General features: G+C 43.6%; 5 protein-coding genes across 5 annotated transcripts; 3 read left to right on the forward strand and 2 right to left on the reverse strand.

The window, feature by feature from the left end:
• The first annotated feature begins 9,454 nt into the window (after positions 1–9,454).
• Positions 9,455–22,186, forward strand: wscd2 (WSC domain containing 2). Its single transcript, XM_080003363.1, has 8 exons — positions 9,455–10,193; positions 12,230–12,344; positions 13,862–14,046; positions 16,501–16,622; positions 16,766–16,940; positions 17,645–17,809; positions 18,672–18,872; positions 20,457–22,186. Exons 1-8 carry the CDS (start codon positions 9,797–9,799, stop codon positions 20,807–20,809), a joined length of 1,713 nt encoding a protein of 570 aa, XP_079859489.1. The 5' UTR covers positions 9,455–9,796; the 3' UTR covers positions 20,810–22,186.
• Positions 22,187–22,635: 449 nt separating this feature from the next.
• Positions 22,636–27,049, reverse strand: cmklr1 (chemokine-like receptor 1). The gene is made up of 2 exons (XM_080004230.1): positions 25,951–27,049; positions 22,636–23,973 (listed from the first exon to the last, which is right to left on the reverse strand). Exons 1-2 carry the CDS (start codon positions 26,986–26,988, stop codon positions 22,942–22,944), a joined length of 2,070 nt encoding a protein of 689 aa, XP_079860356.1. The 5' UTR covers positions 26,989–27,049; the 3' UTR covers positions 22,636–22,941.
• Positions 27,050–42,173: 15,124 nt separating this feature from the next.
• Positions 42,174–44,427, forward strand: ficd (FIC domain protein adenylyltransferase). The gene is made up of 2 exons (XM_080003933.1): positions 42,174–42,675; positions 42,749–44,427. The coding sequence occupies exons 1-2, from the start codon at positions 42,408–42,410 to the stop codon at positions 43,828–43,830; spliced, it is 1,350 nt and encodes a 449-aa protein (XP_079860059.1). The 5' UTR covers positions 42,174–42,407; the 3' UTR covers positions 43,831–44,427.
• A 100-nt stretch (positions 44,428–44,527) lies between these two features.
• Positions 44,528–57,045, reverse strand: sart3 (spliceosome associated factor 3, U4/U6 recycling protein). The gene is made up of 19 exons (XM_080003932.1): positions 56,747–57,045; positions 54,672–54,798; positions 54,457–54,561; positions 54,187–54,371; positions 53,495–53,600; positions 52,801–52,925; positions 52,514–52,669; positions 52,055–52,193; positions 51,653–51,760; positions 51,498–51,575; positions 51,364–51,422; positions 50,907–51,016; positions 50,360–50,472; positions 49,537–49,613; positions 48,020–48,191; positions 47,473–47,930; positions 47,229–47,381; positions 46,634–46,812; positions 44,528–46,216 (listed from the first exon to the last, which is right to left on the reverse strand). The coding sequence occupies exons 1-19, from the start codon at positions 56,969–56,971 to the stop codon at positions 46,027–46,029; spliced, it is 2,865 nt and encodes a 954-aa protein (XP_079860058.1). The 5' UTR covers positions 56,972–57,045; the 3' UTR covers positions 44,528–46,026.
• On the forward strand, positions 57,046–60,042 carry iscua (iron-sulfur cluster assembly enzyme a). Its single transcript, XM_080003934.1, has 5 exons — positions 57,046–57,200; positions 57,400–57,513; positions 59,092–59,202; positions 59,317–59,395; positions 59,579–60,042. Exons 1-5 carry the CDS (start codon positions 57,099–57,101, stop codon positions 59,668–59,670), a joined length of 498 nt encoding a protein of 165 aa, XP_079860060.1. The 5' UTR covers positions 57,046–57,098; the 3' UTR covers positions 59,671–60,042.
• Positions 60,043–60,948: the final 906 nt, after the last annotated feature.

Raw genomic sequence — 60,948 nt, forward strand, 5'->3', positions numbered from 1 at the left:
TGGGTTTTGGGAAACAGTGATCGTAATTTTTCAGCATTTTCTGACATTTTATGGACAAAACAATCATATGATTCATCGAGAAAATAATCAACAGATTAATCGATCACGAACATAATCATTAGTTGCAGCTCTGTTCCACACAGTGATATCGCCCATTGCCTCCCTGTGGGTCTGGTCCAAAGAATAATAATGGTGTGGTGTGGGGATGGTGTGGTCTGAGCAGCCACACCGATCTGGGCCCAAATTACCTAGACCCAGGACAAGTGTGGCTGGTCAAACCACACCACTCCCACACCATGCATGCAATTTCCGAAAACTGTGTATTCTTGTTCAGGTATAGGTTTATTTTATTTTCCACATTCATTATTTATACGGAATCCCACGTTTCTTTATCAAAGGTCGACAACTGAGCAGCGTTTTTGGATTTGAGAGGCTTACTGTTACCAACCTGGGGAAATAAATGCTATTTCTTAGTTAATAAATAGGTGACTTGACTTGATGGCTGCTGAGATGTGTCTCAGTACCTTTGACAACATTTTTAATAATCGTCTGCTGAAAATTGCTTCAAGTTCAGAGCGGTCGTTTTCGTTGGCAAGGTTTTTCTTACCCCCCCCCTCTTTACAAATGTCTAAAATAAAGTATATGAAAGCAATGTGATTCAGAGAATAACAGAGATAGGACGTTCGCTTTTGAGCGGAGTGGAGAGAGACGCTCTATTGTTGTCGGAATTGGCAGAAAAGTGAGAGAAAACTTTCCACAATTTCTGAATGAGGAGCTTTGTTAAGACTGGCGAGCGTTAATGGATCTCCCACGGGGAAGATTCCCCCCACCGGTACTACTACCGCTACTGCAAATAATTATTTCCACCATTAAAGAGGACCAAATTGATGTGATTTTTCTTTCTAATGAGTGGTCGCCATTGCCAAAGTCAAAACTGGGAGCGGTTGGTCTGAACCACAGCCAAGGAATGTGAGCTATTCCTCCATGTTAGGGGCTTGACAGTGACACTCCCCTTCCTCATAAATGAGCCTTTCTGTTCATGGATTCCCATTGAAAATGTCAAGGGATTGCTCGACCGTAGTTCTCTTTCTTTCAATTTCTTTCCTTACCACCTTCATTCGAGCGCGCCAGGGTACCAGGCTATACTGTCTGGAACAAAGGGATACAGTTTTTGCTTGTAGGAGTCAGTACAGACTCGCGTTTTGATCCCAGCTGGGTGCCCGCCATTGCATAGAGTAGACTTTCCTTTTGATGCTGTAAGAATGGTACACTATTTAGCGAGATAGTGTTCACGATCCCCAATGTATTTGTCGTCTCTTGATTAAATCAATCAAACTCAACAGTACTGTGCCACTGGTTGAAACGGGGGATTACATTATTTTTCAGACCCTGCAATATACCTCATCTTTTTTTTTTCCGAGAAGAAAGGTCAGCAGTGAGCCTAATGGACCATTGAGTATTATGAGGATTACAATGCGTATTTTCCCTGCAACCCCAGGCTTAATTTCTAAGCTTTATGTGGTATTCTCAAAGCCACATTCTATGATTCGTCTGTTCCAACTTCCTGGTACATAATGCATGGGTTTTTATAATTAGGTGTCGGCCTTGGCAGATTATAGCCGTTGGCACCCGAGAAGGCCAAACAAAAAAAAAAAAAATCCATTCTGTAGCTTAGTTTACCACAGTATATCAAGGTCATTGTTGTTTGACTAGGGCATTGTATATGTCTTATTTAAGTGTATATCTTTCGATGGGTTGGTTTTCAAGTACTGTGTAGTACATCGCATTCAGTATTGCTGTTTGGATGATGTCGTTAAAAAGCTATTGACATAACTTTGGTAGTTGACCACCCCAAATGGGAAAAAACCTAGGAATAGCAAATAGATATGGTATCTGTTTTACAGATGCCTGCCACACATCATATGACCAGTCAATATCAAAGGATTCTCCCACACATCTTCCTGTGCCTCTGACTGACCACCAGTAATTAAATGTATTGGGCTCCCAGCCAATCTGAGGCCTACTCAGTAGCATCAGACCCTGGTCCAATTAAAAAATACTTGGCGTGAGGCTGAACATGAAAAGGCTTTTGTACACATGCCGTGGCCACTTCCAGCAGAAACAAAGCAATGAGATCTGGGCACTGTAGTGCCCCCTGGAAGGGCCCCATTAGTGTGCAAACCAGTGTCAAGAGCTGTTGTCGTGCACTGTTCGGGGTTGCCATCGTTGGTGAGCGTGCTGCTGAAGGACTTGGGGTGTAGGAATCAGGAATCAGATCGGTCAAGTCCCTGCCAAACGTAGTGAGCAATGAGAAAAGTGTTGCGCACGCAGAAAGCCAAAGGGACGGCAACTATATTTCTTGATGTTCAGAACTAAGACCCAAATGCAGAGGGGGCACGGGGACCTGGGGCGGTCTTAGCGATTTGGAGGACCCAGGCAAAATCTATTTGGGGCCCTTTTTCCAAGTCTTGAGCGTCATTCATTTAGTGCATTCTGGTGAATTTGTATGCACCTAATTGTGCCTTTTCTGCATCTATTTAGGTATAAATGTCTTTACTTATGTAAAGGAAAACACAAAATTCAGGCACCAGATGACAATTCTAAATATAAAGGAATTTCATGCAGTAAGGCTGTCAGGCATTCTGTATTGCCTTCAAATATTTATTCTCCTGAAGATCAATGTTTCTGATTTAATCTTTTCCCACATTTTGGCCATAACCAATTAAAACATTGATCAAATCTATTAGAGAATGAGACCTGCCTGTGTGCGCATGGTGCCAGAGGAGAGGAGGAGATGCTGTGCCACTGCTGACTGAGATCACAACAGTGTGTGTGTGCATGTGCATGTGCGTGTGCGTGTGTGTGTGTGTGTGTGTCCATCGAGGCCACATCGACTAGCTAACCGGTCAACAACATGTGTGAACTCCCACTGATCGTGATAAATCTGTGCACCGAACAAATACAACAATTACTGATTGGTCCTTCAACCACAGTGAATATATCTTAGGAGATATTCTTGGGAAATATTTCTTGCCTGACAATGTACATACTCTACTCACAAAAAGTTAGGGATATTTGGCTTTAGGGTGAAATTTATGGAAAATGTAAAAAGTTCACGCGACAGTGATATTATATCATGAAAGTAGGGCATTTAAGTAGACGCATGCAATGGTAATTTCCTCATCTCAAACAATTTATTGAAACAAAAGCCAACAACAGTGGTGAGTATACCACACCAAAAAATGTCAATGTCTCAATAACTTGTCATGTGCCCTTGAGCATCAATTACAGCTTGACAACCAGGTCTCATGCTGTACACAAGTCGACTTATTGTCTGCTGAGGCCTGGCCCCCCACTCTTCTTGAAGGGCGGCTCTCAGGTCATTGAGGTTCTGGGGTACAGAGTTACGAGCCTCTACACGGCGTCTCAGCTGATCCCATAGGTTTTCTATGGGATTCTGGTCTGGAGAAAGTGCAGGCAACTCCATTTGAGGTACCCCAGTCTCCAGCAGCCGTTCCCTGATGATGTGACCTCGATGAGCTGGAGCATTGTCCTCCATGAATATGAAATTAGGCCTGTGTTGTTCATGCAGGGGCACAATGACTGGATTAATGATGTTATTCAGGTAGTATGAGCTTGTCACTGTACCATTCACAAAGTGTAGGGCAGTTCTGTATTGACTAGACACACCTGCCCCACTGTAACACCACCACCACCAAAGGCTCGTCTGGTGACAAAAGTGGATGATGCATAGCGCTCTCCTTGACGTCTCCAACATCATTGGCGGCCATCATTTCTGCTGAATGTGAATTGACTTTCATCGGAGAACAGCACTGAGGCCCATTGGTCCCTCGTCCAGTGTAAATGCTCCCTGGCCCGTGCAAGACAATGATGCCTGTGCCTGGTGGTGTGGTCAGGTTCCCTTGCAGGTCATCTAGCACGTAGACCACGCCAATGTAAACGGTTTTGAATGGTCTGACGTGACACTTGGGTGCCTCTCACCTCCCTTAAATGTGTCTGGAGTTGAGTGGCATTCATCATCCGGTTTCGCAGGGCACTGTTCACAATGAAGCGCTCATCAGTGCGGGATGTGGCCAAAGGACGTCCACTTCTATGCCTTTCTGTGACTCTTCCAGTCTCTCTGTATCTCTGTTGCAACCTGGTGATGACACTCTGTGGCACTCTAAGCTCAGTGGCCACTTCCCTCTAAGAACATCTTGTTTGAAGCCGCGCAATGGCGAGGGACTGTTGATCAGTTGTTAGGTGTCGTCTTGGTCTCATGATGTCAAAATGTGAACAGCATGATGAAGAGGACTGTTTAAATACCAATTCTAATTGAACCAAGAAATGTATTGGTCGATTCATGGATCAAACACCTGTTGTGAATTTTGCCGTTCAGCTCCTTGCTAGAGAACAGCAAGTTGTGCAAAAAGTACTGAAACACTGAACAGTTGGACATGTGCATTCAAAAGTTTAGAGAAGGTCAAATTAAGTTCACCTGTAAAGGTTATAGTGCATTTTAGGTTCATCCTGAAATTTCACCGGAAAACCGAATATCCCTAACTTTTTGTGAGTAGTGTAGTTCTTAGTCCTCACAAAATTCTTATTTCTTCTTATGTCATTGCCCACAATTCTTTTATTTTCCTCAAAGTTGTTTTTCAGTGATATGTTTTCATATAAATCACTCAGTTGAACTAATTTAAAGAGATGTTTTTGAATACTGGGGGACAGAGTGGTGTATGGCGGCTGTGCAATGGGGTATCACCAGAATTATTATGTTGTATAATATTATGTATTACGTATGTTGGGAGATGAACGTAACGTGGGGAGCGAAAAAAAAATTGTCAACTTAAATTTAATCAAGGCCAGGGTTATAACTGCGGGAGGAATGTGATCTTCAGTTGATTTGATCTGACAAACATGGCTAATGCACACTGGCAGGCCCGGCACACCAGGAGAGCGGAAAAAGACGGGCTCCAGGGTGAAGCCAAGGTCAGGGAGGGAGCTGCAGCCACGAGCCTCCCGCCGCTGCTGCACTTATTACAGGAACTTGACACAACTCGCATGGATGTGGACGTTGCAGTGAAAACACCACGCCGCTTTGACGCGGAACTTTGCAGCCCACTGGGCCGCTAACTAACTCATCCATGCAGAGCGAGCGAGCGCACGAGAGAGAGAGAGAGAGAGAGAGAGAGGGAGATTCAGCAACAATTTCTCTTCCCACTAACTGCTGGCGCCAGTGCACCTGATACCCTGTGTTCCTCTGACTGTACGCCTGCTGCAGTTATATGTGTTTCCGCTCTCTAGTGCTGCTGATGACAGACATTAGTGTCTGCGCTGGATTTGCAGTCGGAGAGTAAGTAACCTCTTTGGCCTCCTCGGCCGCTCGCCTCCCACCCCCTTTTTTGGGGCCCCCCGAGCTGTCATTTCTTTCACATTATCTGCTGCTTTCCACTGCAGTCCATTGTGCAAGCAAAGAAAGCCAAACACACTCCAGTCTGCGGCAGGGTTTATCTATGGTAACTAATATAATTCAACTGCTATGAATTACGCTGGGAGTCGGAGATCTAATAGTTCAAAAAGCCTCAGCCAGACACATGTACAACCACGGCCAAGCTACATATTTCATGTTCTGGGACCACGGGAAACAATCAAACTATAATATAACCATCTCGCCAGTGTGCATTTAACGCTGGATGTTTTCGGAGAGAATATTGTTAAAACACGGCTCGATGTTACCAGGTCTCTGCTTCCCGCTGTGTCTGGGTGGAAAGTCTCCTGGTGTATCTGCTTTAGGCCCCGCTGGCCCGCGGCCCCGTTCCGTCCACGCTGTCCTGTAACAGGACGCTGTGAGAATCCTCAGCTGCGAGAATATAGTTGTTTTTTAAACCTGTAGGTGAAGGCATGGCCTCGGTGGTTGCTCTTGCTGAGAAACCTCTTCTCCTGCTCAATGAGTCCCCTGGACAGATCAAAAAGAATATTTATGCGGTGACCTGCGGAGCCGTTGGCCCATAGCAGGAGCTCAGCTTGCGGACAGCCTGCCTGGCAAAGATTAACTTTGACTTTGCCGCCCAACCCAAATCTGCTCTGATTAAGTATTTGCTGGCTCAATTAATATGGATGTGAATTGATGACCAGGCAGCGAGTTGGAGTCTGCTGCTATTCAGCCATGGCTTCATGATTTATCTAGATAAGTCCTTTAGCTTAGTCCACCGCTTGTCTCTGTCTTCGGCCTTTGCTGTTCTTGCTGTCGATATATTTTAAAACCCCCAAAGCTTCTTATTCCAAAATGTCCCCCTTACAGTGCCGACTTTTCATAGCCTCATATCGGTTTTTGACAGGCGACTGCCTCCGTGGCTTTTGTTTCTCTCCACGTCTAGTCTGTCCGAGTGCAAACACACTCCTGTTACTGTCATTCGAGCTTGAAAAATACTGTAACGAAGAGTTGGGTTTCATTTCCCTAATTGAGTGGCTATAAATTATTCATTTTTGTTATTTTCTGTTCCAGAGGTGTGTTTGTGTGTGTGTCTGTGTGTCTGTGTGTCTGTGTGTGTGATGCTTGTGTCATTGTTCATGTGAGCATGTGTATTTGGGCCTGTGACAGTGTGTGTTGCAATTGTTTTGGAGTTAAAGTGTTGCTCAATATAGGCAAGTTCTATGTCATTATTTTGATTGATTATAATTGACGATATTGAATAACAGTTACTGTAGTTTTCCCATCTAGATTTTCTGTGGTTTCCATTTGCACTGTTAGGTCTGACACAACAGGAAGTAAGACGCATGCAAACAACTTCCCTCTCATGGGAAAACCTCATCCTTTTTGTGCTGAAATATAAATCATCTCACTCTTATCAAAGATCATGACAAGCGGGTAAAGAATATTCACCGTTGAAACTGTATTTCCAGAGGTTACATCTAGATACAGAATATATATTTACACTCACCGGCAACTTTATTAGGTACACCTGCTTGTTACCACAAATAGCTAATCAGCCAATCACATGGCAGCAGCTCATTGCACAAACCGAGCATCTGAATGGGGAAGAAATGGGATTTAAGTGACTTTGAACGTGGCTTGGTTGTTGGTGCCAGACGGGCTGGTCTGAGTATTTCAGAACCTGTTGACCTACTGGGATTTTCACGCACAACAATCTCTAGGGTTTACAGAGAATGGTCCGAGAAAATATCCAGTGAACGGCCGTTGTGTCGGCGAAAATGCCTTGTTGATGTCAGAGGTCAGAGGAGAATGGGCAGACTGGTTTGAGACGATAGAAAGGCAACAGTAACTCAAATAACCACTGGTTACAGCCAAGGTATGCAGAATACCATCGCTGAACGCACAACACATGGAACCTTGAAGCAGATGGGCCACAGCAGCAGAAGACCACACTGGGTGCCACTCCTGTCAGCTAATAACAGGAAACTGAGGCTACAATTGGCACAGGCTCACCAAAAATGGACAATAAAAGATTGGAAAAACGTTGCCTGGTCTGATGAGTCTCGATTTCAGTTGCGACATTCAGATGGTAGGGTCAGAATTTGGCGTAAACAACATGAAAGCATGGATCCATCCTGCCTTCTATCAACGGTTCAGGCTGGTGGTGTAATGGTGTGGGGGATATTTTCTTGGCACACTTTGGGCCCCTTAGTACCAATTGAGCATGGTTTAAACGCCACAGCATGCCTGAGTATTGTTGCTGACCATGGCCATCCCTTTATGAGCACAGTGTACCCATCTTCTGATGGCTACTTCCAGCAGGATAATGCACCATGTCACAAAGCTCAAATCATCTGAAACTGGTTTCTTGAACATGACAATGAGTTCACTGTATTCCAGTGGCCTCCACAGTCACCAGATTTCAATCCAATAGACCACCTTTGGGATGTGGATGAATGGGAGATTGGCATCATGGATGTGCAGCCGACAAATCTGCAGCAACTGCGTCATGCGATCATGTCAATGTGGACCAAAATCTCGGAGGAATGTTTCCAACACCTTATTGAATCTATGCCATGAAGAATTAAAGCAGTTCTGAAGGCAAGCGGGGGTCCAACCCAGTACTAGCAAGGTGTACCTAATAAAGTGACCAGTGAGTTTATATATTTGGCTTTTCCAGTTTGGTTCTTTCACTTATTGCTCCCCCATCATTAGGCCTTTATTCCACTGATAGAAGTGAACTTACACAGCCTTGGAGCTCACGGTGGTCTGCCAGGTTTCGGGTGACGATTGCGATTTGACTTATCTGGGGGTCTAACAGAGAGCCAGAGGAGGCCGGTGCCCCTCTCTATATTCTGGAAAGCTCCCTGACCCCAAGCAGTGTTGCATTACGCCTTCCAATTGTGCTCCCTCAAGTTTATCTCTCCCAGGCGAACAGAGGCGCCTTTGACTCCGAATAAGGTTGAAGATTCAGAAGTTCTCAAATAAATGACATTGATCCGTAACAAAATATGAATTTCTTATTGTCAGGTCTTCTTTGGGAGTCACATTCACTTGGAGACGCTGCTGCCTCAGGTTTTTAGTGACTAATTGGATTTTAACCCAGAAAATGATTTCATAATCATCGTAAGACATCTAGGAGTTTGTTTTTAAATTCTGCCGGGTTCCTGGCCACCTTGTTTCTTAGAAACATCAGTAACAATGCTGCGGGGTTGAACGCCAGTGATTTGTTTCTGCCCTCCCCAAGCATTTCTAGTTTAACCTAATTTACCGAAGATAATGAAGCATGAAAAAGGGTGTTGGAGGAAAGACCGTCTAACGTTGTGTTCAGCACCGCCGTGAAAAATGTAATATATATACACATGCATTTGTTACTGTGGGTTTGTTTTCAATTGCAAAGTTTCTATGGTTTGTTTCCCCCCATTGGTATGCTTCTTTGGACACGTCTGTTAAGTTTCTAGGAGACACATACTGTATATACAGTACGTGCCCATGAGAGGAACATGGTTCATGTGTCTGTAGGTAAATGACCTCCAAGCCAAAAAGAGAAGTAAAGAAAATTATTAAATGACAGACCTACTACCCTGTCCTTTGTCCGTCACTAGAACGACAACATTTTACCTTTTTTTAACATTTATTTTGTGCCTTCACAGAGCCAGCTGACTGATGTTATATGTATTTTTCTAACTGCAACAAGGTTTGCCCATACCTGTATGTACAGTTATTTTTGTGTATTTCTTCTTGCAGAATTCCTCCCTCCCTTGCGGATCTTCTGACTGAATGGCTGATTGCGCAAAGCCGAGGGGATCTGAGTAAATAGAACCTTGTTCCATCCGCGCCACGTTGGGAAAGTGCCGCTGCGGCACCGGCGTGGCATCTCTGTGGGTTGATAACCGCAGTGAAAGTCGTGCCGGGTGATCGTCTTTCACTCCGAGCCATTCACCTTTCATGCCATGGCTCCACCCCTGCCTCTCCGGGCCGGACTCTCAGAGGGAACGTAGAGAGAGAGAGAGAGAGAGAGAGAGAGAGAGAGAGGAGGAGAGAGGTGGAGAGAGAGAGAGAGCGAGAAAGAGGGAGAGTCTCCCGAGGAGACGACCTCCAGGACCACAGACCACTCCGTCAGAGGACTTCTGCTTCATGAGGCCGAAAATTAAAAAAAAACCTTGACTCATACTTCGACTAACAAGTTTTTTTGTTGTGACTATTTTTAATTGACATTTGTTCTGGAGTTTGTTGGAGCAGAAGAGAGAGAGAGAGAGAGAGAGAGAGAGAGAGAGCGAGAGCGAGCGAGCGCTGAATCATCCTCTTTATGACTTTTCATCACTGGGAGTGGGTGAGCGAGTGGCAGTGGAAGCCAGCATGGCCAGGCCTCTGCTGAAGATCCAGCGCTATTTCCGCAGGAAACCCGTCCGCTTTTTCTCCCTCATCCTCCTCTACTTGACCGCTGGAAGCCTGGTGTTCCTCCACTCGGGCTTTGTGGGGGACAGCTCCCCGGGAGCGGGCGGGGGACGGGACCCCCTGGTGGCCTCGGAGACGGGCGCTCAGGCGGCCACGGCCAAACAGGGGCTGGGCGCCATGAACAGGGTCTACAAGGAGACTCGCGGCAGGTCCGGGCACCGGTACGGTCCCCCCTGGATGAAGAAATCCAGGAAGGAAAGCCAGAACTTTGGGGGGGGAGGGAGGGGGGCGGACTACACCAGCAGCTGGAACCGTGCTCTGAAAGGACGTAACACCAAAGACACGGGTGACGGGAGAGGTGAGTGCCACACGACCGCTGGCTCTGTGCCAACATGGGAGCTGCACTGCACTGTGGCTGTCGGCATTGATTTCTGATTGGTCACACCTACCATTGGACATCTAAGTTGTCTAAGCATCTTATATCTAGTACTGGCCCATCTGTAAAGAGTTGAGGAAATGACTCCCTACCAACTGGAATCATATCAAACACAACATCAAAAAAAAAAAAAGGCCAGTGTCAGTGCTGCAGCGCCTGGCCATAAGAGGAAAATCTATTTGTGTATTTGAATTGCTGCCATCTAAAACAGATTATTATTTTTTCTTCACACGCACACACACACACACACACACACACACACACACACACACACACACACACACACACACAGACCCATGTGCACAGTCCTGGGCGCATTCGGCACCGCTCACATTTTGTGGTCCATACGTAGCCAGTTCACAGTCATTAACCCCTGTGAAAAAGAGCTGGCTCCGGAGCAGAAACCACAGATTCATTTACAGTTGCTTCCACATGGTTCTGCTCCTGGTCACAGCTGTGAAACGCTCCAGCGGAAAAAACAGCGGCGCTGTCGGGATAATTTGACAATTTCCAAGTGTATATTGAACTGCGAAAAAATAACAAAGCGTTTCAGTAATCCAGTGTTCTTCATTACAACAGGCCTGGGTTATGTTTATTATCCGCTAGATTAGAGAGAAGTGGATGCATTACAGGGGGAATGTTTTTATTGCTCACATTGCTCACATGGAGACAGGGAAGCACACAAGCTCACACTGTACACGGAGGCTTTGGATTATCTGATCAGAGGAAGATCGGCCTCCGGTTTCCTGGTCCTGGTCCTCGTCCCTGTCCCTCCCTGTGGTAAGTTACCCCACAGGAGCGCGCTGGAGGGAGATGCAGCAAAGCAGTAATTAGTCGCTTCAAAGCGTTTGGGTGCACTCCTCCTCCCACCGCCGTTCTGCGGATAGCGAGTGATCCACGCCTGCTCCAAATGTACACAATCCTCCCCGTTCAGAACGCACGGGAAAGGGGGGAGCTCTGGCGATAGATTCCCCTAAACCTGCTGTTTACCTCTGGAACACACATTATTCACGGATATCGGATTTATTTTTGGACCAGCATAGCACGCTGCCGTGGGAACTATTCAGAGCGGGGATTTTATACGCTCTTTAAGTGTGATGGTGCAGTAGGTGGCATTAATATTAACACTTGTAACTAGCCTTTCATACAAGTAGAACCATTTTTGCCTGTTTTTATTCAGTTGCACTTAGAAATGCTTCACTCTGAAATGTACCCTTCTTTATTAAATTGCAGCTGATTTAGCCTCCCCGTGTAACAGAACCGACTGGCATATGAATTTAACCCCATGTTGCAGTGCAGCTGCATTTAAATCAGTTTTTTCCCCCTCTGCCATAAAGCAGATTAGTGAAATTCAACAATGCTCAGGACAAAGATTACTGCAAAGGTCCTCCGGCACCCAACATGCTGCTCGACCTGCAGGGCTTTTTAGGCTATTACAATTAAAATAATGCACTGGGTGCGGTCTCTGGGCTTCCTCCATTTAGCTATTAACGCAGGTTCAAAGGGGCAATGGAAGAGCACAGATGGCGCTTCTCATCGCCAGCGTAACCACGTTGAAAGCGGAATTATTTTCAATGATCACGGAGAGAGTCTCTTCTGCAGATAACCTCAGGTTTCCCTCACTGTCTCCCACACGGCGGAGAGACGCAGGGAGATCAGTGGCGTTACACAAACAGGCCACTAGAAGGGGTTGTGTGTCTTTATGAATAAATAACGTCTTTGCTCCACTTCTCAATCCTCACGGCAGCACAACCTGCTCTTTAAGAGGAAGTTGTTGTGAAATATATACTCGCCATTTGGAACCTGAGTGCACAATTGGTTCCAACGATGCATTTATTTTGAGGTATTTTTAGCACTCGTCCAATTTAGTACATGTAGTATATAAATTCTTACATTCTTTGAATGTTCTCTGTTATACCTCTCCTTGCCTAACTCGTTGTATTTTTGTCTTTTCCCAGCAAAGTACATTGGCTGCTACATAGACGACATCCAAAAAAGGGCTCTGAGGGGAGTGTCTTTCTTTGACTACAAAAAAATGACGGTTTTCCGTTGCCAGGACAACTGTGCAGAAAGGTATGATTGTGTTAAGTCAAAAGACAAGTAATGCCTTCATCGAATGTTTACTGAGAAATAAAATCAATTTAATGTTTTTTTCTTCCTTTAACCTAGAATCTCTATCTAAATGCCATGGAGATGAATGACCTCAATTTGAGGGAGACTCATATAAACACTCTGTGATGCCGAGCACATTGGGAAACACGTTATTTTCTCTCCGCCACTCTCTCTCTCTCTCTCTCTCTCTCTCTCTCTCTCTCTCGCTCTCTCTCGCGCTCTCTCTCTCTCCCCCATTCTCTGTTTAACTCCCTCCCTTTCTCTTTCTTTTCTCTCAGTTTTCTCTGCGTCTCCTTCACCACTTGTCTCCTCACATCATGTTTTCCTCCCACTTTCACCTTGCCATCCCACTCTCACCCCCCTCCGCCCCCTGTGGGACGTCAGAGACCGCTCTACTGAATGCATTACATTACACCTGACCCATCACTGATTTACAAAAAGGTGTGATGAGAGAAGGAGGGTAGAGAGCACACAAGTAAGCAGTCTATTTGTACATAGTAATAATTCATATTTCTAATTTATACCCTATATACCCATAACAATAATTTATCCTGAGCATAGTATCACATTTTCTATTTATACATTTATATTTATATATCTCTATATACAGTATCTGTTTTGGACTTTTTGTTTTTTGGGGCTATTTGTATATATTTTATTTTTCATTTTATTTTTATTTTTATTTTTTACTTTTTTATTACACTTTTTTATTCAATTTTATTTTATCATTATTTATATTCTCAAGTTTTTATTATTATATATTTTTTTAATGCTAATGGTCTGCAGTGAAAAGCACCAAACCTTACCAGAATCAATTCCCAGTATATGCAAAATGTACCTGGCGGAATAAACTGATTCGGATTCTGATCGAGTACCAGATGAATGTAAACCAGAACCATATGTTTCCGCTGAGCATTTGAAATTGAGTTAAAATATCTCTGCACGCTGTGTTAAATGTGAAATAGGATTCTGGACGAGGAGCTTGTTTTTCGGCTCCTTCCTGAGAAGCCACCCACTCACCTCACAGAGCCGCAGAACTGATAAAGATGTGACAAACCCCAAAAAAGCAGGTCGAGCAACGGGAGGGGCGCGGGCTTGATGGACAACCCAGGGGACGTTCCACGTGTGAGCGGAATGTTGGACGTTGTGTTCGGCGTTAAAGTCGGAGCTTTCAGGAGGTGACAGCCGGCGGAGAGGAGGCTGTTTGATAGATTGAGCTTTCACGCTCATACCAGGCTCAGCCTCGGAGCATGAATAATTTCTGTCACTCTCGAAACACAGAGAAGGTAAAATATGAATGGTTATAAATGGCCTCACTCTGGGCTACAGTAGGGTTTGTTTTCCAATTAACATCTCACTCTTTATCCAGATCTGTGGACTGGGAGCCCCCATCGTATGACGTAGACTCGAACCGTAGACTTCTTCCATTTCCATTTATAATTGCTCTTTTTTGTCTTTTTTTTTCCGCTTCTGCACAGGGGTTACCTGTACGCCGGCCTGGAGTTTGGGGCGGAGTGCTACTGCGGCCACAAGATCCAGACTCCTAACGCGTCGGACAGCGAATGCAACATGGAGTGTAAGGGTGAGAAGAGCAACGTGTGTGGAGGAGCCAACCGGCTGTCCATCTACCGCCTGGAGCTGAGCCATGAGTCGGCACGCCGCTGTGAGTAGGACCCCCCCATCGAGGAGCGCTTTTATGTAGAATTAGATTGGACTGTTGCTGCTGTATTATTATTTATATTTTTATTATGATTATGATTATGGTTGTTATTATTATTATTGTTGTTATTATTGTTATTGTTATAAATAATAATCTTCATCATCATCACCATCATCATCATAATTATTATAATTTATTTTATTTTGTTTTTTTAATTCATGTATTTAATTCTATCATGCATTTAATTCACCTATTTTATTCTTTATTTTTTTATTCCAGAAATATTTGATTTGATCAACCTCCTGCAGGCTAGTAGAAATAATTCATAGTTAGGAAATATGCAGAGACAATAAAACATGTTTTCGTTGCCAGACTCGGCAGATGTTTCTGGTTTGTTGAGGTATAATTCACAGAGTGGATTCATATTGCACAATACGTGCAGAGATCTCTGCACATTGCAGGGCAGACGAGCGAGCACGTTGACAGTGTTTCAGATACATGTATGCAGCAGTTTGTAGGTAGGTGGGGAAAAACCATATGTAATGAATGTGGCGAAAATTATGCAAAATAGTGTGTTGAAATGTGGGATTGTGAGATTATTCCACACACACTGTGTATACACTGTATAACACGAAATAAGTATATATGCATACATATTTAGATGTAATGTAAACCAAAATATTATCATTTGTAAAAGTAGGGCAGAGGCAGTCCAGATCGTGGGAACGGAGACATTCATACACACATTTTGGACGGCGCAAATTTAATAGGCCTCAATGTTTTGAAGGAAAGGGTTTTTTTTGTTTGTTTCTTTTTTTTTTTTTTTTAATTCATTCTTGTCGGGGTCAGGCCTGATTGTGTCGATCTCCCCCTCTCGAGAGCTGTGGTAGGGAGGAAGTGGAATCGTCTTTTCCCAAAACAAATCTTCAAGCCATTCTTCATACAATGCAATATTGATTTATATGTATTTTACTCATTTGAAAGCCCCCTCTGTATGTTTGACACTCATTTTGCTGGATTTGTGTTGTTGTTTCTTTTCGTTTGTGTGCTGGAGGTGGCTCTTGTTTTATCCAGAGTCTGGTGCTTTGTCTCGTTGGTGTGATTTCAACCTCATCGCGTGGAGTTTTTTTTATTTTGCCGAGGTACTAATCTCCCGGTACTAAACTAAACCTCGCTCACTTGATTTGGGAAACCAGGCTCCTCTTCAGCGCTCCCTCCTTCTCTTCCTCCTCCTCTCTCGCCCTCCTCACACCCTCCCAGCCATCAACTGAACTGCGAAATGGCGTGATAAGACGAGAGCGGTGACATGCGCCGGCGTCCGCGGAGGGGTTTTTCCTGTAAATGTTCAAAGAAAATAGGCGACAATTTTCGGCAGAGCTTGGAAGGACGCGTTCTGTTGACTCAGTCGGGTTGTCTTTCTGTTTATCAGCGCGAAGGAAGAGGAAAGGACGAGGTTTTAGGTTGTTGTTTTCATTTCTTCTTTTTTTGGCCTTTGGAGTGCTGAGCTGTCTGTGTTTTTTCGCCTTCGACCCCGATCTCGGTCATGTGAGCGCATGCTGAGCCCATCGAAACAGAATGCCATGGCACATTTTATTTCGAGATGTTTTGGTGATGTTTGTGCTCCGCGCAACGCAGTCAAGCCTGGGTCTGTGAGCGCAGCATTGTAGTGCTGGGGTGTTTCTCGGTAAAACATCTCTCCTGCGATGCCGCCGTCAGCAATTAGTGTGGAACAGCGAATACATAAAAAGAAAAGTTAAACGTTTGGTCCCATCCTTTGCAGCACCGGGTGTCGGGATACTGTTTGATCCTCTGAAAATGAGCTTGAATTTTGCTGGATCTTTTTTTTTCTTTTACCTATGATCTTGTCCAGGGGTTTCCAACCTGATTCAATCGGAGACGCCCCTATTTAAAGTACACACTTGCTCCACTTGCAGACTAGCTCCGTCCTAGATGCAATGGCACACAAATCCTCCGTGTTGTATGCCCAGCATGCTGACAGCACAGGTTACAAACATAAAAATAAAATAAATAAAATAAAGTAAAATACACAAAATACTGTAAAAATATGTTTTTACTGATGTTTTTATTAGCAGTTTGCAGTCGTTTTTGTCGGACTTGGCCCTATTTTCATGGCAGAGAGAGTAAGGAAACTCGCCTTGTTCGGGTTCACAATACTGTACATTATAACACCCAGTCATTTTGTTACACTTTAGATTTGAACGACTCATGTGGATTTTTTGAACTGATATTTGACTCTGACTTTGACTCTCTGACTTTGCTGGATCTTACCTTATCGGGGGGGGCGGAAACGTAGCTTTCAAAAAGCACAGTGAACCAGCCAATTAACAGAAGGGCTTGTGGTGCAGCCTCACCTATCCTACACATAATATACAATTCCTTACTGCCGTGTTAGAATGGAACATTGAGTAATTTAACTTTTATTTCTTCCTCTTTCAGATGGAAGTGCCATATTCAAAGGGTGTTTCTACCGACCTAACAACGTCACTCTGGCACTTCCCATCACGGCAGCCATGCAGAACATGTCCGTGGAGAAGTGTGTTGACATGTGCACTGAGAAGGTGAGGAGGCTGGGAATAGAGATACGTGTCTGTGTGTGAGTGTGTGTGTGTGTGTGTGTGTGTGTGTGTGTGACGTGCTATCTGTGCGTGTGTTTCTAAGTGCGTTTCCCTAACTCCCTAACCCCTGCCGTGCCCTGACACAGGAGCAGTCCCTGGCCGCCCTGGCCGGAGATCGATGCCATTGCGGCTTTCCAACCTCTCGCTTTTCCCTCCATGAGCCGGAGGACGAGGACATGTGCTTTCACCGCTGTCATGGCGAAGAGTTTGAGAGCTGCGGGACTGACCAGTACTTTGTGGTTTATCAAACACAGGTTCAAGGTACATGCACTTAGTATTCAGTGCACTCATAGAAAAGAAAAGGCCACACGTAGATTCAGGCCTCAAAGGTACATTCCGCCCCATGAATGCAATGCTGTGTCCAGGCAGTAAAGTTGGGATTTGGGGGGTGGGTTGACGCTATTTTACCATTTTTGCAAACCTATTTAAGTTTGTTTTTATTTTTTTTTATCAATGATCAAACATCTAGAAAAATCAGGAGTTCAATGCAAGTAATGGGGGACAAATCCACAATCGTCATTCAGTTCAGTTATTTTTTATCCATCCGCTGCTGCCGTGCGTGTCTTTCTTTTATGGTTTTATATTCCGTTTTTTTGATGTGAGGATGCGTTCTGACTCATTGCCGGTATTGCAAGTGACCTTTTCTGCAGAGAAGTTCCCTTCATATGAAATGTCCTTATAATCAGCTTTCAGTGCTTCAATATCATTAAAACCACAGACCTCTTTATGTGACTAAAGGCACATCAATCTTGAATATCATAAGTTTAGAGCTACATTGTGGTTAACCACGTGGTAATCGTAGTTTTTCATAAACAGATTGGTGTTGTGCAACACTGAGCATACTGATATACTGATTCGATTTAATGAGCTGTGTTGCGGAGGATTATTACGGCGATGTTGTACTCTGCAGGGACAACAGGAGGCATCACATTATTTATTCAACCAGTTTCCCTGTCGCCCGGCAGATAACCGCTGTATGGACCGACGCTTCCTGCCAAGCCGCTCCAAGCAGCTGCTGGGGCTGGCCAGCTTCCCTGGGGCCGGGAACACGTGGGCCCGCCACCTCATCGAGCTGGCCACCGGGTTCTACACCGGCAGCTATTACTTTGATGGATCGCTGTATAATAAAGGTAGCGATGAAAAGTTTGGTACTTTTTTTTTTTCTTTTTTTTTTCGATCTGGTTCTCGGCCGGTCACTCGGTAAAAAGAGCCGTTCGCTTTTCCGGACTCTTCGCTCATTTGGTTCAGTCTGTGTAACGCACAGCGAGCGAGGGAGGACTTCCCGTAACAACGAGCGAGAGTCAGAAGAGCCGGCCAGGCTCTGAGTCGTGTTTCGAATTCTCACACGAAACAATTGAATTCTGTCCAAATTATTTATTTTGCCGCAAAAGTGTAAATCAGCCACATTCAGTTTGAATTATGGCAAACGCACGGAGCTTGTTGGTGCCAATCGCATACCTAACAAACAAACAACAAACAGATTATTTAAACGGGACCTATTGTGAAAAATCTGATTTGTGTCACAGTCCTACGTCACCCTGGAACTTATGAGAATTAGAACTTCCCTCCATCCTTCCCTCATATTTTTCATAGAAAGAGGAATTAATACCAACTGGGTAAAGGTTCCCCCCTCTCCGCTCAACCACTGGAACCACTTTCTATGCGTGTGAACCCCACACGCGCGCACCTCAGATGAAATCGGTTATCTTACTCTGGAATTTTGCACGATCGCCCAAGCCTCGTTAGAAAGGCTGCTGTGCATAATCTGAGTGGTATTTTTTCAGCAAAAAACTTCAAAAACACATTTTTGGGACCTCAGAGACCGATATCAACTTGTGTAAAAAAGGAGCATAATAGGTCCCCATTAACGCACGTTGGCTCCGAATAAATTGTTTACGAGTCTCGCACAAGTGAATAAATGTATGCCGCAGAATTGAGCCGCCTGCGTAGCTGTGCGCACTCGTTGTTGGATTTAATTTCTTTCCCCCACAGGGTTCAAAGGGGAGCGGGACCACTGGCGGAGCGGAAGGACCATCTGCATCAAGACACACGAGAGCGGGAAGAAGGAGATCGAAGCCTTCGACTCCAGCATCCTCATGATCCGTAACCCCTACAAGGCCCTCATGGCCGAATTTAACCGCAAGTACGGCGGCCACATTGGATTCGCCTCTCAGGCTCACTGGAGAGGGAAAGGTGAGCCGTTTGAAGATGTGAGCCAATCTCTCGGTTGAGTGTTTATTTACTGTCATACATCAGATGTGATGGTGATGTGCATTCTATTTTGAGATTCCTCCCGGGATAATGTTGCACCGGTTTCTCTTTTAAACAGGAGAACAGTCACAGCTCTGGCTCTCTTCTCGGGTGCACTTCAGCTTTTCAGTGGGCGGTCTTTTGCCGTTTATTGACAAAAGTCTTTTTAAATAATGTTTTACAAAGAAGTGACAGCATGCACAAAATGTCTATTTGTGAAAACAGTGGGAGAGATAGCCATGCCCCCATCCCTCTGAGAGAGATCGATCTATCTATCTATCTATCTATCTATCTATCTATCTATCTATCTATCTATCTATCTACCTATCTGTCTGTCTGTCTGTCTGTCGGTCTGTCCGTCCGTCTGTCTGTCCGTCCATCTATCTATCTATGTATTTATCTAGCTGTATAGGGAACATCTTTTTTTAAGCATTAAAGGGATTAATAATACAAGACACCAAGTTGATTTCGGATCATCTGCTGTGTCTCAGCGACACAAACTTACTCAACATCCTTCTCATACGTACTTCCCCCTTTCACAGTGCATCCTTCAAGACGTGTTCTAGTTGCCATGGCGACCGCTCTTGTCTTATCTGACTAACTCGTCCCCCGCGCTCTGTGGTTAAATCGATTATTCTTTTCCAAATTGTCGACCTGGCAGCGGTTTCTTCCTCTGTGACAACATCAGCACATTTGTCCTCTCTCTCCAGTGGTCATTTCCTTTTGGGGGGTTGGTGTAGAGGGGAAGTGATGACATCTGGAAAAGGGAAGGCTTCTTGTCAGCTGCCATTCTTGATCTGATCAGTTTTGGAATGTCGTTGCGGTGAGGGATGTGGAGGCGCTCACCTGGCGAGGGAGGAGGTGACGACCACCAATGCAAAGCCGCTTATTTTGTGGCGCGTGTCTAATTCCAATGTAATTCTGTTATTTTTTTTGGTTTGATTTATTCAGAGGCTCATGCAAACCCCCCCCTAAAATCAAACTGCTCTCACGAGGCAAAGTTCGCCGAACCTTGGAAAAATGGATTTCGCAAAAGAATATTTGTGGGACTTTTTCCGACTGGAGCACTTTTTGAAAAGCTGATAATAGTACTGTAGGAAAGCATGACATGCCCGCTTTGCTAACTGTGAAAGCTGTCAGGCTTTGAGATGGAATACATAACATTCTGCTCTCCACGGCACTTAAGAAGCCCCCATCTTTGGTTTGCGAGACAGGACTGCGGGATCAGCAGGTCCTTCACTTCAACCCCTCCGTCTCCTTAAAGTAAAGAAACATGCAAAAGCGCGCTGCCGTTGGCAGGAAATGCTTTTATGGCCATTTTTGCAACAAATTATTAATAAATCTGCCACTTCTTGTTGAATGACACTTTACTCAACTTGCTCTTCCATATTTTATCAAAGAATCTATGCCGCCTAATAATCGGTTAAGGGTGCTCAATATCAGTGTGTACCTTCCACCTGCAAATATATTTGGGTGCTGGCACATAGCACCGATGTTAATTTTTCTGGTCATTCTGGTCTTTGGCAGAGTGGCCGGAGTTTGTGAAGAACTACGCTCCGTGGTGGGCGTCCCACACGCTGGACTGGCTGCGCTACGGCAAGCGCGTGCACGTGGTCCATTTCGAGGACCTGAAGAGGGACTTGTTCACGCAGCTGAAGGGCATGGTGCTGTTTCTGGGACCGGAGGTGTCCGAGGACCGGCTGCTCTGCGTGGAGGGCCAGAAGGACGGGAACTTCAAGCGCTCGGGCCTGCGCAAGCTGGAGTACGACCCCTACACGCCCGACATGAGGGTCGCCATCGATGAACTCATCAGAGCGGTGGACGTCGCGCTGAAGAAGAGGAGGATGTCCGGCGTTCCGGAGGAGTACATGCCAAGATGATATACGTGACTCCGCCCCCTCTTTCCCGTTTTTTTTTTTTGTTTTTGTTTGTTTGTTTTTTTCCCGTTTCTAACTTTATCAATCTTTGTCACCCCCTCCCGTTAACACACGTTCAACCTTTTCTTTAATTCACTCTGGGGAAAGGTTTTTTTTTTCTTCCAATTTTCCCCCAGTTCCCTCTTCCCAAATCTGTTTCAAAAGAGGCCATTATTTGTAGTCGTGAGGGTTGGGAGTGTGAGTCAGGAGCACTTATGTACCCGCTGCGTGCACCTGTCCTGTTACATGTACGTTTGCCTTAACTAAGAGAAGGTGTGTTCGCTGTGAATCCACTTATTTTGTGCTGCATCCATTCTGATGGTGCGGCGAGCTCCACGGCAAAGCACTGAATGAGCTAAATGAACTTATTTTTGTGAGAAAGAGAAAAAAGTAATTATGAAAAATTGTCTGCTGCTATCAGAGCTACATGGGAAAAATGGTTATTTTGTACAAGGCGTAATGTTTGCTGAAACGTTGGAACCATAATTTTCACTTTTGTCAGTGATGAGACACCGTGCAGGTCATCGTTATACCTAATGGTAAATATGGTTATCGTTTCGTTTTTTAGCATCAAGTATTCAAGATATGAGTGACCTTTCATTTCTCTCCTTGTTCATAGCAAGATGACAATATATAAGGAGTCAGCATTTACTGTATGTTCTCTGGTTTGCGATGCACATATTGAGCAAACACTGGACAGAAATCCCCAAAAAAGCGATTCACTGTGCAAAACCTGCCCCAAAGACCACTGAGGACTATGCCATGATGCTGGAACGGAGCTTTCAGACCTGAAGAGACGTCACCATTTCATCGTATTTTTGGAAAAGGGGTGCTTCACCCGAATATTAATACAAACGACATAACAAACAAATGTACTTATTTGTTGATTACTAAACTGTTATTTAAAGAAGCTTTCCAAAAGGTTGAGACAGCGGCACGGCTCTGTTGCATTAACAAATCCAAACGTTCATTTTGAGTTTTATGAAACGGCTTGACCTACGATGTGCTACCTAAGCTTCAATTAAACACTGGCTGCCAAGAGCCACGGAAGAATAAATGACTTCCATTTATAGTGTATATCATATATATATCTATATTTTTTTAATGCATTCCTAAAGAACAACAATAAAATATTTGTAATGCAAGAAATGGGAACTTCTTTCTATTTTTGACTCATGCTCGCTCTCCTTGCCAGGCTCGCACTTTCTCAATCTGGGTGTCACATTTGAATGTATTTTCTATGGAATGAATGTAATGTGATGAGGCCCAATAAATAAGTAAATAAAGTATGCTACGGTGTGCTGCAATGATTATAAATCATTATCTAATCTCAAATCCCAGTAGGTACCATACACCTTTAGTAGCTTTCTTCCTGTCTTTGCTCAAAGGAGAAAACCATGATATTGTGTAATTCTAACTTCATTATAAAGGATAAAGTTTCTCTGGTAATTAAATGGTTTTTTTTGTTGAAGTTGCGGTGTTGATTTTTTTTGTACTCACTCAAAAATAGTGTTATGAATGTAGCCCCCCCCCCCCCCCCCTAATTTTAACTGATACCGGGAAAAAAAGAACGTTTTTGAAGCACATGCGCGCGCACACACACACACACACACTCACGCACATACACACTTGAATGACACAACTACACAGAAATATTCATAACAAATTATATTTACCAAAGAAAAGTTCCGATACAAAGCGCCATTTTGTTTTACAAATGTAATTACACTATCATGCAGAAAATCAGTTTAAGACAAACAATTCAAGTGTCTTATCTTTGAATGCCTAAACTAAGTATTGTTGGTTTTCTTTGCACGTGAAAAAAGATGAACCATATTACTTTGGCAATATAATCATTGATACAAATATTTTACTTTGCCTCATTTCTATTGACTATAAGCACTACATAAAAACTACAAGAACTGAAAAATAAAGATACTTTAGATACAAGTTTCCAAGTGTTTGAAATTCAGTAATTGAAAACTCCTGCTCAAAAGCTCACACAATCTTACAAAACCTAAATCTCAAAGTTATTGTTTGGCGGTTGGATAAGCAGAGCCATCAACACAGTCATCTGAAAATGCAACAAAACAAAATCAAACTGTGGAAGAGCCTTTTGAGGAGCTTTGAGTCATTCCCGTGTCACAGATCTCGTCCTCATCGAAGGCGTTTTTGATCTTAGTAAAGATGGAGCTCAAGAACTTCTGCTTGAAGTCCTTTCCCATGAAGGCGTAGAGGAAGGGGTTCATGCAGCTGTTGGCGCTGGCGAGAGTCACCGATATCTTCAATCCAGTTCGAACAAAGTCGTAAGCGAGGTAGTCTATTTCCAACAGAATGAAGATGTGGTAGGGCAGCCACGAGACCAGGAAAGTCACGACCAGGGCCGTGGTGACTTTGAAGGGTTTGGCGGACGTGGCCATCTTCTTGGCCTTCAGCTTCAGCAGCAGGAGCGAGTAACAAACCGTGATAACGATGAGCGGCAGAACAAACCCGAAGACGAAACGAACGACGGGGGTGTTTACTCTGCTGTTCGGCAGGGTGAAATCGTTAAAGCATCTCTGTTTCTGGCCCGTGGTGGTGACTTTGCGGAACAGCAGGGAGGGAATGCTGAGAGCGATGCAAATGGCCCAGACCGTGACGACTGCCACCGCGGCCTTCCGCGGCGTGCGGTGGTTCTGGGCCCAGACGGGCCAAACCACGACCACGCAGCGGTCGATGCTGATCAGGACCATGATGAAGATGCTGGTGAACATGTTGAGGAACATGGAGAAGGAGGTCATCTTGCACATGAAGGGCCCGAAGAGCCAGGCGCTGGTGGCGGTCTGCGTGATGCTGAAGGGCAGCAGGGCACAGTACAGGAAGTCGACCAGCGCCAGGCTCTGGTACCACGTGGTGTTCACTGTCCTCTTGGCCTTGAAGCCGGCGATCCAGATCACCAGGCCGTTCCCACACAGCCCCAGCACCAAGATGAGCGTGTCTATCACCACCAGAGCGCCGCATTCCGCTCGAGAGAAACACGGTTTCTCAGGCGCAACGTTAATAGGTATTATCGCACTATAATTGTAATCGGGAAATGAATCGTTGAAATTGTCGTCATAGTCCAGGTCGAGATGTGTCATTCTGCACTCCTGCAGAAAAATAAAAAGTAAAACAAATAAAGTACATCTTTCCCACATCTAAAGTAGTAATCCTGAGATTGCACAATTAATATATTAAACAGCAGAAAAATAATTTGGAGCTTCACAGTGTATCCTGTGTCCATTTTAAAATAAATAGCTGTCCCAACTCTATACAATCTGTATAACTGAGCCCACAATTCTTACAGAGAATTATTGTAACATTACAACCTTCTCCTGCAAATAATTTGCATTGTTATATAGTATCAAAATATTATTACAGTACAATTACAAATAGTATTATATTATACGATATTATACGCACTAAATGAAAGAAGGCTCTTCCAAGAGTATTGGTAGGTGTTTTTCACTCAAAACAATTGTTCCATTTAATGTTCAATGTAATCCAGTGCCAACTTCGATATCAATTCTCTGGCCATCCATTATGTGACATTATGTGTACGAATTACCTTTTTCTAAAGCCACTAGATCCAGCTCTAACTACTATATATATTGCAACAAAATACTGATTATTGGTCCAAATGTACATAATGATAAATGTACCTTTTAATGAAATTACTTCAATATAAATGTATCTTCCTTACCATACATTTGAAGTTGATGATTAAATTTGACTAACACACATTTTTTACATTTGTAATAACTCTCCATAGGATAGAGGCAAAGCATAACTGGAGAGTGTATGGTCTACTTTGATCATACTAAAACTAAGCTTTTATGGTAAAATAGGAACAACACGAAATAATGTGTATAAACTAGATTTTTTTTACTGCCAACAAAGAGATGCAACTCTTTCAAAAGCGTTGGGTTTGTTTTTTCCTTGACTTGAAATTCAAACTGTGAATCTGCATCAAGTTGTTTTTTGGTTTTTTTTAAACAGCATCAACCTCCTGGTGTCACATTTTGCTGCTGAAGAAGAAAATACATTTACACGAGGAACTACCAAGTCATAGCAAATACTCTGCAGGCCCCACTTCTTATATTTATTCATCGACGCATCTTGCCTAAGCACCACTGTCTTATGCGACGCATATATTTCGTCCCATTTATCTCTGTCCGGGCCTTGAAACGCAGAATTAGAAAACAACAGAACTGGAAAGGTTTTGTTTTTAAGATAAACTATCAACAGTGATCATTTAAAAATCATGTTCTTTAAATAAGCATTGAATTATCCATATGAAATGTCTAATTATGACAACTTATCGTATTTATTTTGGTATGCAGTTAATAGAATATGTGCACATAGGAAGATATTGTAGAAACATTACAGCTGCACAAAATAAAAAAAGGCTAACGCTTTGTGTTTGTCCATGTCGTTTACAAATAGGTCATATCTGATATCAACTCAATCATCAATCATCGCATTCCTACAAATACGTAGCATACAAAAAGTCACACAACACAAGTCACAGTCATCACGACTTATCACATTCTCTGCAGTAACAGCAGACGTTCCACCGCTACATATTATTTGTATGAGTTTTGATACGTTGAGAGGAGACCGCGGCCACAAGTTTGGCTTCAAATAGAGGCAGAAAGTCACTTTATCACAGTCCGAAGGCAATAACCAGAGCCTCCAAGTTGAGCTCTAAAGCTTTGAAAAGAGCTAGAGGTTTGGAAAGAATGGTTTCTGTGAGAGTTACCCTGGAAAGATGGATGGACGTGGTGATGAAATGGACTCAGAGCACATCTGAAAGTTAAAGTATATATATTTGTAAACTGCATTAACCTATTTGCAAAGCCCTGAAACTATAGAGTGTCAGTGTGGAAGCATGGCACCCTGACTAATAACACTCATGGCAAATACAATTTGACGTTTTATTCACATTCTTCATAAACTATAGTGTTGATTGTTTTTATTGTGTGGACTGTATATATACTGTATATATAAAACAGAAACACATTGACATTGCACACAAGGCATCTACTGGTATATAATGGGCAGAGAGTTCAGAACCTCTAGATGTGTGTGGAAACTCTGCCGTCCATGGAGCTGGACCTGGAGAAGTAGCGGCTGGTGGTCCGACCCTCCTCCCCCATCGCGTTCTCCATCTTGGAGAGCAAGGAGCTCCTGAACTTGCGCTTGAAGTCGTTGCCCATGAAGACATAGAGCAGCGGGTTCAGGAAACTGTTCGCCGTGGCCAAGGAGGCACCCACTTTCAGTCCGATGGTTATGATCTCCAGGTTGTAGTCCTTGTGGTTGAGCTCGAGCAGGATGAAGACGTGGTACGGCAGCCAGCAGATGAAGAAGGTTGCGATGAGGGCGGTCATGACTTTGAAGGGTTTAGTAGATTTGGTCATCCTGTTGTTCCGGAGTCTCAGGATGATAATGGAGTAGCAGATGATGATGATGAAGAACGGGGCGACGAATCCCCCGAGGAAGCGGCTGACTGCGATCGTCTTGTGGCTGTGCTGGTCTGACGTGTAGTTGTTGAAGCATATGGTCTTCCCCAGATGGCTGACCACGTCGCGAAATATCACCGTGGGAATGCTGAAGGCGATGGAGACCAGCCAGGCCAGGACGACGGCCACGGAAGCCTTTTTGACTGTGCGGTGGTTCTGAGACAAAACCGGACACATGACGGACAAACAGCGGTCGATGCTGATGATGACCAAGAGGAAGATGCTGCTGAACATGTTGAGGAACATGACAAAGGAGGTGAATTTACACATGAAGAGCCCGAAAATCCAGTCGTCCAAGGACATATGCGCGATGCTGAAGGGCAGACAGGCACAGTATATGAAATCGGAGATGGCCAGGCTGAGGTACCAGGTGGTGTTGACTGACTTCTCCATCTTAAAGCCGGCGATCCAGATCACAACCCCGTTTCCACAGAATCCCAGTAGGAAAATAACGACGTTGGTGATTATCAAAGCGACGCATGAGATTTCCTTGAAACACCCCGGAACGTCTCGGAAAACTGGCTCATTTATAATTGTCAGGTTTTCATTGTAAGTGTAGTTGGTTTCCTCGTATATGTCACCAAAATCAACATCGACATCCATGGCTTAGGTAGGAAATATAAGGGTTAAGGGTTATAAGTCCCTGCAAAACAGCAAAAAATAAGATTTAAAAACAAAACTCAGCGTCTCAGAAGACTCGGTTGCTTGGAGTCTTCTTTCTTGTAAAGGGTTGGAATCTAAATGAAATAACAGCCTACCTTCACCACAGCAACTGACCACTGTGGACTTGAAGCTTTCTGGGTCTTCACAGCATTACAACACACCCTCTGGCTTGCTCATCAGCTGATCCAGGAGTTGCCCAATATTTCCATCACTACTGCATTTTCAAGAATGGTCTTTATAGGACATTTCTACCACCTCTAGTGATTCCCCTCATGTCATGTGACTCATGTTTAGAGCATTTTTAGGAAGTCACTTGCAGTGGAAGCATAGAATGCTGACTTTCACTTCCTACACCTGCCTTTTAGTGCAAATTAGTGAGCGGACCCCGCCACCAACAATGGAAACAACTTAACACAAACTTTGAATGGCTGTTTCTTATAAATTGGTGTTAAAAAAGGGATTAAATATGGATTTTTCGGCACATATTGGTGCGCCGTGTGCGATCTCTCCAGACAAAAATTTTTTTTGTTTAATTTTGATGTTTTGTCCATTGTCTTTGTATTAATGTCAGCTGCAAGTGTGATGTGTTTACACACTCGTTCACATGACATGAATACTCATTCATCATTCACGTCACCTTTGTTTTTGAGTCTTATTTTATTTTTTATTTTATTTTATTTATATTTTTCTATTCACTAACTGCATTAGGTTTGAGGAATCAGTTTGTTTCAGTCAATTAGCTAGGTAGAAATTAGGTTTATGTTTCGGTTTAGAAACTATTGTGCATAATCTCCGGGTGCGTTGCAATGACATTTCACTGCATATATGTATGTACAGTATATGTATGTGACAAATAAACCTCTTGAATCTCTTGAGCATGTTCTCAGAGAAAAGGATGTGAGGTTGACATAACGCCGGCAAAATACGATGCCAATCATGGTGGCAAATAAAAATGCTTGCATCCAACAGGCTGCTCTGGATAGTGGCAGAGAAGAGTTTTCAGACTCTGGGTTTTGTTCTTTTCTGCAGCATCTTACGTCATCCCTGTGATTAGAAGGAGTTGGATCAGCAGGGGGCCGGAGTAGCGGCGCTGGGCTTCTTGATGACTCAGATTTGTTGGCGAACTTTTAAATGACTTGTGCGATCGTTCTTTCCGCTGTATTTTCTGACGGAGCATTTTGTTTCCCAAGGCGGTGTGAACTCGGCAGACAAAGAGGAATGGATGCTCGTCAGATTAAGGAAGCCCTGACCCGATGCGATGTGTTTAACGAAGCCGTTGATGCCAACAAAAAAAGGGCACAGGGGTCCAAATGGTAGTCCAAGGTAGTCACAATGGTCATGATTGGTCACAATATTGGCTCCGTGCATTCATCCACACGAAATCACTTTTTGTGGTTTTGTTGTCTTTATTCGTGTGAAATCATTGCCTGACATCAGACAGAATTCTGAACTCGTTACACCCCGTTTCCATCACCAGTCTGACATTGGCTCCACTCTAACCGATTTCCGTGGTGAAGGGGGATTCCATGTTTCCCAAACCAATCACTAGAGACCAACGTGTCCGCCTGAATATCACGTAATTTTAAGTTCGACACTGATGCGTTCCCATGCCAACATACTGGTTTTGCCGGGGTTTTAAGAGTGGAGCGGCATCTCATCAGTCGCCATTGTTGCTATTACTCCTCTTTGGTTCCGGGCGGCGCACAGCTTGACAGCGGCGTTAGTCCCGCCTGAAGTCATCTTTTCACAGATTTGAGTTTGATCCCAAACTTAACTTCTCATGAAACTCAGAATGCCTGGAAGTCCTTAATTGGTTCTTGCTCCACCCCAAATGTCCAGGATGCTTCAGAGCGTGACTTATTGGATGGATCCAGATATCCCAGGATTCATTGTGACAAGACCACTGTGACAAAGGGAATGCTTTTGGGAACACAATTCTGTTCTTTGAATAGACCCACAGTGTCGCTAAATGGCAATGATGAGCAACCGTCACAACTAACTTAACACGCTTTTGCAAAGGGAAAACCTGTTCTGGAGGGGGAAAAATGTTTGGTAAATGATTAAATGCTTTATTGCAGCACACTGCACGCCTTCCTGATCCACTTAGATGCATTTGACTTTCACGAGGTTGTTCATCAGAAACCTGCATGTATACTGCAGATTAGATTTCCTTGCAGAGGACAAGCTATAAATAATTAAACATAACCAAAAGCCAGTAGCCAGGAAGCATTCCCAGAGAAATCGCTGACAATTCCTTAAACCAAGCTTTGACGGTGACCCCTGGAACATTTACACGGAGGATTCAACTCATTGAGGGAATAGAACTAGGACTGGATCTGAGGCTGTGAAGAACAAAGTCTGCCAAATTTAGCTTGACATGGAATTAATACAAGTGGTCAATCAAAATGTCCTTTGTTTATAGTTTCGTAATTAGATAAAATGACTTCTACATAATCACTTTTGACATCCTTCTTGATGACAAATAGAAATGTGAAGTAGTGTGTATGATGTGAAGTTATGAAATTTTCCCATCTGATTATGAAATTAGAACAGATAATCAGACAGTAATGATGTGCATGACATGATGATACCTAGAAATGCTCTCATCTGTTGAAAAATAGAGAAACGGAAAAGGAAATGAGGCATTTCCTTTTTTCCGTTTCGCTGGTGGTCACCACAAAGTACAGTGAAGAGAAGTTTCTCCCAGGAGGTTCTTTCCATCTCCCATTTTGCCCTCGGGCGAGCCGTATACAATCAACTTTCTCTCTACCTCTCTCAGAATGACCTCCTCTACCCGCTTCAATCTAACTTCAAGACTCTACCGAGACTGCTCTCCTCTCCTTTCCTCCTTCCTTCATCCCTCTAGTCTGTCCTGATTCTTCCTACCCGTCTGCCGCCTTCTACACAGTTAAGCGCCAAATCCTTCTCACCACCTTTTCTGAACTTGGAATCAAAGGATCTGTGCACGCCTGGGTTATGTCATACTTGGTCGCTGGAGAGGATCCCTATCCTAACCTGGCACCGTAAACAACCGGAGTCCCTCAGGGTTTGGTCAGGCTTCTGTTCTCCATGTACGCTAAATCCCATGGCGACAGGATCTCTCCTCCCATGGCTTCTCCTACCAAAATGTCCTCATGTCACTCCCCTCCTTCGATCACTTCACTGGCTTCCTATCTCTGCCCGGATCAAATTTAAGACGCTGGTGCCGTCCTACAAGGCAGGGCATCGAACCGCTCCTCTGTATCTCCGATCACTGGTGAGGTTCCGGACCTCTACTCGTTTGCCTCGCTCCTCTGCCGCTGCGTGGTCCCAAGGGTCGTTCACCACAGTCGGGATTCTTCTCATCCCTGGCGCAGCAATGGTGGAACAAGTCCCCCCCGTGTGTCAGAACGGCCGACTCGCTCCCTATCTTCCCCAGAGACCCAAGACCCAATCTCTTCAGACTACACCTGCACCACCTGAACTCTAACTCTACTAGTGCTGCTTGTTTCTAGAGAATTATCTGGCCGTGACTGTGACATACAGGTGGTTTGATACTGTGACAAATCTACTTATTTGGAAAACAGTGCTATGTCCGACTTGAGTTGTCTTCACATTTTGTATTAATTTGGTTAAAAATAGAAGACAATACAATATCATGGCTTTGGAGCATACTGTTGCTGCAACTACAATATAACTTTAACTGTTTCTTAATGAGGTATTTTTTCTTACTTTGGGGTTTGGAAGCGGCTATGCGTACATGGTCAGATAAACCACAGTTTAGCTTTTCTGGAAAACACATTCCTTTCTATCGAGGTTAAAACAAAGTAGATTTTAAATATGCACTCGATCATTCAGTGCAAGACTGAATGGCCCATTGTGTTTTGTAAAATGATAGGTAAATCCATATAACTGGGATTTAAATACATGCAGATTAATCCTCCATAGTTTTTGACATTGTGGCCAAATCCACAGAATGTGCTTGTCCGTACGGCTGTGGTTGATGGTTTAAATTAAACGCACGACTGACCATTCCAATTCCTTCAACAACCAAAGCCAAAGCAAGATCCAGTTCAGTACAAAACAAACTCAGTTCAGAATTGGAACAATAAACAGACATTGTGTCTCGAATTTTCCACTTTGATATTAAGCGGAGGGCAAGGAAACACAAATGGTCCCGGATTTTGGCAGGATGTGACCAAGGATAAGACCCTTTCCGACCTGAGACATCACTTGAAAATAGACAGAAAAGACGGTGGAGTGACAAAGCTGCAGCATCTCTGATCGCTCTCCTCCACTCTGGACGACTCTCGTTTCGGTGGCATGTTCCGCTCCCGCCTCGTCATGTGATATTTGAGTTCTATCTCGGTGCAACCCAACTATTTCTACCACATTAGAGTCTTCTCCTCTAAAGATAGATTCAGTGTGAGGCAAGATGCAGAGATGCATTATGTCTACGGTGTTAATCTCCTTACCTGAAATCCGCCTTCACAATGCAGGTTGCAATTTCAGAGAGTAATGCTGAAAAGCTATGGGTGTGCTTTATATAGTCTCTGCTATCATAAACCACATCTGATTTTTATGTAGGTTGCTGTCATCAGCTTTAACACCACCACCCACTGATTGCATAAATAACTGAATTATGTTGCAAACGCACTGCATTGCAACATTGCGTTCTAACTGTGGCCTTATCTATTTACCTCTACTGGTTGTCGTCATGGTCTGGGCGTGGAAGACATTCTCCTGTAAAGTGGCATCACACGATTTGCTACAGTGTTGGCAGAAAGTTTGAATTTTTATAGATATTTGTATACATATTATGATATTTCTGCCCTGTCCATTGATTGATGTGTCCTGAATTAGCCAGTGTTTTGGTGCACTGGGCCATGCTGGAAAAACAAATGCCAGCAATTATTTTTACCCACTATTGGATGTCTGATTGGACTGACTGCCCCAACGTCTAATTATAGCTTCGACATGGCTGCGGGTTACGTGGCCAGATTGATCACTGCATCCCAGTTCTGCTTTGCAGCCCAAACTACAGATTTATTTTGAATGTGACATGCAGCTCATGTAAAAATAAAAATCCCCCCGTATATAGTAGATAGAAGTAGATAAGTAAATGAATAAATAAATAAACAAATAAATAAATAAATAAATAAATAAATAAATAAGGAAATGCAATTCATACCTTACCTATATGACATTTCAAATATAGATTTGACATGTGACCTGTGTGTCACCTTTCCGTGTGACGTCACTTAAAGTTCAGTTCACTAAACTTTCCAAGTCATTTCCATCACGCTGCTTGGTTGTTATCTCTTTATGGAGTTTCAGAGAAGATATTTTCCATAAGCAGTGGTAAGAAAACTATACATACTAATGTCGCAGACTTTATTGGCTTTGCCACAGGCTACTTCTAACCGTATTTAACAAGGGGGGGAAAAACGACTCATTAAAAATCAATTTATCAAGAGTGCCCTGGCCAAGGTAGGCAGCAGCAGTCAACAACACCGTTTCACACGGACAACAATCAACATTCTTCTTTTTAAAATAAAACAGAGCGACAACAGGAACTTTCAATATAACAAAAATCGGCAGGTCAGTGCGGCTGCCTCTCGTTCCTTTAAAACAGATTAAAAACATTTGGTGGCACAAAGGCAACCAATTTAAGCTCACTCTGCAAAGTGTTACCATTCCAGCCCACAGAGGAAGACAGGAGTTGCTAAAACTAAGAATCTATTTGTATTTAAATCACAGTCTTGTTTGTCGTCAAAAGACCCCCAGCGAGATGATCACTGGACTTACACTCCAAGCCTCAAATTCATGAACTGACAAGGTGATCTGCAGTACAGCAAAACCTTCTCAATTGTTTAAACGACAGCTTGTTTCATAATAATTCATCCATTTTAATTACACAACAGGCCTCACTACATATATGATGAAAATAATGACATGGCCCTCATTACTCAATGTATATACTCAATGAGGTTCTGGAGTGCGGCAGAGATACTTGAACTATTTTGTCTCGGGTGTTTCCAGTCAGGTCAGACAGCGAGGCAGCAAGAGCCCTGACTGAGGCAGACGACACGACTCTGGCTTCTAGACTGTCGAATTGAAGCATGCTTGCCTTGCAGGTGCGAAGCTGGAAGGAAGAGCTGCCGGCTGTTGGCTGTTGCAGGGGCTGCAAGGAGGGGTGGCTGGGCTGCTAGGCGGAGCAGCTAGCTGCAGGCTGTTACCCGTGGTGGTTGCTGTCGCCGCTTCTCCTCTAGCCCTCCACTGGACTTCCTCTCATCCGCTGAACACGTGCGTCTTCGGACGGCCCTGTCCCTTAACAGAGGTAATTAGGAAGGCGGTTAATACTTTTTCACCGCACTGTAAGTGATTACATAAAAGAAGTTACAACAAATAACAGCATATTTCTCAGATTCTCCGATATGATTAAACCCTACCAAAGAAAAACGGTAATTAATAAAAGTAACTGGTTTCTGGCTTTTGATGATACAGTATATCACTTTTATATACTGTATTACCATATATTACTATACTATAGTGCTGGTCTTTGATTTTTTTATATATTACTATAGTGCTTGTCTTTGACTTCTAAAGTACAACTCACTAGTATCATATCTTGTGTGTCTACATACAGTCTTCAGGGTGTCCTCCTCCTCATGTATTTAAATGTATAAATTGCTATCTTTTTAGACTCCAAGTTGAACAATGACATTTAAATATCAAACTACAGCAAAAAAAAACATTCGATCAACACATTATACTCAGTTTGCATTTCCGACAATAAACAACTCATCCAGTACAACTTGACACCTTCAGGGAGAAAAAGCTGAAAATTAAATTTCCATTTCACGGCCCCCGCTCAGCGAACGGGGAGAACAGCACCTGAGGTTTCCTTGTGTGAGACCGTCCTCAGAAGTGTCGGAGCCGGTTCGTCGAGCAGAGCCGGTGGGGGTGTCAAACAATTTCTGCCCGGGAATTTGGGAATTAAAAAAAACAAAAACGTTGAATTGCCAGAAGCTGTCGATACAAGGTCTCTAGAAATGAGGACTGAGAACCCACTCTACAAAGACTGTAACCGGCTAAACCCAAGACAGTGAACCGAGCAGAGACAGAACGCTTCGTCCGTTGAATCAGAGAAAACAAGTCAATCGGTCGGCACAGAACTGTCAGAACATCTGCATAGAAAACGTCCGCGGACGTGCGTCTGTGTTGCGCCGTATGTCAATTTTTACGAGTGAGGCTCTCTCTCTGCACCAAACACATCGTCTTTGCTTAGCCAGGGAACGTGTCGGTGAGGAGGGACCGATACAGTAGGAGCGTAATCATATCCTCTCAGTGCAGACCACCGACAGGAAGTCACGTGGAAAATGACCCCCCTCCCCCCCCCATCTTTGAACAGACCCTACGGCATGTGCGGCAGCTGGACTCAAAAGTCACGAAAGAGGCCGATTCGATAGATTCCAGAGGAGCTAGAGAGGAACGCATCTGTTGTATATCGACTGTAATAAAAACTTGTAACAGCTGTGGGGTGAAAATTGTTTGTACAGACCTACGTTTCAAAACTGCATATGAAGAAAGAGAAATATCTGGTATGGCCATCTCAAGACCAACTTCTCATTTTCAGTTCCTACATCGGTTTTTGAAGTAAGCATCAAATTACAGCTGCACCTGAAAAATTAAGTTCCACGTCCACTTGTAGATACGTCTTTTTTTTTTTTCCACAGCAAAACCTTTACATTAGCATCTCCGCTGCTGACAATCGGGGAGGCCCTTCTGTCATCCATTGCACAGCACACTTCAGCCCGTCCCTTTGAACCACCCAGACTCCGAGAGAGAGAGAGAGAGAGAGAGAGAGAGAGCGCAGCCATCCCTCGTGCTCAGACGGTCTAAGGAGATTCCTCCATCTATGACACCCAGAACAAAGCCTCCCCTCAGACTGCATGGCGAGCTGCCCCGAAGCAGGTCTGCAGAGGCCGCATGGAGGAGCGTGCGACACACAACAAGGGCGAGATAGAGTGACCGGGAAGTGGAGAGAGAGAGCGAGAGAGAGAGAGAGAGAGGGAGAGAGCTGCACCGCGGGGATTTCTGGGCCGGTGTAATTTCTAAGCTGTTTTTTTGCGATAACTCAAATTACATGAGGATTTAATTGGGTTTAGTTGCAATAACACAGCACCTCAATTAGTGCAATTGTGTTATGAGTTATTCTTCACAGATTTTTATTATTGGAATACTTAAATGATAATGTTATAAATGTATAGTTACACAGTAATAGCATAGTAAAAACCTATCTATTATATCTAATAACCTATCTATTCGCTCATTGTTATCCATCTCTGTAGTATTGTAGTCATATCTATTTATCTGTATACAGTACATCCACTTATATATTACATATTAACCACTGAAAAATATGGCTATTTTGTACATTTTGCTATTCTTGTTTTATTTTTTACAGACTGTATTTTTTTTTTGCAAATTGTCTGTTTAGCAATGCACCAGTCTTTACTGTGACAAATTTCTTGCATGTGTAGGCTTGAGCATGGGTAAGATACAGCATTAATTCACGCTATGACCCAAGGTCAGCATACTTCTTCTAGAATATCTTCATTGCTTTTGCTGCAACACATTTTATTTGCACCGAAATTGTGTCTGAACTAGGGCGTGTTGTGGATAAAGCATCAATAGCAGAACACAACTGACACCAATGCATCAGTATCTGATCTGAAAGCTAATTACAGCAGAAATTCTTTTTTTTGGAAGATATATCTTCTGATGGGAAAAAGAATGGCCTTGAACTGCCATTCAAAAAAAGCTTCTTGAGTGGCTGCACTGCGGTCAGCGTGGCCCTTGTTGCATGCATTATAGAGTGCAGCCTCCTCACAAGCCAAGCAGCGAGAATAAATGTGCTCTCTGGTGCAGTTGGAAAATCACAATGCACTCAGGCTGATTTGACCCACAAATACACCAAATTCAGCATCTGTATTTCCAATCCAAGAGAAAAACACACACACACACACACACACACACACATACACACACACACACACACACACACACACACACACACACACACACACACACACACACACACACACACACACACACACACACACACACACGCACACACACTCTAATCATTTGCAATGTTTACGTTACACTTCTCCCTGGGGAGGGGGCAGACGGGCTTCTTCCCTTATTCTCCATCTATATCCACTCCAGAGAGAGCAGACTATAATATAATTGCTTAAGGTTGAAGGTAAGTCTTTCATATCATCAATCACCCTCTCCGCTTGGATCCCGAGAGGATGCACACATCCCATACATGTCTCAATACATGTCTCAGGGCTTTCACAAGTGTGAGTGAGTGAGTGAGTGAGTGAGTGAGTGAGTGTGTGAGTGTGTGAGTGAGTGTGTGAGTGTGTGAGTGAGTGGGTGGGTGAGTGAGCGAGTGAGTGAGCGAGCGAGTGTACGCACCGAACATGAGTACTACAGACCTAATTGCACAACATTATGTCCGACTACTCCATTAGCCTCCTTGATGAGATTGCGTTGGGAAGGAGCAGCTCCGAGGTACTCTGTGGAGTTTCGAGAGATCAGGCTGTGGCGACCTTTAAAGATTGTTGCGGCAGAGACCACTGTGTGCTGTGAAATCCTAAAAATCCTGTGAAACTGAAACAGCAACCGCTTCATTAAGCTTCCATAAAGTTTTCCGGCTGTGTTAAAAGGATATTGGTGAAGGACCTGAGGCAAATTTTCAACACACATATTAATGTTGTATTGATAATGAGGTAATATTATTGCTAATGGCTGTGTTGGGTTTGGGATGCAGCCGGAAACCATTTTCTCACCATTCCAGAATGTCCTCAATCATTAATTACAGTATTAACATTTAAATTGTAGTTTTTACATTTTATTAATACAATCACATAAATAAATGAACTAAAATGATTCCACACAAAATGACTGAATGGGATAGAAGAAAATCATGATGACATAAATAAAACATACAATACCAAAAAACTGAATTCAAGACTTCCCATTGCAATACAGATCATGTTGTGGAAGAAATATGTAAAATATGTTGATAAATACAAAAATGGAGGTGATAGTTGAGGTGTGAGATCATATATAATTCTCCCCTCTAACACACACTCGGCCATTATGAAGATAGGCTAGAATATAGATGAATATAGATCATTGTTCTTCTAATTTTCATCTTCTTTTTCTTTATGAAGTAAATATAGTAAGAAAAATAAAATAAAAAACAATCAGTCAATGAAGGCGGATTTAGACAGCGCACAGACAGTTTACCAAAGAGCAACACTGCCCTCTTCAGGTTGTACAGTCCCCTTGTTTTCGATCAACAATTTGCACATTTCTGAATTAATGGCGCACACTGTCTGTACGTTGATCTGAGCACTTTGCGTCACTTTGCATCGGTGCAAACTAGACATCTGCCTTAAATGCTTGAAATCATGAAGTGTTTGAAATGAAGGGAAAAGGGAGAACACAATAAACAATCAGAGCCAAACTGAAGCAAAACTCTTTAGTCGGGAATCCCGCATGGGGCCAGGCCAGTGGTTCCCAACCTTTTCCACCTCGCCCACTTGAAAATCTCAAAAGTGTTTGCGGCCCACATCCGACCAGATGTAATACGGGAGCCAAACAGTGCGTTCTCAGAGGACGTTTATTTTAACAATCATAGGCATTCTTCTCATACATGCAGTGCAGTAGTGGTAAAACAACAAAAGAGGTGGATTAAAAAGAACCTTATATCTATGGAACTTCCGCGTAACGTTCGTAACAATAACAAGAGCACATTAATATGAACTCACTAATATGAAGGCTGATGTTGCATGGCAGACAACAAATGCTTGATTTCTGGCTTAAGGGACGACAGTCTCAGGCGAAGATCTGGCTCAACATTCAGTTTATTCCTGTATTTCATCTTCAACGCCACAAGTGCAGAGCAGCCAGTCTCACAGAGATACGTCGTCGGGAAAGGCATCAGAAATCGCACAGCTCTGTTGGACAGATCGAGATACTCAGAAGCAACATGAAGCCAAATGTTTGTCAGGTGGTTCTGTGAGAAAGGCAGTTTCAATGTGCTGTCACAGGAGAGGTCCCCAAGATTGTTCTCTTTGTTTGTTAGATTCTTCTCTTGCACTCAGGCCAGCGAGGGTCTCGTCACTGTGGCTGGCAAAGGGGTTTTCCATCCAGTTGCACATCTTTGATGGGGGTAGTATTCTCGCAGCTTGGTCCTCAGACCGTGCAGGTGCTCCTTGATATGAATGATCAAGGTGAGGGGAAGCCGCATTTCTTCCTTTGTCAAAAAATCCGACAGGTTCTCAAACTAGTCAAAGTTTTACCAGTCAACTCACTTGGCCCACATATCCATTTTTTCTTATGGTCGGTTCTATTTTATTCTGGACATGGAACATGGTCACTGCTTTTCCTTGGAGACTGAAGTTGAGTCCATTCATGTGGCTGAATATGTCGAGAAAGTATCCCAATTTAGCCAGCTGCACAAAATCACTGAAGCGAAGTGCGAGTTCAAACTTTGTGTCGAGGAAAAAGCACCCTCACCTCAGTACAAAATTCAAAAAGTCGCGTCAGTACCCTCCCCCTTGAGAGCCACCGGACTTCAGTGTGTAACAGAAGCTGATTATGGTCACTGCCCATCTTGTCACATAAAACGTAAAATATGCGCGATTGCAGTGGGCGGCTTTTGATGAAGTTGACTGCTCTGATTGCCTCGTCTAGAACAAACTCTTTTTTAGCTCTGCAGGTGCTTTCTTGGCAGCCAGCGCTTCTCTGTGTACACTGCAGTGGACAGATGCTACTAATGGAGCCACAGCTTTCACCCGAGTGATGCCCCCGCGGTGCTGGTCCAGCATCGCACGGGCCCCATCAGTGCTCACTCCCACGCATTTGGACCAATCAATCCCGTTTGAAACTATCAACGCTTTCAGAATGTCAAAAATGGCCTCAGCAGTTGAAGGCGGAACTCTTCAATGCAGAGGCCTCATTTCACCAGCCACCATCCAAAGCATGTGCATGTGTGTGCGTGTGTGTATGCCTTTGTTGTAGTGTGGTGTGTTGCGTGACAATTAAAGATTCTTCTTCTTATTCTCCTTCTTTTATCTCTCCATTGTTTTCATACCTTACCTAGGCAAGCAGGTTTGACAGATTTGTGATGTCTGTCGATTCATCCAATTGGAGGGCATAAAAACAACTCTCTCATACGCTATATAATCCTGCGTTTGACTGAGTTATCAGACAATGAGATGAGGTGGATTGGCTTGCACACCCTCTCTCCCAACATCACCCCCACTATCTCTTTTGTGGCGGGAAGAATTAAATTCTCCCCGATTGTATGTGGTTTACCAGCCTAGGACCCTTCCACTGCCTTTACGTTCTCGGTGCCCATACAGGACGTTTGGATGACTTTCTTTTTGCCCTGACACTCCTTGAGTTTATTATCGAAAAGTTCAAGCGGCTTGGACATGTACTGTTGGTGTTTTGTCTCGAGGTGACGGCGCAGTTTACATGGCTTCAGAGCTGCGTTTGATAAAATCTCGGAACACACCATGCCTAGCGGTAACGGTTCGTCTTCTGTGCCTGTCCAAAAAAATCCCAATGCTAAATATTCAACACCATACTTTCTCTGAACCTTTCTTTTTTGTTAAACAGGCGGGACTGCCCGCCGGGACATTGCTTGTAGTTAATGTACCAATGGCTTCTTTCCTTTTCAGTGTGGCTGATGCCAGCCAACCATCCATTTTCATTATCGCCTCAAGTTCAAAAATGTACAGGTGCAAGTCGATCGTGGTCCGGCTTGGACGTAGTATGCCCTACCATAAGTTCCTATCGTGGAAGGTTCGAGCCAATGGTATACTGTATAAATCCAGTCGTCATGGAAACACACATCATCATACTAGCCCCGCCCCCCGAAAGTCGCGGCAACTGTGCTCCATCATCAACTGATAGCTTTGTGATGTCACAAAGCTGAGCCTTTGGAAGAGATGCATCAGTTTACGCCCAAGAAGAAAACGCATACATACATCAGACACATACATCATACCACTGATCGGCCACAACACACAATAATATTCACAATAAGTGAACAGTCAGTTCTTGAAGTTGATGTGTTGGAAGCAGGAAAAATTGGGCAAGCGTAAGGATCTGAGCGACTTTGACAAAGGCCAAATTATGATGACTAGACGACTGGGTCAGACCCATCCCCAAAACGACAGGTCTTGTGGGGTGTTCCCGGTATGCAGTGGTTAGTACCTACCAAAAGTGGTCCAAGGAAGAACAACCGGTGAACCGGCGACAGGGCTCATGGTCATGTGATGTGGGTGGGGAGCGAAGGCTAGCCCATCTGGTTCAAACCCACAGAAGAGCTACTGTAGCACAAATTTCTGAAAAAGTGAATGCTGCTATGATAGAAAGGTGTCAGAACACACAGTGCATCACAGCTTGCTGCGTATGGGGCTGTGTAGCCGCAGACCGGTCAGAGTGTCCACGCTGACCCCTGTTCAAACACTCGGCTGTGTTCTATATGTCAGACTCTAGTACAGTGGTGGAATGTGTGTGTGTGTGTGTGTGCGTGCGTGTGTGTGTGTGTGTCGTTTACCTGGGGAAGAAATGGCACCAGGAGGCACTATGGGAAGAAGGCAAGCCAGCGCCGGCAGTCTGACGCTCTGGGCAATGTTCTGCTGAGAAAACTTGAGTCCTGGCATTTATCTGGATGTTACTTTGACACGTACCACCTACATAAACATTGTTGCAGACCAAGTACACCCATTTATGGCAATGGTATTCCCTGATGGCCTCTTCCAGCAGGATAATTTGCCCTGCCACACTGCAAAAGTTGTTTGTTTGTTCAAGGTGTTGAGTTGGCCTCCAAATTCCCCAGATCTCAATCAGATCAAGCATCTAAGACTTCTTTATTGTAATTTCCTTAGCACTCTCATACATCGAAACAAAACAAATATTTAGTTTTGCAGAGGAGAAAAAATGTGTCCCCTGCATTTGATTCATCCGACACGCCCTACGAGCAGTGGGCGGCAGCAGTGCAGCGCCCGAGGGCCAACTCCAGCTCTTTTTGCCAGTGCCTTGGTCAGTGGTACCGACAGAAGTATCAACCCGAACATACATGTCTTTTTGATGGTGGGAGAAAATCTGAGCACCCGGAGGAAACCCACACAAACATAGGGAGAACATCCAAACTCCACGCAGAAAGGACCTGGGTTGGAACTCAGGCTGTGCTGGAACAACAAACCAGATCCATGGAGATCCCACCTCGCAACTTCCAGGACTTAAAGGATCTGCTGCTAACGTCTTGGTGCCAGATACCACAGGACACCTTCAGAGGTCTTGTGGAGGCCATGCCTCGACAAACACACACATACACACACACACAGACACACACACACACACACACACACACACACACACACACACACACACACACACACACAGGGCCCACACACTTTTACAATTTCACCAGGAATTGTCTAGTAAAGGATTTGTTATGGTGAATGCCCATCGTCGATCCTCCAAACCATCTTATAAGATGGTTGCACAGTAAATGGTATACTGTGCTTCTTGTCCTTTCCTCATTCCAGCCCCGTCTCCCTCAATCTATTAGATCAGACGATCCTGAAAAGCCATTTATTTTGAAAATGTTTGATTTTTGTTTTGTGTCCATTTTGTTTACTTGTAACTACCAGGACTCATCCTTGTATGCGAAAATGTCCTTGGCCCAATAAACTCATTCAGATTCTGGCTGTGAAGCGCCTTGTTAATAGCACGTTACGTTAAAAGGTTGTAATTCCACGCCAGTCCAGGTGTGTCTGGGTGGGAGGAGACGCAGTCCCACCTGTCCCTCGTCATAGCCACGTGTACATAAAATGTCCAATCAAACGCGACTACGAACGAGTTCTTGTGTTGCTGCGCTCCCAGCCAATCGGAAGCCTGTATCAATCGCGCCGCGTTTGCAGCCAATCGGCGGCCTGCATCGATCTCCCTCCGGCCAATCACAACGCGGGATCTTGCCAAGTCGAACCTTTCAACAAGGAAGTGAGGGCGTGTTGACTTTACACGGCACCGAGTTCGCAGGGCGAGATACGATTGAGCGGTTTTGCGGTTCTCGCTGTGCAGTAGTTTTACCACCGACGCGTTGTTTTTTTTTTTTTTATTTTAGTCGCCAGAATGATTCGTTGTCGCTCCACGTAGCAACGCGAGTAGCAAGACCGCTGACATGTGGAACCTGTGTTTGCCTCCCCGTGTCTTTCCCGGTTGGAAGCGGAGCGGATGAGGACCGTGTTATTCGAGCATGGAGCAAGACATCGTCGCTGATGGCTGCAATGACGGTGTGGCGATACACCGGCGGCCGCGTGCTCGGGGGGTGGGGACCGCTGCTGTGCCTTCTCCTCGGCTCCCTGGTGGCGCTCCTGATGCCCCTGGTGGGGTTCGAGGACCGGTGCTGCTCCGCCTTGAAGGGCATCGCTCAGATACGATGTCAGCTGTGGGGGAGCTCTCAGCCGCCCTCCGTGCAGTCCACCAGCCTCACCGTCCCCTTCACGGCTCTGGATCTGCTTCCCTACAGGGCCAAGCCCAGCAAAGGTAGGAAACATATATGAGAGAGAGAGCGAGAGAGAGCGAGAGAGAGCGACTTGTGCATTTGTGTCCGTTGCAGAGACGCAGCTGGAGGCCAGAGCCGCTCTGCAGCAGGCCCTCGAGATGAGGAAACAGGGGAAGAGGGATAAAGCCCACAAGCTGCTGATGCACGCGCTCAACATGAACCCCGACTTTGTGGACGCCCTGACGGAGCTGGGGACCATTTTGGAGGAGGAGAAGGACGTGGTTCAGGCCGACCACCTTTACACCAAGGCCCTCGCCCTCTCGCCGTGCAACGAGAGGGCCCTGGTCAGCCGGGACCGCACCCTGCCCCTGGTGGAGGAGATTGACCAGCGGCACTTTGACATCATCGACGGAAAGGTGCGCAGACTCATGTCCATCCCCAAAGGGAATTCCGCTCTCCGGCGGGTGATGGAGGAGACCTATTACCACCACATCTACCACACAGTGGCGATTGAGGGCAGCACGCTCACGCTGTCGGAGATTCGCCACATCATCGAGACGCGCTACGCTGTCCCCGGGAAGAGCTTGCAGGAGCAGAACGAGGCCATCGGTGTGGACGTAGCCATGAAGTACATCAACACCACTCTGCTGTCGAGGGCGGGAGCCATCACCGTCACCGATGTCCTGGAAATCCACCGGCGCGTGCTCGGTTACGCCGACCCCGTGGAGGCGGGGCGGCTGCGCACCAGCCAGGTGTTTGTGGGCCACCACATCCCACCCCACCCGCAGGACCTGGAGCGTCACATGCAGGAGTTGGTCCAGTGGCTCAACTCGGAGGAAGCGCTCCAGCTGCACCCGGTGGAGTACGCCGCCCTCGCCCACTACAAACTGGTGTACGTCCACCCGTTCGTGGATGGAAACGGGCGCACGTCGCGGCTGCTCATGAACGTTGTGCTCATGCAGGCGCGGTATCCGCCCATTACAATTCGCAAAGAGCAAAGGTCTGAATACTACACGGCTCTGGACACCGCCAACGAGGGAGATGTACGTCCCTTCATTCGCTTCATCGCTAAATGCACGGAAATCACATTGGACACGCTGTTGTTTGCTACTACAGAGCATGCTGTGGGGCTGCCTGGAGCCATTCACCACCAGGCCTGTCCAGACTGCAAACAGACCATCACAGTCCACAACTGAGATTGAGGGAGGAGTAGTGGACGTAAAGCATGCTGAGTGGTATCTAAACATTCTTAAACACAAACCATTTTTTTATTTTGTCCTTTCGATTCTTGATCACGTTAACTCATTAACGCCCTCATCTTTCTTTGACATTTTCCGCACCTGTATCTGACACTGTTACAGGAACCACATATTTTGATTAATTCAAGTAAAATTTTCTGTGTTGGAATCCGCTGGCGCAGCAGTTACCTGCAAAACAGCACCAGGAATGTTCAAATGGTGTTTATTTCCTGCTGAATACCATTATGATGGTTGTTATGGTCAAAGCTCGTCTCGACAGTTGTAATTTATCCATCATGGAAGCCTCTGTGGTTGCGTTAGTGTTGACCAGTGTTAGTAATAGTGTGTGCAGTGAGTGGGCATTTAGACCATAGACATTTAGGCCATTACCTTTTGTCTATGAGATGAAAGCTCTGTCGCATAACATAGTGAAGCACTTTCATATATTTAAATATTTATTTTACTGTAACCAAGTGTTTCATTACACTAAATGTTACACACGCAGGTTATACAGCTGTCTACAATGAAAGGAGCCGTGCTCTCAGGGATGATTTTGGATGGCTGATTTCCATTTCTTTATTAAAGTTGAGACCACAAACTATAAAATGAGATTGCAGAATTTTTTTTTTTTTTTTTTTTACACACACACACACACACACACACACACACACACACACGCACACAGCACCTCAAATAACAGGATAGACCATAACACAAGGAGCACAATTGTCACTTAAGCTCTTCATCCTACTGTAACAAGATGGAAATAACTTTATAAGGCCAATGACCTTTTTTTTTTTTTGCCAACCTCAACAGGAAATTGAAAACATATGATGCATATGATGCCTACAAAACAACTTATGACAAGCATTAAGTATTGGACATATAACAAGATGACCTCTAGAGAATAATATACTTTCATAGATTAGGCCACTGTGGTGATATAATTTATATAGCTTGTACTTCACCCTCCTTGAAAATAACTCACTGGAAACTGCAATTTGACACTGCAAATGAAATGTTAACATGGGACTTAGGGACAAATGCTTCCTGATCAAAACCAGAACAGTGATCTGCCCACAAAAAAATGAACTATTGTGCCAGGGTATTTTTTTTCCTTCTTAATCTTAAGAGTAAATAATAAATACTTAACTTTCATCAGAAAGCTGCATAGGTTTTTCTTCCTGTACAGCTGGACACTGCAGAATGTGTAATTTCACTCTTTTCATATTAAACTAAAGTAATTATTTTTGCTCCCTACGATCCAGTGTGTGCTTTCTAATTACCAAGGTATTACATACAATATTTCCCGCCCTTGAATGTTGGATTCTGTTTTTTTATTTTGAGTTAATAGTTACAAAAATGATCCAAGGCATGTTTGATGTTTAAGCAGAGGCTTATAAATCTGTCCTTTACAAAGCAAGCTGGCTAATTTTTATTTTCACTTTATAATTGCTCTTGAATGATGGCCATCTTTCATTTCCTTAGAAGCTACCATTTATAGTAAAAAATATGGCAGGAATCTAAGTCATTTAATTCTAGATGCAGTTAAGTCAAATAACAGCAAAGCCAATCGAATATTTTAGCTTCTTGTGTGGCCATGTGTAACGGATGTTAAATGTAAAACCACCATCATGTTTAAACATTTCAAAAGACAAGTTTGCTTCACCCACAGGGATCAAGTTAAGCTATGGAACATTTCTTTTAAGTTTGAATAATGTTTTCTTACCTTAACACAGTTTATGTACACACTATTATATAGAAAATAGGAAAGCAAACTTTTGCATACAACCCCTTTAAACAAGAAACATCCACAAGATTGACTGTTAGAATATTTAAAAAAATACTCCCCTTGGTTCTGTCCCTTTCAAAGTCATCACAACAAAAAAAATACACCTTCAAAGTACAGTTTTCTATATTTACACAGAAATATACATATTTTTAAAAAAATATTTCTCAACCAACTTAAAAAAAAATATCTCACTTATCTACTAGTCAAAAGTAACCTCAATCGTCGTTGAAAGGAGGGATGAGCTAAGTGAGCGAAACTGATGATGGCAAGTCATCCATCCAATTACACGAGGGAACAAACAAAACACGATCTAATCTGTAAAGACACAAGATGGCTTTCCACACGAAGGCAGACTCAGCATCTTACTTTTTGAGAAGCATTTTTGCAAAATCTGAGTTGGACAAAGGTTTTGCCGGCGGCTCAAATTCTGTGCCCGCAGTTGTGGCTGGTGCTGGTTTGGTTGCCGTCCCGTTCTCAGCTTTGCTCGCAGAACCGCTCTGCCGATGCAGGGAACGAGGGAGCAGGGACAGCTGGGTGCGACCTTTCCCTCTCCTGGGGAGGGAAAAAATAAATACCTTTTCTTCAATCACGGAATATCGACCACAATCGTGCTGACTTTTAATCCCTGTGATTTTCAAACAAGGACGTCAATTCGAATTCCAACCTAATGAGCGTATAAAAATTGGTATTGGAACATGTCACTTGGACTCCACATTAAACTCTCAGCTCTCCACAACGAAGAAAAGCTACGAGGAATCAATAAGCTCAACCAAAGCAGCATGACGACAGTTGAAAACATTGATTGTATTGATTTCAGTAGCACTATTTTTCCATGTTATTAAAAAAATGAATGAATTCAGCTTTGTCAACTTCACACACACACCTCGTGTCAACTTTCTTAACAAAAAAAAAAAAATAATAAATAAAAAAATCATTTCAGTTTGCATGTTACGTTTTGGGGTGACTTACGAGCTATAGGCTTGGCGAGGCATCATGGCTCCTCCGGAACCAGGCTGGTTTTTTGTGTTTCGTTGCGGTGGGTTGCTGATGGCGACCGAGATTGTGTTTCCCTCGACGACCAGACCGTCCATCTTCAACACGGCGTGAGAAGCCTGGGGCTCATCTGCAAATTCAACGTACGCCAAACCCTGGAAAGCAACACGACAAAGAGGTTAAAGTAGGAATGCACCCATTTAGCGGCCGTACACCGGGCAGCCCGGGTGTATTAATGACCGCCAAAGTAAATCTGGCGACCCATTTTAGCGTTTTTATTTTTATCCGCCTGAGAGAACGACGCCACCCGCTGTCTGCAGCGCTCCAAGCGGGGAGCGATGCTGCGGCCGTTGGAACTCAGAAAAAACAAAACGATGATTCTGCGTTCGAGGGAACATTGGCATCGGGCCAAACTGTTATTTTAAACATCTGTATCGGCCCAGAATTTCACAAGATTATCAAGATCCCTGGATTAAAGCGTCAAGAAGCTTTTTTTCTGGGATGTTTTGGTAAATTACCCTTTTACACAGATAAACACACTTGCAGATTTTAAGTGTTTTATACATCTCACCTTGGGTTTTCCAGAGCGGTACGTGACCAGGCGGATATCTTTGACCGTGCCATGATCTTTGCATAACTTCCCCAACTGTTCCTTGGTGAGGGAGAAGGGCAGCCCTGAGATGAAAATTTTGTGTTTCTCCATAGAACTGTTGTATTTGAAGACCTGTGGAGAACGCATGAAAAATGTTTAGTCTACATGTCCCCATCTTTGTCTCAGTTCATTTTCCCCGGAATCCGAGCAAACCGTCATTTACCTTAAAATCAGGGTTGGTGTTTTTGTCCACGCAGGGCGATACGAACATGGGCCTTCCCCCAACCTCACGCCTGTCCAGCTTGAGCGCCAGAGAGACGGACGCCTTGGATTCAAACTGTAAGTAGCCGTACCCTTTGAAGGCTCCCTTGTTGCTGAAGATGGGCCGCACCTGCTCGATGGGGCCGCAGGGCTCAAAGAGCGTCCGAAGCTTCTGCTCCGGTTCCTCCAGGGTGAAGGCCAGGTTACTGATGAACACACTGTTGCCGTCGTTCCGAGCCTCGGGCCTGTCTTCCTGCTTCCTCTGTGCGTCCGCCGCTGTCGTCTGCTGGGCTTTTTTGGCATTGGGAGGCGCAGGCCGCTGGGCGCCAGGGGTTCTTCGCCCAAACAGACCCGTGTCCGTCTCCATATCTTCCTCGGCAGCCATGTTGCCATCTCCTCTGTGGCGCTTGGGAGCCCGCGCTGTTTTGAGAGTAAGGTTTATGAAGATGAACACGGAATAAGGCTCACTCAGTGGATTGAAATGAAAGCAGTCAGGCATCTTTCCTCACCTGATGCTTCGCCCCAGTCCTCCTGATAATCGCTGCGCTCAGCTTTTCTCTTGTCCCCAACTTGACTTCCTTTCTGGCCTTTCTTCTGGCTTTTCTTTTCTGCCTTGGCTCTACGCCGCTGCTCCGCCTTCTCTTCCTCCTGCTGCGCCAGGTTGGCTTCTTTCACTGCCACCTAACAAACGGGTGGAGGTCAGTGTCATGAGTGGAGAGCAGGGATGAAGAATTTAATTGATTAACATTTTATCTTATCCATGAGAACTGAACAATCTGTGGTCTTTGGGGCGCAGGGCGTTTCAAGAAAAAAAAAAACCCAGCCAGGAAATAGTAGTAGTCGCCAGAACAACAGGGGGCAATGGAGGACAAAAAAAAGCCCAGTACAGCAGGTAGTAGTATCTAATACAAGGGTTAGGGTTTTTTTCTTCCAGCAGCTACCTCTATGACATTGTTAAGCCCTTTCATACATAGCTCCCGGTAAATTACTGGCATAAACTTGCCAGCACTGCTAGTGAGTTTCACTATTCACACATTCAAGACTGAAGATTGGCAGCTACATTCAGGAAATGTCAGTCAATCTGCCAATTTCAAGCACACAAAGTGAGAAAGTGAAACTACTGCAGGTGCACACTGCTTCCTCTCTTGGAAACCAGTAGTTATTTTTATTTTGAATGTTTTGAATAGGCTATTTTGGAAAAACCCTTTGAATACAAAAAACAAAAAAAGATTTTAGGGATGTTAAAATGTGCAGACTAAATGACCGAGTAAAATTTCTCGGTCATTTAGTCTGCACATTTTAACATCCCTAGTTTGTACATGTGTTTAAATAGCATAAATGGACTGTCAATTCCAATAAAAAAGGGCTGTAATAAGAAAAAATAAATACAAATGTAAAATAGACTCCGGAGCAGCCCGCAGCCCTGAACGCACACTGCATTTGTTCACCAGCGGATCTTGACTGCCTCAAAATGGTGACCATGTCAGACATTAACCACAAAAATAAGGGGAGGATGGCAAACTAGATTGGGATTTTAAAGTTCAACACTCATTTCGATTGATCTGTCAAATCGGAATCGTGACACCCCCAGAAACAAGCGACATGTTGCTATGGTGATGACTCCAACAAAATATTTTAAACAAAATTACTTTGTGTCTGTTATTCCATAAAATCATTTTAGTCATTTGAATTGCCTCTTGTCTATATCTGCACCAGACTTAATATGCAACTTAACATCCGGCTCAATCCATCGTAGAGGACGACAAAAAGCAAAAATATTGAACTCGCACAAAGGCAGCACGCACCAAGTCACAAAATCTCGCAGGTGCGCGATGTCGCGTAGGTCCCCACACACCATGGCGCCACATCCCTGGTGACGTCATTAGCTTTTATGTTATCAATTAATCTAGGATTGTTTGTTAAGGTTAACAACTATCGATTAAGGAAATTCCTTAAAATTTGTATCCCGAGTGGAGAGCAACAAAACAATGGACCTGAACAGTAAAGGACAGGTAAGACTTCTTACTCTGGTCCTCTTCTCGTTGAGCGTGTTCAGCCGGGTTTCGGTCTTCTGCACCGCTGCATCCCAGTCTTCTAGAGAACCTGTAGGGGGCAGGACACAACCTTTAACAGCAGATGGGAGCTGAAGGATAATGGAATGTAAATATTTAGTTACTAGGGATGCCAGGGTGAGGAATTCTTCCCACCGGTTAATAAATTCATGACAACACCAGTATTACCGGTAACACCGGACATTTAACAACAGAGGGGGTTGGCGTGCGGAGCATCGGGCACGGGCACTTATTACGTATGAAGGGCGAGACCTAAGGTCTGCTATAACCTTCTGTCCTCCCGTGATAAGCAGACTGTGCTGCGACTCTGCTGTGCACACACAAAGCATCCACTTTCACTTCCATTTTCGTAGCGTCAGATTAAGTATTGATAACACGCTTAGTATTTTACAAATTTGTTTTTTCATTTTTTATTTATTTCATTAACGACGGCGCTGATACGCAGAACTAAATGGGTTTTGTTTCTATAAAAAAGAAAAAAGCAAAGCAACGGTGTGCAGATAAAGTAATTGGTGCATGTTTGAACTCCATGTAACACCGGCAACACCAATAACCGTGGCAACCTTAATTGTTACTTTATCATCCTTGCGGTGTACAGTCGTCTATGAAAAGCAGTACAAAAACTGGCCTATCAATTGATCGACTGGAATAGAGTTGATACTCCATTCTGTGCTTTTCATTTCCCTGGCCAGATTTTTTTTTTTTATATTAAATAATAAAATAGACCATTGTATATTATATATATATATAATGGTCTTATGTCCCGATGAGACTTACCCTCCACCCTCTCAAAGGTGAGTAAAACTTCACAAACATGCTCTGGATAGTCTGAGGTGCACTGGACGGCCCTGTGGAGAGCCTTTCTACAGTGGACAAGATCTCCATATGACCTAAACAAAACAGTATATACACATTTATAGACAATATTCTACAGTTTAACATGCTGCTTTGTTCAAGACACTCATGTTAGTCAACAGAGTCGACAACAGCCTACAATCAATGAACGTATTGTATTGTTTTTCTATTCTCCATATAAATTTTTAGTTTCAATTTTGGGTGTGGAGTATATCGGAAGCCTTGCAGCAACAAATACATATTGCATACATATAGTGACAGGATATGTTTTTCATGAGATTTCAACAGGTTATTAAATGTGCCATTAATCAAATAAATTTTGGAATAAAACAAAAACATCTGATGTAGGAATGTGAAATTGTGAATTATATAAACTACTAAGTGTAGTTATTAAGTATTGTACATTCAAATAGCACGTTGATTGAAATAACACATGATTTTATCATGAGATGAAAAGGCACTTGCTGACCTTTCAAGGTTATAGTACTCCAGCCACATATTTGCATATGTGGCATTTCCTTTTGTCATGATATTGTCCCACAGCTCCCTGGCCTTCTGCATGTTTTTGCAGTGGTGGGCCTGATATAGAGAGGAAAAATATTAGACACTTCATTTATATAGATTTTTCCCACATGACACAAAACTGCAATGCAAAGGAAACATACATTATGCTTTCTGGATTATTATATTTTTTTTTTTACCCCCAATGATGTTCTTGTAGTAGTTTGACTTTATTTATTTTCAAACATCAATTCATTACATTAAATACATCAATACAACAAAATTCTACACCAAGACTATACCCAAATTGAATTTCATATAATCAATTGTTTGTTCGAACTAAAACAATGAGCTAAATCATTTTATCAGTCCGTCCAAATATACATACATATTTCACTGTTGTTACTTCCATTTACTTGCCTTACCTCTATTCTGGCCCAGGTCTGCATTATTGTACAGGAAGGATCTCCACTTTCACTAAACCCTGGAGGGGCAAGACTCAAATGAGAACTATGTACAGCACAGAGAAAGACTTGTACAGAAAATTAAATCCACTTACTCTCCTCAACGTCCTGTTTCATGTAGTCCAAAGCCCGAGAGAAGGACGTCCGCAACTCCTCCAACTCTTTGCTGGATTCTTAGAAAGGCAATAGTAACAGTTAAGAGACTGGTCTCCCGGGTGAGTAGTAGTGTTTTCATATAAGCTCTTCCCACCTTTGCTGAAATCCACACGTCTCCTCAGGTAGTCAAGGTATGCTTGCCAGATATCAACATAATCTGTGGCTTGAATAAAACCGGCATTCAAAGCCTTCTCAAACATATCTATAAGGAAAGAAAAACATTTACTGATCATGTGGGAAGCAGAGCGCTGCAGCCGTTTGACAAACTATCTAGTGTCTGCTTAAAGCCAAAGAGAAAAGAATCAATTTCAGTGACCCGGATAGTTATTTGAGCTGGATTTAATGAATGTAAATAGTTCAAAGTCGCTGCTGACATTCTCTCTGCATTTTGTAAAGCAAATGTAATTTGTATCGGAACAAAACGATCAATGCCTATTTTTGAGACCTTAACCATATTTAATAGCCAGAGGTTCTTATAACAACAACACTGGGTTACCTGAGACAGTTTGATGCTGAGCTCCATGCCTCTCCAGAGCCAGCAGGTAGCTCCTCCACAGGCCCATGGTCCATGGGCAGTTCCTCACTGCACGGTCATGGGAGGAAAGAACCAAGTCTTTGATCTTCAGCTGGCGGTTCTATGGAACCCAGAGGAAACACAGACAACATTGTAGGAATATTTGCATCTGGGTTTGACCCAGATAAGTACTTTCTTTTGTTGTACAGTTTACTTTAAGTTATTTGTCATGGAAAGCTCTGTCTTCAGCATTTCATTCATTTACCACCTTTAAAATCCAAGCTCTGCCTCATTTACGGCCATTTTCCCATAAGAGAAAAATAGCCAGTAACATGACGAAAGATATGATATTTTATTTTCAAGCTGGGTGGTACTTTAATACGTTCCAGCCACACGCTGAGAGGCACAAGGTGATACAGCTCCGCACTGCTGGTAACTCACCAGATAGGTGGTGTATTTTGCCCACATGTCCGGTACCAGGCAGTTCTCTGCCAGCGTGCGCTCAAAGATAATTTGGATCCGTACTGGGTCCCCTTCCTTCAGCTCATAGTCGATATAAGCCTGGTACTCTGCCAGCTTGGGAGGCTCAGCTGCCAGCTGGAGTGAGACATTGAAAAGTTAAAAGGCATAGTACAATCATAAACCTTTAAGTACTTAATATAAGAGGGAAAAACATAATTCCAATGCATGGTTACAGATAAATAAATAAAAAAGACTGTTATAAGTACCAGCGTCTCCTCAAAAGGCCTGCACTTCTCCATATGCTGCAGAGACTTCTTGTACTGATATGCGACCGTCTCAGACACCCCCTCATCAGACCACTCCTCATACTCTGCATAGGTAGCCTCCATGTCTATGAAAATACAGTTCTCAATTTTAAAAGGGCCCCTCTCCAAAACATACACCATTGACATATGAACCAGCTTGTTTAAATGCAGGAAGTAAATAAAACATTACAAAGTTGAGATTTCTAGTTGGACGCATTTGAGAAATATCAACAAACATGCCATGCTTTTTTTTTTCTTCAATATTTCCTTTTCCTTGTGACATTATATTGGTGTTGTATGCATGGAAACAATGCTGGTTCAGGTTAGTGAAAAGCTGGTTGTGCTATTGCATATTTAAACTTTAGTAGCCGATATGTAGCCGACAATGCCAGACCACCGATTGTCTCGGTCTCGCAGTTTGACAAAATATGTAACCTTATACAGCTCTTTAAAAGCCACAACGAAAGTGAGATACTTAAAACTTTCCCAAGGCTGTGTTAGTTATGCTTGCCCCTCTGACCTAAACAATGTTTTTTTTCCCAAAGAATAATCCAGAGATCACCCTTGGTGAGCCAAACATATGATCCCATTAGACAATAGAACCTGTTTATAATTCCAGAAGGTCCACCTTGAGATAAAGGAAGGGCATACATACCCATTAAAGGGATGGCCAGCTGGCGGCGGAACAGTGTATGGATGCGCTCAAGTTGAGTGCTGAGCAGTTCCTGCTGCTTATGGGATGGAACGCTGCCAGGGGGAGGCTACAGAGGGGGGAAAGATAACCCTGAAATCTATAGCATTCAATGGCCTCAACTGAGCAACTTAATTATATTTCATGCTACTTGTAAAAATAAACTTTCATACGACAAAGCATTCATTGGTACAGTGACCTGAAAGACATTGAAACAAATACCTTTGATGATACATACTTGATATAAGAATAATCTTTAAGACATGATATAATTAATTATCCTGCATCAGTACTAGTAAAGGCTGTTCATCTTTATAAAAGCCCAAGATGCAGTTTTTTCATGCCAGACAGCTTTCTTCCTTGATTGACTTTCCATTATTATTATTATTATTATTATTATTATTATTATTATTATTATTATTATTATTATCATCATCATCATCATTATTATTATTATTAATAATAATAATAATAATAATAATAATAATAGTAATTGTATACACTGTGATTATTTATCTTGGAAATGTTCTTCAACTTAAAATTAAACTTTCCCTTGAGTATGCACACACAACATTTAACAGTAAAGCTGAACAGGAGTCTATGAAGCATTAATGGTGGGATGATTGGTGTAAAAAAAATAAAAATAAAGCACAAACCTGTACTGTGGATAGCATAACATTCTCAAACTCCCTGTAGGCCTCCCACACGGTTGCCCCCTTGGTCATGTGAAGACCGACAGCTGTCAGAGCTCGCTCGAAAATGCATCTGACCTTATCCAACCCCCCAGGTGATGCCATGCCACCGATTGAGTATTGGGCATATTCAAGCCAGATCTCTGGACCTAATTGCAACACCAAAAAACTTCTAATTAATTAATGTCTCAAAATAGCCAACAGCAGTTGTGTTTAAATGTAATGTATACTCACATATATAGTCTTTTACAGCCCTCTCAAAGAGTTCATATACTTTCTCTCGATTGGGCTCCTGCTCAGTCAGGCGGATCTCATCCTTAAGCCAGTCTAGCCAGATCTCTGTAGATGTAGTTAATGTATATTTAGAGAAAATGTTGTTTTATTTTGGTAACTAAATGATTCACCAATAATTCATGTCTGGTTTCACAGAACAGTAGGCACACACTAACCTTCAGTGAGTGGGAAAAGCTCACTCATCTTCTGCCTTGCTCTGCGCAAGCGGGTCAGCTCTCCCTCCTGCCTCAGCAGTTTGATGAGATCCACATGGCAGTTGTAATCAAAAGCATTGATTGATAGCTGAAATTTAAAAAAACAAAACAAAAAAACAAACAAAAAAAACAAACAAACACAAAACAGCTTGATCAGCATACCAATAACACTCTGACAAATTCAGTGGGTGGTGCACAAGTATAATCAGATGTAATTTGAGATGGAGGAACAGCTCAAATTACGGAACGGCTCCATAGCTGTGCAATTGGATGATATTTGATCGGGGAACACGGAGGGCTGTGTTCATGTATAAAAAACATATTAATGATTCCCCTTATTTATAATTATAATTTGTAAAGTGCAATAAAAAAAGGCTGTAATTCTTTTCCTTTTTTCCAGGATACAGTACCCTAATATTTCAATATTGTCAGGACAGGAGGTTCAGCTATCGGTCAGAAAATAATTCCGAATTAGCATCCCTAAATCACACAGAACGACAATTGGGCAATTGGGATGAAACACTTATTACAACTGGCTGAAGCGTGGCTGATACATGTTATAATTCTGTGATGGAAAAACCACACTTCAATTCTTATTTAATGCTTACTTTTACGGCTACTTTTGTCACCTACTGCCAGTAAAATTTACTTTGCAGCGTTTAAAGAGCGCGTTGGAAAGGATTGTCTCAGAACACACAGGTGCAGAGCAGGGTCCCATGTACAGAAGCAGTGAGAACAGTAAAGGGGGGGGTGTTCTAGAGGTGCTGTAGGAGGTCTGTCCTGCTGTTGCAATAAGCCTGTACAAATCCTCTGGCTGGCTTGATCTGGGTGACCTGATCCAGACAGGGGGTTTTAAAAGACTCATCTTTTGCAATGCTGTACATATTATATTGTTATAACTATTTAGCTTTTTTTCTAATTTTCTTATTCTTATCACTTTGCTTTTATTGCCTATTGTTTTGACGTGGGCTGCTGTAACAAGGCAATTTCCCTCGGGGGATGAATAAAGTATTTATATATTATTATCGCAACAGTACAGGCCATAAACATCCAATACAAATTAGTGGTCGGCCAATTAATCGGTCATTAAAGATAGCAAGCGCAGAGCCTCCACGACCGGTTTTGAAAGAAAACAGCTGGAGTGCTGGCTGGAAATATTTCACATTTGAGGCAAAACGTAAACCTAACTCAGAGAATTCGAGAGGACTTTTTTTTTTCCCTCCACCAGACAGCGCTGCACCGTGCGTGCGTGCGTTCCCGTAGCGCTTTTCCTGCGTTTTTGTTTTAGATCTATTTATTTTTGTGTGTTTCCTATTTGTATGAACCATTTTTAAACACAACTGAGCAACGGGACTGTCCCGTTTCATCATGTTACAAACATAAGAGCCCCGTCACACCATCTCCCCGTTGCTATGGGACTTAATTGAGTAAAAACTGGAGGTTTTTGTGTAAATACTAACTTGTCAATAATAAATCCTGCACTTCTGAGACTCAAATTCCCAACACATGTTTTTGTTTATAAAAATTTTTGCATTCATACTTTTTTTTTTTATTTTTTTTACAAAAGGTACATTTTTTTATTACCTGTAGACATGTATTTAGTTAATACATTTCTTTAATAAGTGCACCGCAGAGACAATGCAGACAATAACATTAATTATAATAGATCTACGTTTTGCGTAAATGTAAATTTTGTGTCTCATTTGTTTTTATGGAATTGTTGTATTCTATTAGAAAGAACAACAGCAACAACAACAACATAATATCGGCATTACCCATTGAAACGAATAAGATACGAATAAGAATGCAGCCATTAGTATTAGCTAGAGCGATAATTAATGACGATGGCTAAATACATTTTATGTGAAGCAGCAGCGTTATATACGTTGGGGCTAGTTCCCCCTCGAAGTTTTGTCCCCGGTTCCAGAGTTTATTAGCGTTGAATCCTGCACAGTTAGTTCGGCTACCATTAGCCTCGCTGTTTTACTTGGCCGCCCATTCATTGAGGCTACGGACCAAACGCTGGTTAAGCTTACCTGCTCCTCCAAACGCTGGATTTCGGCCTCGTTTTCTTTCTCGTCCTCCGACGAGTCGCCCTCCTCGCCCTCTGAACTTTCCACACCCATGCCTTCCTCGTCGTCTGACTCCATCTCCCTCTCCATTCCTGCGTCGCCGCCGCCGCCGCCGCCGCCGTCGTCGTCGTCTTCTTCTTCTTCCATCTCCTGTAACTGCGTTTCCTCGACGTCGCCTGGTGCCGCCATGTTGAAAACGCGGTCTGCCTGGTAACGGACTGACAACTCGGACGTATCGCGATATGTAGCGGGCGTAGCGGATAGTGAGGTCACAAGCGGAAGTCCTCGCCTCTCGCAGCTCGTCGTCCTTCGGAACATGGCGGCGCTCTGCCCACGGACGTTTGTGTCTCCGCTTGTTTTGTTTGGGAGACGGCTGTTCGCTCGACCGCAGTTTCCCGCCCGCCACTACCACGAAAAGGTAACCAAACGACCGCCCTCAATAAGCAATTCGCGTTTCAACTGTCGCCGAACGGTGCGTCATCAGACACGACTCTGCTTGTTTATCTGCGTTTTGTCGTTAGAGGAGCGCTGTACCGGCAGCCTCTTGCTCGTCAACATTTCTCACTTGTTTGTTTGTTTGTTTGTTTGTTTGTTTGTTTTCCATTTATTTTCCAAAGGTCTTGGACCACTATGAGAACCCAAGGAATGTGGGCTCATTAGACAAAAACGCCAAAAATGTGGGGACGGGATTGGTGGGTGCGCCCGCCTGTGGGGACGTGATGAAGCTCCAGGTATGTCGACGTGGGCTTCGAACACACGGCGGGGCGGGGCGGGGCGGGGTACGGGTGGAGGCATACTTTAATGGAACTAGAGGTTTGTTGTGTTGTCGGTGCAAGGGGTGAACGGAGTTGTTGTTTTTTATTTTTATTTTTTATATTATGCACTCTGACAACCGTGTCGCCGGGGAAAAATAAATTAAAAGTATGTGTATCCACCTGGGCAAGAGAGAGTGAGAACAGTTGGATTATCTACCCTCGTTTACTTGTCAATATCGGAACGCTGGTCAGACACACACACACACACACAGCATATAGCATTTAGTGACAGCAGAGGGCGCTAATGCAACACTACAAAACACAAGAAACACTACACAATCCCCTTATTTATTTATTTGTTGGTTTGTTTGTTTGTTTGTTAGTTTGTCGTCTTGCGGACGTACTGGTGTTCAGACTACCCGTCGTGTCCCACACGGGGGTGTTCGGACTCTACGATCCTACACTTCGGCGAGCGAAGTGAGCGAGAGACAGGCATTCTCGCGTTAACACGAGACCCGACGAGACTTGGGAGTTTTTCCACGCGACTTTGCCGAGAGTAAACAAAACGAACGGAGCTTTGTCATAAATCATTATAATTTTGAGTTCGAAATAGTGAAGTTCAGCGAAAAAAAACCCTCACATTCCTTTATTTTAATATACACCCCATGCATTCCATATACGCTGCTATATTATGGCGCGTTCCATTTACCTCGGAAGTCAACCGGGAATGACGTCCCACCCGAGTTGACCGCTGCAACAAGTCCTTTGTTGTGCCTGCTCTTTCGGAAGAGAGACAACTACAGAACAAGTACCAGGGACCAGGGAAGGCCGTGCTCCTCCGGGGGCCCGAACGGGTACATGTTCACGGCCAAATAGATAAAAAAATAAAAAAATAAAAAATAAAAATACATTGACATCACAGGAGGGCTGCCCCCCTGAAAGTCGAGGAGTCCAATCATCAATCGAGCGTCAAGCCAAGCCAAGCAGTCGTTTTTCTTTCTGTGTTTGTTTGAGAGTCAGTGTGCCTTGCAATAACAGGATAAAACATATGGAAGCCTACAAAATGCACAGGGATAACATTCACTGGGGAATTATAAAATAAGGGGAATCATGAATATATTTTTATGTGTAAATTGGGGGGCGATCGGGGAGAGAGTCACGGGGAAAGTGACCCCCATTACGCGCGGTTTCGTTCCATAGCGAGACGTAAAATAAAACATCCTACATATAAAAAAAAAAACAACAAAAAAAAACACTTGGTACCTTCAGAGAGGGAGACGGGTGCTCAAAATGTGCCCCAATTATACATTTTGACTTCCCAGTCTTTATCAGTTCACACCTTCACACATAGTGATCGTTGACTGATCTGGGGCTTTGGTCGGCGATCTTTAGTCTGCGAGTGGAAAATCAGGCTAGTCTGACCTCTGCATAAGTGAACCTTGGGTCAAGACCTTTCTCATCAACACACAAACAAACACCAACTGGCTTCTTCTCGTCATTGCCTGAATTTCCATACATTCCCTTGTGAGGCTTTGACTGCTTGATTCTCTATAGATCCAAGTGGATGAAAATGGAAAGATCGTGGAGGCGAGGTTCAAGACCTTTGGCTGTGGCTCAGCCATCGCTTCCAGTTCTCTGGCGACCGAGTGGATGAAGGGGAAATCTGTAAGTTGAGAACATTTGACAAGAAAAGATAGACATCAAAATATGGCACATTTGCTGAAATAAGAGTTAAGTTACGTGCTTTTTCTTTTCTTCATTCTCCCATTTACCTTTCAGGTTGATGAAGCTCTGAAAATTAAGAACACAGATATTGCCAAAGAGCTTTGTCTTCCTCCAGTCAAGCTTCATTGTTCAAGTAAGTTTTCAGTACAAAATCAAATTATTAAATAAAATGAAACACACATAAATGTTAATAACATTGCATGATGGTTGGATAGTTGTCATTTTGAAAAAAAATTAAAAAAATATTGTTTAGTAGTTATACTTTGGTATTTTTATTCTGTTTTTATTTTATTTATTTTTTATTATTTTCCTACAGTGCTCGCGGAAGATGCCATAAAAGCTGCTCTATCGGACTACAGAATCAAACAATTGGACAAGAATGATGACAGTGTGAAAGCCAGCATTTAGTGTTATCATGAGTTTACCTCGTGATTCCTTAATTTCCTATTGTTATATCAATATGTTTGATTGGGTGAAATATCAAAGGCCTGGTTGGTCATCCTGAAACATCTAATATACATTAAAAAAATCTGATGTGTGATTGCAGTGTCAAATTTCAGTTCAGTTCATGATCCATATCTATTTTATAGAACTGCTTGTGGCTAGCATAGGTAACAACAAGCCAGTATGGCTCCAGTATATCACTACACATACAGGACAATAATGCAAATTGAATATATAATATCCACTTTGTGCATGTTTGAGGGACAAATGATAAACAGTTGTACATTTTGAGTGCCTTAGTTATTTGGCAGATGTTTAATAAAGAGTTCAAATCCCCATGGCTTTTTGTCATCTTTGAGATTGCTGAAGAGGAGCCACCCTCTGCTGGTGATAGATGACCCTTTTCAACACAAGCAACACTGCCAACATTGTGAGAGCCACCAGCACACATACCAATGTCAACAGAGCCACAACCACTACCGAGTTTTGCTGAGGGTTTGGTCTGGGCACAGGTGTAGGCAAAGCACCAGCCTTGTTTGTGGAAGCCGAGGACCCAGATCCTTCAATGGAAGATGAATTACTCATAGGAAGCTGTCCAGTGGCAGTGTCCAGGCACAGAGACTCTTCCTTGGGTATGAGAGTGGTGAATTTAATTGTGGTTGGGTTTACTGATACTGATGCATTTAGAGACAAACATTCCGCATAGCTAAGAGTTTCTAAAGTGTAATATTCTGGATATATCCGAGTCATAGCAGCATCATTTCCACTATTGTGAACTTGAGCTAAGCTTTCAATGATGGAAGTTGTTTGCTTTATCAAACCTGCTGGATCACTTGTGCCCTCAGAGTATTGAACACCAGATACTGCAGCGTCCACTTTAGATAGGTCCAATATGTTCTCATGTCTAAAAGATAAGCTTTGTATGGGTATTCTTTCATATGCCTTCTGGACAAAGGGACATATTGTCATGACAGACAGATTCAGAAGCAGTCTGTGAGCAAGATGAACTGGCTCAGTACACACCAGGTCCGTTGCCATCTTCAGCCTACCACTAAGCAGCCACCGGTAAAGGTACAGGATATCACACTCACACACCCACAGATTATTGGCCAGTTCAACAGATCTCAGGTGTCGGAGGCTATCAAAGGCATTTTCCGGGACGGAACGTAGGCAATTGCTGTTTATCTTTAAAACCTGCAGATTGACCAATGCGGACAGTGAGGGCAAGTCAATGGCAGAGAT

The sequence above is a fragment of the Zeus faber genome (assembly GCF_960531495.2).
Source record: "Zeus faber genome assembly, chromosome: 7".
Taxonomy (NCBI): Eukaryota; Metazoa; Chordata; class Actinopteri; order Zeiformes; family Zeidae; genus Zeus; species Zeus faber.

Excerpts from the sequence above, each read along its gene's own strand:
- wscd2 (XM_080003363.1), top strand. The coding sequence starts at position 9,797 with ATGGCCAGGCCTCTGCTGAAGATCCAGCGCTATTTCCGCAGGAAACCC. Across the intron at positions 12,345-13,861 it reads CAGGACAACTGTGCAGAAAG|GGGTTACCTGTACGCCGGCC; the intron begins GTATGATTGTGT and ends GCTTCTGCACAG. Across the intron at positions 16,623-16,765 it reads TTGACATGTGCACTGAGAAG|GAGCAGTCCCTGGCCGCCCT; the intron begins GTGAGGAGGCTG and ends GCCCTGACACAG.
- cmklr1 (XM_080004230.1), bottom strand. The coding sequence starts at position 26,988 with ATGGATGTCGATGTTGATTTTGGTGACATATACGAGGAAACCAACTAC. Across the intron at positions 23,974-25,950 it reads TGGACGGCAGAGTTTCCACA|GAGTGCAGAATGACACATCT; the intron begins CACATCTAGAGG and ends ATTTTTCTGCAG.
- ficd (XM_080003933.1), top strand. The coding sequence starts at position 42,408 with ATGGCTGCAATGACGGTGTGGCGATACACCGGCGGCCGCGTGCTCGGG. Across the intron at positions 42,676-42,748 it reads CAGGGCCAAGCCCAGCAAAG|AGACGCAGCTGGAGGCCAGA; the intron begins GTAGGAAACATA and ends TGTCCGTTGCAG.
- sart3 (XM_080003932.1), bottom strand. The coding sequence starts at position 56,971 with ATGGCGGCACCAGGCGACGTCGAGGAAACGCAGTTACAGGAGATGGAA. Across the intron at positions 52,926-53,494 it reads GCTGGCCATCCCTTTAATGG|ACATGGAGGCTACCTATGCA; the intron begins GTATGTATGCCC and ends GTATTTTCATAG. Across the intron at positions 46,813-47,228 it reads ACCGCTCTGGAAAACCCAAG|GGTTTGGCGTACGTTGAATT; the intron begins GTGAGATGTATA and ends GTTGCTTTCCAG.
- iscua (XM_080003934.1), top strand. The coding sequence starts at position 57,099 with ATGGCGGCGCTCTGCCCACGGACGTTTGTGTCTCCGCTTGTTTTGTTT. Across the intron at positions 57,201-57,399 it reads CCCGCCACTACCACGAAAAG|GTCTTGGACCACTATGAGAA; the intron begins GTAACCAAACGA and ends TATTTTCCAAAG. Across the intron at positions 59,396-59,578 it reads AGTCAAGCTTCATTGTTCAA|TGCTCGCGGAAGATGCCATA; the intron begins GTAAGTTTTCAG and ends ATTTTCCTACAG.